The sequence below is a fragment of the Desmodus rotundus genome, chromosome 13, assembly GCF_022682495.2.
Source record: "Desmodus rotundus isolate HL8 chromosome 13, HLdesRot8A.1, whole genome shotgun sequence".
In the NCBI taxonomy this organism is placed as follows: Eukaryota; Metazoa; Chordata; class Mammalia; order Chiroptera; family Phyllostomidae; genus Desmodus; species Desmodus rotundus.
The window spans coordinates 30,990,182-31,062,270 of NC_071399.1; the positions used below are offsets into that span (position 1 = coordinate 30,990,182).

The 72,089-nt window shown below is 41.2% G+C and overlaps 1 protein-coding gene across 2 annotated transcripts; it reads left to right on the forward strand.

The window, feature by feature from the left end:
* Positions 1 to 29,303: 29,303 nt before the first annotated feature.
* Positions 29,304 to 59,375, forward strand: IRS2 (insulin receptor substrate 2). Of its 2 annotated transcripts, XM_053916400.1 has the most exons (3): positions 29,304 to 33,831; positions 45,558 to 45,781; positions 57,221 to 59,375. In XM_053916400.1, the coding sequence occupies exons 1-2, from the start codon at positions 29,823 to 29,825 to the stop codon at positions 45,764 to 45,766; spliced, it is 4,218 nt and encodes a 1,405-aa protein (XP_053772375.1). In that variant the 5' UTR covers positions 29,304 to 29,822; the 3' UTR covers positions 45,767 to 45,781; positions 57,221 to 59,375. The 2 variants fall into 2 exon arrangements, with proteins under 2 accessions (XP_053772375.1, XP_053772376.1); XM_053916401.1 differs by lacking the exon at positions 45,558 to 45,781.
* The last annotated feature ends 12,714 nt before the right edge of the window (positions 59,376 to 72,089 follow it).

The window sequence follows — 72,089 nt, forward strand, 5'->3', positions numbered from 1 at the left end:
ACTCCTTGGCAACAAGTGCTTGATGAATGCATAAATACACAAGTCAGCACAGGAATCCATGCACTGCTATCATCCTGATGTACTCAGGCCAGTAATTTTCCATGTGAGAGTTCATGACCAATTTTCACTACTACCAATAGACCATTTTCCCTATCCACAGAGAAAAAGTATGCATCTGTCTCAATAAAGACATACCCAACATGGAGAGGTAAACTCTATCAAATGATCAAAAAGAAAATGAAGACTCAAAGAAAGGGCAATGAGTTGCTACCAGCTTGAATACAATTAAGAAAATAGGAGCATTCTTTTGGACAAGCTCATAAACCACAGATACCATAGTACACTCCAAATGTGGAGCTTAGTGAACTCTTACAAAGCCAATGTGTTTGTGACAGCTACCTAGTCAATAAGTTAAACCATGTCAGTCTTCCCAGAAGTCCTGCATTTGTCCTTACCCCAGTCACAAGCTCTCACCCCCTCCAAAGACACCACTATCCTCACTTTTATACTAGTTATTTATTTGCACTTTTTATTGTACTTAAACTCGATGTGGTCTTAAATTTACACATAAACCCCCATCCCATCTTTTTCTTTAAAACATGGGCCATTTCTTTTCCTTACAGTCCATTCGTAGAAGAATGTAGGTCATTTATCCTGTTGTGTTTTCTGCAGACTAGACCTTGCTGATTGCCAGTTGCATACAGCAGTTATCCTGTGTCTTACGTAAGCAGCTGGATTCAGAGGTTTGATCAGACTCATGTCTGATTCCTTTAGCAAGACCACTGGTGGCCCTGTGCTTCATCATTAGGAGGCACTTCATGTCTGGTTTTCACTCCTTTCCAACAGCAGTTACCATTAGTGCTCAATGCCTCAACGCATAGATCCACTGGAGATTGGAAAATAGTTATTTTTTAATTCTATCATTTTGTTTTCATTTATTAGCTAGCATAAATCTGTAAGAGATTTTTACCCTTGTCTAATCTTTAGATGTATGAGGGGGGACCCCCCAAAAGAGGAATTTAATTATTAAAAATGGGTATTTACTATTACATGTTTAAACTTCAGTCAACTTCAAAGTACTCTCCATTTGATGCAATACACCTACTGAGATTTTTTTTCCACTGCCCAAAACAGTTTTTGAACTCATCGATTTTGATGCCTTTTAGTGCTTCTGCCGTTTTTTGTTTCATCTCTTTCACATCGGCAAAATGTTTCTCTTTAAGGATGATTTTCATCCAGGAAACAAACAAAAAGTTGCTCAGTGGCAAGATTGGGTGAATAGGGAGGGTGAGACATGGGGTTCGTGCCATTTTTGGTAAAAAACAGCTGAAAATTCTTGGTGGTGTGGGCAGGTGTGCTCGTAAATGACCCATCATGAAATGGGCAAACACATTGAAAGAGCCTTAAAAAAAATTCACTGAAGCTGAATGGAGCCTCTCACAACACCACCAGCTGGTGCACTGATCCAGATGGGTTCCCAGAAACACTTACCTAGTGGGGAAAGCCTGTACTACAAGGGGCCTGACCTCTATAAGATAATTTGGGTTTTGGGGGGCCCCTCTTTGTATATTGTTTGTGTAGGATAAATATAATAAGTGCTTGAGTCTTTCTTTTTATTACTGAGGTTTCCAGATAAGAAACTCATTACACACACTCCTCAAAAAAGTGACCAATTTGGTTTTTAAAAATATTATTATAATCACAGGATTTAAGCCTATGATATATGTCAATCTGCAATTTCTACCCTATTAAACCTCAAACTGTACCCTTTTGTCCAGTAGGAATGTGTTAAGCTGACTCCTTGTTTCCTTAAAAATAAGCTTAGTAGTCTTTTATTGCTCCTTAATCATCTGACATTTAAAAATGTTTTCAGCTAATTGTGTTAGTTTCCTAGGGCTTCTGTAGCAAGGTACCATGAAGTGATGGTCTAATGCAACAGAAATTTATTCTCTTAGTTCTGGAGTACCGAAGTCTGAAGTCAACGTATCTGTAGGATCATGCTGTGTTCCACACCTTTCACTTAGCTCCTGGTGTTGCTGAGAATCCTTGGTATACCTTGGCTTGGAGTCACATCACTCCAATCTTGGTTTTCATCGTCATGTGATTTCTCCCTGTGTGTCTTCATATTGTCTCCCCTCTCTGTGCGTCTGTCTCCATGTCTCTTCTCCTCCTCTACAAGAACACGAGTCATGCTGGATGAGCCCACATGACATACCGTCACCTAGGTTGTGGTATAAAAGAGAGACATATGTGTCCGTCTACTCTCCCACTCCAGTGGATTTTTTAATCCTCACCTGAGGATGTGTTTATTAATTTTGGAGAGAGAGAAAAGGAGACAGAGAGAGAGAGAAGAACATTGATTGGTTGCCTCTTGTATTCACTCCAACCCGCGACTGAACCAGCAAATTTTGATGTATGGGACAACACTCCAACCAACAAAGTCAACTGGCTAGGACTCCCCTCTACTGTTTGAGAGTTCTGCATGGTATGCTAAGTCCCCTGAACTTCCAAGAACATATGCATGAGTGCTGGGAAAACACCATCCTGCATCTGCAGTACCAGAAAAGCCCAGGGAAGATCAAGAAACGAGTTCCTTGCATTTGAGTTGAGTTGCTGTAAGTGTGAGACCAGCTGCAGCCTCACTGATCTGCCAATCATCACTGTGGCTAGAATCTGAGATGAGGTTGAGAGGATTTGAGGTTTTGCACAAACGCCTCCAAAACAGGGGCCTTGGATGGGCTCAGTATCAACCCAGATGTAGGTGGTGCGAAATTGACAGGGCAGTTCTGCCATTCTCAACACAAATCTTTCCCCTCTGGTCAAAAGTGGTTCCAGAAGCTGCAGAAATGAGGGAGCTCATTCTCCTTACGCAGAAAGGCCTGTCCTGAAAGTGTCACCTACCACATCCCATCAGCTAAAACTCAACGACTCACATACATTGGGCTCCATATGAGATTGGAGAGCCCTTAGCACATGCAGCCAGTGGTTTTGTGCTTTCCCCAAATCACTATCAAAGGGAGGAGAATGGAGATAGTGGACCTGAATGTCAGGACCTACAGTGTCAGCAAGCAAGAGCAGCCCAGCATCAGTCAGAGGACTGCTGTTGGAGTCCTGAGAAGGAGCAGTGACACTCAGGCTAAGACTGGAAGGACCCCAGGCAGGTGCCAAGGATATAAAGCTGATGGAATGCCTTCATTTTCATTAGTCAAATGCGATTCCAGTGTGAAGGAGTTGGTATTTTCTGTTTTCAATACTCAGCCCAGCCTTTGCTGGTTGATGTCCCTCCTCCCCTCTTGGCCAATACTCCTTTTGGGCTTCACCAGGGTCTCACAAAAACTTTTTCCCAGTCCACCATATAGCCTGAGGCAAAATATATAGCAACTGTTCCAAAGACTTACAGACAAAGAACAATAGTTTAAAAATATTTATACTTAGGCCAGTTTTTCAACTGAATTTGCAGCCAGGTACTTCCAGGAACCTCTTAGCTGGTCACATTGGCAGCCATCACAATGAGCCCAGTGCTTGGTGCCAAGGTGCATTCAGTGATATTTGGAGGGGTGGTTCAAGTCCACATTTGCAATCAGACTCCCTGGAGTGTCTCTCACCAGGGGCTGATAGGAAGGTGCCAGACAACAACCATCTATGGCTGAAGGTTCTGAGAGGTGGGCTAAAACTCTGGGATCCTCTGGGAATTCTGATTGTCACTTGGCTCGCTGAAGAATTATTCATCATACCCTGAAGTTCAGGGCACTCTGCAAACCAAACTCAGTTCCTTCAAGAATTTTAGGGGTAAAAGTGGCCTCAGGTTGGCCAATAACTACTAATTTCCCTTCTGTTCTTCCTGATCTTCCTTGCCCAGAGCTGTTCCACTGGGAAGAAAGGGGGAGGCACAAACCCAGGATGCTAACCTGGGTTCCTGGATTATGATAAAAGCTTGATCAGTGTACCTATTTCACCTCTTTCCTATCCAATTTTATTATAAGATCCTTGGGGCAGAATCCATGTGGTGTGTTTCATTGTCCCTCCCCTCCCCAACATGTAGCACAGTGCATCGCATACAGTAGGCCCAATGTGATACTGTTTGTGCAGGTAATCATGAGAAAGTAGAAAAGCATGTTATTGGCAATATTCATTGACTATTGGGTCTGTATCACACAGCTTCAGGAGGATGTGCCCCATCTGGCTTGCAGAGCTGAATCTCCCAGCCCTGAACCTCCACTCGGCTACTTACTGGCCATGTTATTTTAGGGCAAGTGCCTCCGTTTCATCATCTATTAAGTGAGAATAACGATACATGTGAAATATTGAGAAGAATCCCTGGTATACCTTCTATTTTCCTGACTCAATTTTGTGTCTTTGAGAGAAATGGCCACATCTCATTTCTTTTGGGGCCCTCAGTACCCAAGGTTCCTGCATGCAGAAGGTTAACAAGTGCTTACTGAATCAAACAAACCTACACTTCCCATGTCAGGTGTCAGTGATGAACTTCACAGCATCTGTTGAATATGCAGCGTCTTAGGGAAGCTAACTATCAGGACTGTGGTAGAGATGGCCATGCTCATGGGTATCTGGCTCTTCTTTCCTTCCAGCACACAGGAGAATACACTTCCAACATACCAACATTGATGGAGGTGTGGGACTAGTTCTAGCCCATAGGCAGTGAGAGGAGGAGGTGTGTGAAGCCACATGTAATTGTAGGTGCTGTGCCCTCCACTCTTTTCTGTTGGTTGGGGAATAGGAGGCTACAAGTTTCAGGTGGCAGAACCTCCTCCAGACTATTCCACAAATTTTACAGAGCTGAGCCTACACCAGTCTGCAAGAACAGTACTATGAACTACCACCCTTGTGTTCAGCCACTATCACAATGGTAGTTACCATAGCATATCCTAGTCTGATGAACACATCTAGAAAGGAACATACACACATACACATACACGCAACTTGGGGATGAGAAAATTGAAAATGAAACAAAGGATTCTGACTTGCTCAAAGTAAGTGATTGATCTTGTGACAAGAATCTAGATTCTCCCAATCCTAAACCAGTGTGTTTCTCCTTTACCCAAGGTGGTCCCATAGGAAATGTATCTCTCCACATTTATTATTCTCTCGCTTGTGTCTAGACTTTGCACACGTTTTTTCTTCTGCCTAAAATGTAATTTTTTACTTCTTCAGCTTATGTCAGTTCCAGGCTCCAACGTACTTATCCTTCTGATCTCAGCATGGATAGCACTTCCCCTGGGAAGCATATTTAATCCCCTAAATCTTCTCCTTTGCAACCCAATAGTGATCGATAGCCCCCCACTTAAAAATAGAAAAGCCTATACTGACATGTATTTATACATTAACTCTTCTATAATCTCTGACTAGCCTGAAAACTGTACCAAGTTAAGGGCCACGCTTGTCTTTGCTCAGTGTGACATCTTCTGGACCCGACACACACCTGTATATAGTGGATACTCCACGTATGTTGATTGAAGGAAAATATGAATTAGTATAGCTACCATTTACTAGGTGCTTATCAAGTGCCAAGTTCCATGCCTGCCTCTTCACATAATATCTCAATTTTTAAAATAATTTTATAAGGTAGATATTGCTGTTCCATATTTAGAGATCAGGAAAACATCTTTAAATCCAGACAGATTTAAGATCCAAGATTTAAAATTTAAAAACATTTTAAGCCCAGAGAGATTAAAAACTTACTGAAAGTCACAAAACCAAGAGATGGTAGATATGGGATGTGGACATTGGTCTTGCTCCACCAGGCTACTCAGCCACACATCCAGAGTACACAGAGCAGCTGGCCCATGCTGCTTCGTGAGAGAGAGGGTGAGATAACCTACATGCCTCGCAGTCCACATTGGCTTTTCCAAAATAGTGAAGATGAATTTCAAGAACGTAGGGCTCGAATGTTATTTCACCATGAAGCTTTTCTTGCTCACTTCTTGTCCAAGAAGGAGAAATGTAAGGCATATCATTTCTCCTTCTTTGAATATTAATAATTTATCCCTCTCAACTCATGACTGTGCAATTGACTATTCCTGTCTTTCTTCAGTGCATGCCCATTTCTAACTGACAGAGAACACATGCTCATGAGTGCTTCCATGGATGAGCCTATGCTTCTCCTGTCCCCATTTGACACGCCAGGCGCCTCTCAGGGGAGAGTGTGCTGAGTGTGGGACGGCCAGATGGAGTCACGATCAGACGGGGCATGCCTCCTGCCTTTCTTCTGACAATCCTGACATTATGTCTAAATGCTTTCATCCAAAAATAAATTATTCTATTTGTCTTCTTCTTCAGACCACAAAGTATGCTTTGGGATCAAGGAAGCTATCCCCCTAAGATACTCCACCAGAAATGAGCTGATGCACTTGGGCTTATTGGCATGTCAGATAACAAGGAGCTGCTGGCTATAGCAAGAGCCTCTCCCTCTGGCCCTGGCTGGTGTGGCTCAGTTGGTGGGAGTGTTGTCTCCTAACTGAAGGATTGTGGGTTGATTCCTGTTAAGGCACATACCTGACTTGCAGGCCCAATCCTCGGTCCAGATGCATAGAATTATCCCAGGTCTGGCATGTCCAGGAGGCAACCAATCTGGGCATCCTACAATGCAGGGTCCAGGTGCTCCAGGAGGAAGCCGATTGATGTATCTCTCTTACACTCATGTTTCTCTCTCTCCTTTCCTCCCTCCCTTTCTCTCTCTCTAAAAAAAAAAGGAAGAATGTGTCCTCAGGTGAGGATAAAAACAAAACAAAACAAAACAAAACAAAACAAAACAAAACAAAACCACCTCTCCCTTTGGAAGGATAGTTGGTCAGGGCCATCTCAAGACACCTGGACTCCTATAATGAGGATCCCAAAGCCACCACCCATGTCAATGAGGTTGGGGCAGGTGCTGGCCCACACCTGCCCATTGTGGCCTCCTGCAGTCCCTGGAAATCCCATTGAGAACCCTCAGGTGATATGTAGCTGAGGTCCTGCACTATACTTAGCAACATATTGTCACCTTAAGAGCGCCAGACATGTGTACCACAGGTGCTTCTGAACAATGCTCTTAGGTCAGTAGAGGGCAACAGAAATTGGATTTCAAAGATTTTTAACTTTCATGTGCTCCATTCAACATACATCTGCTTCACACTAACCAGCAAGAGGTACTGCTATTGCACACACCTTACCAAGAATGTGACATTTCTATCACCACCGGCCCTGTGTTAGGTCCTGGGATGTCTGCTGGCCCTATAGGTAGGGGTCCTAGGCAGCCCTCGGCACAGTGACACCATGTTTGGAGGGAGCAGGGGGCGCTCTTCAAGTCTGTGTGCTAGTACCTTCCAGCACTTTGTTAGGAGTCCCACATAGGTTCTATTGAGCTTGAACTGCTGGGAAAAGGCCAGACAATAAATATACTAGGCTTTGTGGACCATATGGTTTTTGACGCAACTGTCAACGAATAGGTGGGAGCCAGAATTCTAAGTCAAGTTTATTCGATCTAAAGCCCCTGAGCTTTCCCCTCTGGTTACCCCGAACACATAGTGATTGCTTACACTTATATGCTTATATATGCCAGATGCTGTATTAGCCCTCTTCAAAAAATGGCCTCTGTGATCCTAATATGGCAAGAATGTAACTTATTTGCTTCTACCTAGGAAGTAAGAACGACCTTTATTTCCGTTTTAAAAATGAGCAAACTGAGGCACAGAGAGTGCTAGTAACTTGTTTGGGTCACACAGCTGACTGTGGTAGTGCTGGGATTTGAACCCAGGCAGGCTACCTAGAGAGTCTGAGCTCCTAACCACTATGCTAAAACACAGGTGAACCAAACAGTCATAATAAAAGATGTATAATTCAATGCTAAATTGGCTAATTAAAGCTTGAGTTTAGAGAAAAGTCATGTGGACAAGAGCTGTAGGGGTAAGAGAGGAGGGAGGGACTCCAGCCGGGGAGAGCAATGTCTCAGTGGCAGCAGGGGACAGTGCCGGGCTCCATGGAATGGAGTTATTTGGTTCTTGTCCAGACACGTTGTATCTATCCATAACTAAAACTTATCGAGCACTTACAATGTGCCTTACCCCATTAAGCACTTTCATTGCCCTAAAAGACAAATTAATCTGTTTTACTACATAGATAATCAGAGGCTATGAAAACTAAACATGGCTTTAAAAACTGTCTGGAGAGTTCCAGCTGACCTCCTGAAGGAAAGACTGGCTCAGCACGCTGGCATTGACACCTGACAAACGGCTTTGCACGCTGCACTACCATTTCCTGAGAGGCTCATCAGCTGGAGCTTTTCCTTCTGTGGATGGCAAACCATACACTTCAAACTGCCCTAAAGCAAAAATTCGGAGTTTGTTGACTGCAGAGCACAAGGTCCAGAGCCTTTCCCTTAAAGCAAAGTCGGCTGATCTCATGAAGTGGGGATGGAAGCTGGTGTCCAGAAAGCAATGTACGTCTGCTCCATTCAATAGCCCTGGGCTGGTGCCTCATCCTTGAGTCTCTCCAATACCTTCTTCACCTTTACTCCAAATACCGTAAAGGATTGAGATATTGAATGTAAAATCTTTAAAACCAAGTTGTCATTTTGCCCCCAACCTGCACATTTTGTGATTCCTACTGTCTCCTCTGTACCTCTGCCACCATCACCAACACTGCAGTGGAGTCTTTTTTTGACGTGACCCAGACACTGGAAGGTCCCTGGGGCTGGGAGGATGTGCCCATGAGAAACTCTATCACCACCCCCACCCCAACCCCCTGCTACTTTAGATCCTGGACTTGCCCACCACACACAGAAACTGGGTAGACATTCTTCTTTGGCAGGTGGGAAACTCAGAAGCAAAATGAAGGGTAGTTACTGTTCCTGTGATCCTCTTTAACTTCATGTTGCACTGAGCTAAGGAAATGTTGTAGGTAGCTGAGAAAGAAAGAGAGAATGGAAAGAATAATGCTGCTTAAATGTGGAAGTAACAGAAGAAAGGCTTCTGCCCTGTCCTTGGTCTTCCCTCATTACGATATATAAGGTAGACTGCAAATAAGTTTTCATTCATATGTAACTTACTGTGGAAATTAGTCCTCCGTTTAGACTTAATATCTTTAGAATTTTAAGTCAGTTTGTTCAAATGTATTTTGCTTAATATTGCTATCTATTGGTATGATATAGTGTTCACATCAAATATTGTTTTAAAATATGTATAAAATAGTTACCAGTTTTTTCTAAGTTTAAAAGCAAAGGTTTCTGGATTGACTCTATATATTTGAAATTCTCTAGTTTTGCCTTTCCAGCTAACTTATAAATTTGATACCCTGAAAAAATTCTGCTATAAAATACCTGTAAGTTATAAAATGTAATAAAAATCCACATCTTTTTAAGTTTATATGAGCTTGAAAGAAAATAAAAGAAATCCCCAGAGGACAAAGCCAAATGGGGTGGGAGTCTAGTGGCAAGCCAATGCGATGAATAATGGTTTGGTGGAGGTACCTGCCAATTTTCCGAAACTTTGTGCTTTGGGTTCAAAATCCACAAAGAAGCAGAAGAAAATACCTAGCGCTCTTGGGAGAGGAGAGTCTGACTGGATCTTCTCATGCAGCTAGAAACTCCAAGAGCCTCACTCAGTGAGAGGACCTAGGCACAAAGACTGGCAGCAAACAAACAAACACAAGGATTCAGACACACGTGCAGACACGGAGTCTGACGTGGGACTCAGCAGACCCTCATCAGACTCTGAGGACTTACGTTAAGGTCTGTTTTTATGGGAATCCAAAGTTAAAAAATGACCAGGTTAGTTTTATTCTAGAAATGCAAATGTGATTTAACATTTGAAAATCTATCAGTGTAGTTTCCCGTACTACTAAATAAACTAGAATATCCTAAGCCCATGTCAGCAGATGCTGAAAATATTTGATAAATGTTCACATCCCTTAAGCTTAAAACAATTAGCAGAAAAATAGAATCTACCAAAATCTTAGAGCAAACATTGTACCAAATGGTAGAATTTAAAACGTTTCTTTTCAAAAATCATTAAGACAGGCTGTCCTTTACACCATGATTGGTGGCTTGACATCTCAGTAAGGTGAAGAAAGTAATGAATAAGAGTTTGAAAGGAAGATGCTAAAATTTTATTGTTTATATACTATCTATGAAGACATTCCTTTCAGGCATCTTTAAAATACTCATATGAATAACAGGGTTTAACAAAATTGCTAGATATAAGATAAATTACCCGTATTTTGCTGAGTATAATGTGCACTTTTCACACAAAATTTTGAGGGAAAATAAGGATGCACATTATACGTGGGTATATATGATGGGTATAATAATGGGTATAATAATTCTGTGTATAATGCGCACAAAAACATGGGTGTACATTATACACAGCAAAATATGGTAAAAGTCAAGTTGATTTCTAAAACCAAGCAACAAAGAGTAAATATAATTTTTATACGGGTGCTATCTATAACAGCAACAAAATATATAAGTGCTAGGAATTAATCTAACAAAATATGTTTGGGATCTCTGAAGGGAAAATGATAAAACTTTATTAAAACATGTTTTTAGATCCCTTAGATTAAGAAATAGATCGGGAAATGTGCCATATTAATGGGTAGAGAAACTCAATATTTTAAAGATTTTATATCTTCCCAAACTTATTTTAATAATGTGGTTTATTAAACTTGTCAAATGATTTTAAAACTTATATGAAGTAGGATGATGAATATTTAAGACGAGCCCGAAGAGAAAGGGGAAGGAAGTGTTTTACGAGACACTGAGATTTGTTTAAAAAAAAAGCAACAATGAAAAAATAAACAGTAATTAACACAGTGTGGCACTGGCATAGGAATAAGCAAGCAGAACAGTAAGAAAAAGACAGAGCACAGCATTTACTGGACAACATGGAGACTTGCTGCTCATCAGAGAGTTACTAGTTCAGATCCATGGAGGAAAGCCAAATGTGCTTCAGACAGCAGAAGAAAAAAGTGAAATCAAGCCTTTATTGTACACGATACACACACATATAATAAGGTGATTTAAATCCAAGAAAAAAAAGAAAAAGAAAAGAAAGGAAGGAAATAAATATAGGAATTGAGACTTTAGGGATAAGGTAAAAACATTTTTTAATGAAGCAAACGAACAAAAAATTACACAACCCGAAAGGGAAGTTTGATAAACTGGAATCCATTAAAATTTAGAATTGCTGTTCATTCAAAAGACAACATGAAGAAAATGGAGAGAAATATCAGGAAAATACATTTTATAAAGTATCAATATGCATAATATATAAACAATTCCTACAAATCCGTGAGAAAGGACCAAACAACCTAGTAGTGAAATGGACAAAAACTTGATATTCACTTCACAGAAGAGCAACTACAAATGGCCAATAAACCCATGAAAACATGCTCACCCTCCTTCATAACCACAGAAAATAAAAGTTAAAACCACAATGAGATACTATTTTATACACAAACAGAAAAATTTTATTTTTTTCAATTTTTAAATTATTTTATTGTTGTTCAATTACAGTTGTTTGCATTTTCTCACCACCTCTCTATCCCACCCCAACCAAACCCACATCCCTCCCCAGCTTCCACCCTCCCCGTTGGTTTTGTCCATGTGTCCTTTGTAGTTCCTGAAAACCCTTTTCCCCACTATCCCTTCCCCCTTCCCTCTATCTCTTGTTAGATTGTTCTTAACTTCAATGTCTCTGGTTATATTTTGACAAACAGAAAAAATTTAAAGTTGATGATACCCTTCTGGTGGAATCTTCAATTTGCATACTCATTTTAAAAATAACTTTAAAAATACATTAAAGTTAAAGATGGGCAGAATTAATACCAGCTGTTTCATTCCTATGTCCAAAACAATGTGCATAGAAAATATATTTATTTACGAGTATGTATTTTTATGTACTTTAAATGTACTTTGTTCCCCTGGCTGATGTGGCTTAGTGGATTGAGTGATGGCCTGCAAACCAAAAGGTTGCCGGTTCAATTCCCTGTCAGGGCACATGCCTGGGTTGCGGGCCAGGTCCCCGGTTCAGGGTGTGTGAGAAGCAACCCACTGATGTTTCTCTTGTACATCGATGTTTCTCTCCTCTTTCTCCCTTGCTTCCCATCTCTCTAAAAATAAATAAATAAAATCTTTAAAAAATGTACTTTGTTAAACATACATTTTAACAAGTGAAGTGAAAATAAAAGTAATAACAACTAAAGTAATCTAAATTTCCGCTGGCAGAAGTGAAAAGTTGTTATATATTTATTACAGTTCAAATGAATAACTGAAGCTGCATGAAGAGAGACATAAAGTGGATCAGTGGTCAACATGGGCAATCAGAAGTGAGTCACTAATGGGTGTAAAGTTTTTTTGGCGGGTAATAAGAACATTCCAGAGTTAGATAGTGGTGAGGATTTAACAACTTTGTGAATATGCTAAAATCATTGAATTACACCTCTTCATAATTTGTGAATTATATCTCAATAAAAATATATAATATTCAGTAAATGACCCAAGTTGCAAAATAATACATATAGTATGATAATGCTTATATAATACTTAAATATAAGCATAATGCAGAAATATATTATTTTGTTTACATATGTATGTCATAAGGACAATCAAAGAATAATAAAACAAAATTTAGGATAGTGATAAGTCCAGTCAATGGACTTCAAAATATTGGTAATATTCTATTTTTTAGTTTGGAGATGAGTAGATTGATTTCAAATCATTATTTCTAATTGACATAAATGTTAAATATAATTGTGTTGCATAATATAAAAAAATTAAAGTTAACAAAACAAAATCCCATTAAATATGTGAGTGAAATATTGGAAGAGGAGAAATGATATCTGCCTCTTAAAGTGTGAAATATAAGAGAGATAACAAGTTCTTAGTATATTATTGACCAACAGGGAACTCCAAAATATTACCACACGGTGTTGACACGGGGGTGTGTGGTGGTGGAAAGAAGTGAATAGGCTTGTGAGAGGTTTTGGATGGATTGGGATTGGGACTGAGAACCATAGTAAGAATGACTAGTAGGATTTTAGCTCAGATAACTAAATGTATGGTGACCTATTTACCAATATACAAAACACCATAAAATACAGGGGTGGGCAAAAGTAGGTTTACAGCTATTTGTATGGAAAATAGTACAATAATGAATAAATAATAATACAAGAATAAACTGTTTTGCATACTTTCAACTGTAAACCTACTTTTGTTCACCTCTGTAATATTTAATCTGTTCAGTTTAATTTTTTAAATATACTTTATTGATTATGCTATTACAGTTGTCCCATTTCCCCCCTTTATTCCCCTCTGCCCTGCACCCCCCTTCCCACCAGCATTCCCCCACCTTAGTTCATGTCCATGGGTCATACATGTAAGTTCTTCAGCTTCTACGTTTCTTATATTATTCTTAACCTCCTCTGTCTATGTTGTACCTATTTACACTTCTTATTCTCTGTACCTTTTCCCCCATGCTCCCCTCCTCTCTCCCCACTAATAACCCCCCATGTGATCTCCACTTCTGTGATTCTGTTACTGTTCTAGTTGTTTGTTTAATCTGTTGTTGTTTTTGTTTTCTTTAGGTTTGGTTGTTGATAGTTGTGAATTTGTTGTCATTTTATTGTTCATAGTTTTTGATCGTCTTCTTTTTCTTAAATAAGTCCCTTTAACACTTCATATAATAAGGGCTTGATGATGATGAACTCCTTTAACTTGACCTTATCTGGGAAGCACTTTATCTGCTGTTCCATTCTAAATGAGAGCTTTGCTGGATAGAGTAATCTTGGATATAGGTCCTTGTCTTTCATGACTTTGAATACTTCTTCCCAGCCCATTCTTGCCTGTAAGGTTTCTTTTGAGAAATCAGCTGATAGTCTTATGGGAACTCCTTTGTAGGTAACTGTCTCCTTTTCTCTTGTTGCTTTTAAGATGCTCTCCTTGTCTTTAATCTTGGGTAATGTAATTATGACGTGCCTTGGTGAGTGCTTCCTTCGGTCCAATTTCTTTGGGACTCTCTGAGCTTCCTGGACTTCCTGGAAGTATCTTTCCTTTGCCAGACTGGGGAAGTTCTTCATTATTTGTTCAAATAAGTTTTAAATTTCTTGTTCTTCCTCTTCTCCTTCTGGCACGCCTATGCTTTAGATGTAGCAATGTTTAAAGTTGTCCCGGAGGCTCCTAAGCCTCTCTTTATTTTTTTGAATTCTTCTTCATTCTGTTCTGGTTGAATGTTTTTTTTTTCCTTCTGGTCCAAACCATTGATTTGAGTCCCAGTTTTCTTTCCTTCACTCTTGGTTCTCTGTATATTTTCCTTTATCTCACTTTTCATATCACTTTTCCCTCGATTTTGTGACCATACTCAACCATTTCTGTGAGCATCCTGATTACCAGCGTTTTGAACTCTGCATCTGATAGGTTGGCTATTCCTTCATTGCTTAGTTGTATTTTTTCTGGAGCTTTGATCTGTTCCTCCACCTTGGCCATATTTTTTTTTGTCTTGGTGCAACTGTTACAGAGTAAGGGGTGGAGCATTAGGTATTCGCCAGGGCACGGCAACCCACATTGCTGTGTTGTGGTGTGGTATGTGGGGGAGGGATCCGAGAGGGAACAATGCTACTTGCTCAGCTCTCCACCAGCTTTTGGTCACTTTCTCAGCTACCAATAAGCAAATTGGGCCCTTCTGGCGCCAATTCCCGGGTGGGTGGGTTTGTGTATGTTCTAGCACCTTATGGGTCTCTCCAACAAACTCTCCTATGAGGCTGAGAGTTTCTCCTGCCGCCTCAACCCCCACAGGTGTTTCAGTCAGAGGTTTTGAGGCTTTATTTCCCCATGCTGGAACTCTGGGTTGTGTGATCTGTTGTTCCTCCTGGTTTACCCACACGTGAAAGTGGGACCTCCCAGTCTGCCAGCCGCCACCTTGCCTGGTCCTCCAGTTCCCGCCTTGCCACAAGTCTTTTCTGCCCATCTCTGCCCCTCCTACTGGTATGGACAAATGTTTCTTCTTTAACTCCTTGGTTGTCAGACTTCCATGCAGTTCGATTTTCTGGCAGTTGTGGTTGTTTTTCATTTTAAATTTGTTGTTGCCTTTCTTTTGGTTGTACGAGGAGGCATAGTGTATCTACCTACGCCTCCATCTTGGCCAGACAAGTTAAATTTTTTTAATTAAAAAATTTAATCACTAGCAAATTAAGAACAACAATAATAGTCAAGTATGAGAGAATGATTAAATGCATCATGGTACAACTGCATGAAAGAATAGGTGTGTAACCATACAAAATCATGTTTTAAGAAATTTATGACATTTAAAAATATAGAAACAGTCTATTATCTGCACATGAAGTACAGTTTCCATTTCACACAATAATACATATGCATATGAACAGATGGCTAAAAAGTCCTTAAAGTGCCAACGATGGTTATGTCTGGGTGATATAAAATTGTAACTAATTTTTATTTATATAACTTTAATTTTATAACTAATTTTAAAGTTATTACTAATTTTAATTTTCTTCTATTTGCTTTATCATAGTCTAAAATTTTTCTACAATAAGCAATTATTTCTTCAATGATCAATGATATATGTGGGATTTTACCTTGTGGCAAAGCATTGGCAGTCTCTTCAAGTGTACGTTAAGACACTGCAGTTATATGGCGGGTTGCAAAGCCACACATGGAACTGTGCATATGCTGCAAGATAGTGTAGCAAATCAATTGTAAAGAGAGATGTGTGTTTGTTATGACAGAATTACTTGGTTGGGGTTTAAAAGCCTCTTTGGGCAATTAAATTACAGCTTTCAGTCAGACACTTTTAATGTATGATCACAATGCCTTCCTTTCAAGAGCATCCCAGGTGATTCACAGTGAGTGTTCAGCACAACACCTTCTTGCACAAAACCACCTTAGGAAAGAAGGCTTGTTAATTTATCAGAAACATTAAAGAAAATCTGGTGGGATTACAGGCACTGCATGGTTTTTCTCTTCTTAATTTTGGAATGGCAGAGCTTTGCATGTTTATCTCAGCATTGCTTGTTTTTCTTAATTTTCTCTACCCTTCCTTTCTACTCTCCTTTCCTTTGTTCTTTTTGAAATAAGGGCATCTTTTGGAATAAATATTATGTTTTGGTTTGTCTATTCATTACAGTAGGGAAACCATGGTGTTAGCTGAACCCTCCCTGTAGAGGTGTTGTGCTTTATTCATGGCAGGAGTTTCTTAGTAAATACACATAATATAAAATAACTATGTTAAAATATAAAATACAGTGACATTTAGTACTTTCTTATGGTAGTTTTTTCTACATTTTAAGACTTTTTTTTTTTAAAGCAGTTCACAACAAAATTGTGAGGAAGGTATAGAGATATACCCCTGGCCCCACACATACATAGCCTCCCCCATTGTTAAACATCACTCACCAGGGTGGTGCATTTGTTTTTACCAACAATGATCCTAAATTGACACCTCATAATCACCCAAAGTCCGTCTTTTACTTAGGGTTTGCACTTGGTGTTTTACATTCTGTAAGTTCGGACAAATGTGTAATGACATACATCCATCATTATAATATCATGGAGTATTTTCATTGCCCTAAAAATTCTCTGTGCTCTGCCCATCCATCTCTCCTCACATCCCAGCAAGCACTGATTTTTTTATTGTTTCCACAGTTTTGCCTTTTCCAGAATGTCATGTAGTTGAAATCTTACAGTATGTAGCCTTTTCAGACTGGCTTCTTTCACTTAGTGATATGCATTTAAGGTTATTTCACATCTTTTCATGGCTTGATATGTTAATTTATTTGAGTTTTTCTATAACCACAAAAATGTTAATTAGAGGAAAAAGTATATAAGTATAATCTAAAAATGAAGAATGATTCTGACAAGCATATATGGAGCATATCTACTATAAGGTAGGTTGTTTAGAAATAGTATTAGGTAAGAGTGAATCGACAAATATCCAGGGCAGGTTCAAGGGGCCATCAGGAGAACCTCTTTGTTGATGTGCAGTCAAGAAAGAACAGCCTGTAGCAATGAGGACAGAATGAAGGCCGGGCATTAGTTTTCATGTATACTTAAAATGATGTCCATATTTGGTCCCACATGTTTGGTGGCATCTGACAGTCTTCTAATGGGGCAACCTCTGGAAATTCTTGACCTGAAGGCTTATAAAGGAATTTCTGAATGTAAACAAGTTCCATCCATTTTCAGGTATTATATGAATAAGTTTTAATAAGCTGTCATCTTGAAAGTCAAGGAAAGGGGGAGTTTGATCCATATCCCAAAAATGCAAAAGCTGAAGAGAAAGGTTAAGATGGTAGTCACTTTGGGGGAAAGTCAGTAATCAGGGTTCCCAGTTTTACAAGGAAACCACAGAACAGAAGAATGATGGGGACCCACTATGCATACAGTACAGCTGGGTGTGGGGGTCCTGGGGCACTGCCTCATACAGAATGACCCCAGGTACACGTGGATCTTTGCTCTTCCCTATACCACACCAAGTACCCCACAGCCGGAGCCCCTCTACTCACTCATAGCAGATTTGCTGCATCTCTCATGGGTGCTAACATAAGCAACGCAGAGAAGGTGGGTCCTGAGTGCCCACACTAATGCCAGGCCTCACTTCATGGCTATAGCTTAGTTAGCATCTTCACAGACACTATTAAAACTTAACCTGCCAGGCATCCCACTTCTGCCCATAGCAGAAGACCCTCTAGCCATCCACCTGCTTCCACAGAGTTATCCTAACTGGTCCTTGCCTTTCAACCAGCCTCATTTTTCCTTTTATCTCCCAAACACTTCCAGTAAGTTCTTTCAAGAGCCTATTCCACTATAAACCTGAGTGTTGTCTGAAACCTGGTTCTAAATGTTCATTGCTCCCTGAGGATGCTGCTGTTCCCCACTCCAGCTTTTCTCAGAATTCAGTGCCTTTCTTGGTCCCCACTTTTCCTGCCAGTCCAGGACTTTCAACTCATAATGAAAGTGCTTCACTCATTAAATGTCATCTCCAGGGACCCTGGCCATCTTTCATGCTGCCCCTGGGCTGCATTCCAACCTTCCCCATCTCCACGAACACTGCATATGAGGTAACTCAGCATGTCTAGATCAACAGCGGCTTCCACGTTGCCAGACCCACCTCACTGAATTACTGAGCATCATTATCCGTAGCCCACTGATCCCACCACCATGCTCTCCTTTGCGCACTCCCGTGATTCCTAGTTTTCTCCTGCTTCAAGGACTGCTTCTTCTAGAGTGTTCTCTGTGGGCTCCTCTTCCTGTCTTTGACTTTAAATGTTAGAGTGGTCTGGGCACAATCCTGGGTGGTCTTCTCTATATTGTCTCTTGCACTACGGTGTTTGCTAACCCCACAAACTCAAATGCAGCTGTATGCTTCTGGCTCCCAAACCGGTATCTCCAATCCAAACCTCTCCAGTAGTTTACCTGACATCTTCTCTTGCAGTGCGACAGTTATGTCAAACCTCCAGTGTCTGGAATCACTCTCTCAATTCCTCTTCTGGACTTTTCCTCCTCTTCAAGTCTCCCCTATTGCCGGGGAGGAAGCTGCTGGCCACACAGTTCCTGAGCAAAGCTTTTCCAGAGCCATTTCGGATTCTTTCCCTTTCTCCTTCACACTCAAATTGTCACCTAGGTCTACTGAGCTTTAACAATTAAATTCTGTGTACACTTTGAATAGTTAATAGATTATTGCATTACAAAATTCACAAAGTCGAAAAGGTACTTGGTTAAATGGGAGTCCTCCGGTCTCCCAAGCCCTGTCCCGCCCAGGCCTGCAGTGTGGCCTGCTTTGTGAGTACATTTGTAGAGTGCCTGTGCTTGCATACACACATTTCTTTTTTAATAAAAATGTAGCACTCTACTATATACACTGTTTTGTGGCATATTCCCACCTTATACTGTATCCTCAAATATTATGAGTCTGCAGAAATAGAGCTGCCTCATTCACGTTAGAGTTGTACAGTACTCTGGTATGTATATATACACATAGATAAATAGATAAGATATATGTACGTATATCTACACACACACAGACATATAAAATTTGACCAGTTCCCATTTGTTGGCATTCATCTTGCTTCTGAATTTTTGCTATCCTAGACAAACTGTAATGTAGAAACTTCAATATATATTATTTCACTCATGAGTATGAGCTTTTATTCTAAACAATAATGCAATAAATACCCTGATAAACAGATCATCTCATATATGCACAAGTAATTCCTAGAAGTTAAATTGTGGGTCAAGGAATGTGAGCATGTGCCATTTTGATAGATATAGTCAAATTGCCTTGCGTAGATGCTCTTTCAGTCTGTACTACCAGCAACTGTGTGTGGGAACCTTTCCTAACATTTTGGCAAATACATCATGTGATCAAACTTCTCAACCTGTGCCAATCTGATAGTGAATGATTGTAGCCCTCTGTGGTTTTAATTTGCATTTATCTTATGAGAGAGGTTAAGCAAGCTTTCATGTTTAACACTTCCTTGCATTTATTTTCATTATTATGAACTTTGTGTTTGGATCCTTCATCCATTTTTTATATGTGTTTTTGGTCTCTTTATTATTCTCATACCGGAGCTGTTAACGTATTAAAACTCAGCCTGCCATGTATCACACTTCTCCCCACAGCAGAAGCCCCTCAAGGCATGCACTTTGTCCCACAGGGTTATCCTAACTGAGCCTTACCTTTCTTTTTTATTTTAATGTGAAATTAAACGTTTTTTAGTTTTTTATTGCAGTTGACATTCAATATTGTATTAGTTTCAGGTCTACGACACAGCAATTAGACATTTACATCCCTTACAAAGTGTTTGTCCCCAATAAGTCTAGTACCCATCCGACACCATACAGACTTATTACAATATTATTGACTGTCTTCCCTATGCTGTGCTTTACATCCTTGTGACTTTTCATAACTGCCAACTGGTTTTTCTTAATTCCTTTCATTCACCTTATTCACCCAGTCCCACAACCTCCCTTTTATCTGAAAACCATCAATTTTTTCTCCATATCTATGCTTGTTTCTATTTACTTTGTTTATTTTTACTTTGTTTTTTAGAGTCCACATATAAGCAAAATCATATGGTATTGTCTTTCTCTATCTGACAACTTTCAACAATATGGATGGACCTAGAAGGTATTATCCTATTTTCCTTCTTTATCTCCCCAACTTCAGTAGGTTGTTTCAAGTGTCTATTCCATTGCAAACTTGTTAAATACATACATACATACATATATACATACATACATACATACTCAGCACTTCATCTATGATACTGGCTGCAATTTCTTCCAAGTTTGCTATCTTCACTTTGACTTGATTTTACTGTATCTTTTCCCACAAAATTCTATTTCAGAAAGTCGCATTTATCAAGAGTTCTAAATTGTATGGTTTCATGTTTTAATATTTAAATATTTGATTCATTTGACATTTTAGTGGAAGACAGGGATCCAACCTTAATGTGTCTTCAGATATATTTTCCAGTATGCCAACCCCATAATCTATCTTCTCCCAAATGAAATAAAATGTAAAGTTTATAATACACTAATCTCCCCTATGTAATTGAACCTATTTCTGAACTTAGCATATTAGCACTTTGATTTGGCTACGTGTCTCTAGGTTCTCTCTCTCCCACTAGACTGAGCTTCCTGAGGGCACGCTGTAGGATCCAAGATTTCATTTCATTCTTCTTACAAACTGATCGATCAGCCTGCTGCTGTGACATACATGCTAGCAGAGGACATGAGTGTTTCAGATCAGGGATTTGGGCACAGAAACTTCCTTCTGTTCTTCTTGCCTCCCTCACCAAGCACCATGGAGGCCCAATGGATACCACCTAGCAGGGGCGTTGTCACAGCCGACACACTGGGTTTGGGGAATCCACATCTTTTGTAGCAGGAAATAAGTAAGCTAGCTGTTTATCCTGGAGGGAGCCATCACTTATATCTTTTAGGGTGATTGGCTGCAAAAGCAATCCCTAGAAATGGCTTGAGTATAGGGAGGCCAGGGAATTTCATTTGCCTTGCAGAAGGTTGGGGAACTGGAGAAAACCATGCAAGACTTCCCTAGCTGCTGGAAAATCTGGAGGGCTGTTGTAGGTCTGCATTTTGGTGCCCACAGGACCACACACAATGTTTAACACAAAGCAGATGCTTGAGACCAATTGATAAATTTAAAAGAATCAAATATTTAATGGGGCTAGTATGAATTGGCCACCAGCCTACATAACTGGGAACTGTCTAGTCACTATTATTCTATACTAAGCAGATAATTCCTTGTACTATAGATTAGACAGGATCAGTAGTAATAAACATTAGCTTTTAAAAAATTAACTTAAAAATATACTAAATAGAATTACAGATGTTTGACTAATTAAGACTAATTTCCATGAAAAGAAATTTAGAGATTTTATTTACAACTTCATTCCCTGCAAAGTATTCAGCTGATAACTTTGAAAGCACACACTGAGTTTAAGTGCCCTTAATAGCTTTTAAATGGATGTGTCTTATTTATAAAATGGGCACTTGGTTATTATCACTAAAATATTGTAATTATGCATTATTATGTTTGAAATTGTAATCTCATCATGACTAGGAATACCACCGAGAAAACAAGTTAGGAGACTAAAAAGGATTCCCCCCTCCTATGAAATTAGTTAGAATGCAAACAACCATTTAGAAGAGAAGAAAGTGAACTTGTTTAAAAAACTCAGAGGGGGAAAAAAAAGAACCAATAGGAAAGAGCAGTCAGACAGAACAGCAAATAGTTTCATTATATTTAAGGAAGATTTTAAAATGAATGACAGATTTCAATATCGTGAAAAAACGGAGTTGTGTACTGAATATTGAATGATGGAAGGATCGCGGCGATGCGTCCATGGGGCTGCGGAAGATGTCTAGCAGCCAGGTGGGTGGATGGTCAGAGGCCGTACGGAGCTGCAGTGTTGAAAACAGGTCCGGATCACCTGAAAATCAATGAAAATGCTAACTGCTCAACACCGAACATCAATAAAATAAAAAGACATTTAAAGCAAGATTAATTAAAGTTGCCTCACTTTATCTTTATCACCTTTCTTCTAAGGTCAAACAATTTAATTAAAACTTAGTTCTATTTAACCAAATGAAGTTGAGTTCTCCTTTTCTTATTACATTTTCACATCACCTTTTTCTAGAAGTTTCCTGACTATATAATCTGATGTGACATAAGATATTTTATGAAACTTCCTGGGCTCAAAGCTGAAAATCATTTCATCACCATGCATCGTTAGTAAGAAGACGCTAATATAGCAACATTAGGAATTAAAATAAAGCATTAAGAAAATTGAGAAAAATGCTAGATGATGGTTGTTCCAACATAATAATAAGTTTTGTTTCCGAATTATATATGGCAATATTATAACAAAAGGTACAAGAAAAATTACTCAAATATAAACAATTTAAGGAAAATAGTGTCTTATTATTTAAATAGAAAATCCAAGGGGCAAAGACCTGTTCTAGATAATTCCTAAAATATGTTGGATATTTAACAAATACTTAACATATGGTTATTAATTCAATGTTTGCCAATGTTTATATTTTGAATTGAGAAAGATACAAATTCACCTGCATGGTAAATGATAGACTAGCTTTTTTATTATTCTATAACTGAAGAGTTATAGAATAACTTTTTGACAATGACAATGGCTCAATGACAATCTGCATATTAATTCCCCTTTAAATGTGTCCTGTGAGGGATATGGGTGTTATTTTGAAATTGGAATACATGTTCAGTTTGTAGAAGTTTTAAAATCAGGCACACATTTACCAAAATAAAAGCAAAATAATATAATGGCTCAAAATATTCATATATTTCATTTGCTGTGTGCTTTTAAATAGAAATGAAAACATGACTTTTTAATTCCTACAATTTACTATCTCAAAACACATTCTTACAGTATCAAATGTAATTTTAAGAAAATTTTAAGGTAATTCTTACTTTTTCTCTCTTTTTGCAAGAGAGTAAGCTGACATCTTAATGAAGAACTAGGAAACTTGAAAATGCAGGCTGATGTTTACACTTCCAGCAGTAATTCTTAGAATGTGTTTATCTAAACTGAAATCTCCACTTAACATTTAACAGTATTCAGGAAATGGCAAAAGGTGGCATCTGGTTTAATTTCACAAGTTGTTGCTTTATTTATTTTCTTCTGAACCTTACTAGCCCATATTTCTTCAAGTTACTTTAGTTTCATTAGTATCATTTGTGTGATACATGTTCCAAACAAGGCAATAAGTGTAATGCATACGCAAATAGCTAAGCATGCTTCTTAAACATTATATGTGGACTCACAGGACAGGTTAGTAAAGATTACACAGTAGGGGAATTAAAAGCTCTGGGCTCTCTTTCCAGTTGTGTTATTATCATAAATTTATAACACTGGCATTATGGTAGAATAATATGTTTTTTACTTATCCCACAGACTAGTTAGAATCAAATGCCTTAACATATAAAAACACAGATAAACTTACTCTCACTATTTATTACTATTGCTATTTTATATATATAAGCTTTTTTCAACCCACATATAAAGGTACCTGAAAAACATGTTTGATAGCAAATAAATAGTCTTTTGATGCCCTCACTTTATTTGGACAATTTAACTCTAAATGCTATCACTAATTTAAGTATCTTTATCATATTCATTGCTTAAAAATTGAGACTAAAGTAATTAAGAAAGAAGATGTAATTTATACATTCCAAGTTGATAGATAAGTCATGAGTACAGAAGTTGAAATTATTTTAATCAAGAAGATAGCTACATCTGACATATAACAGTCCTTTATTAGTTATAGCTTTAAAATGTTTTTATTATATATAGTTTTCAAAATATATTTTATTTCCCATCCACAGTTTTTTCAAATTTTGCTTCTCAATATCTCTCCAGAAGGCTTTGACTTTGGCTTATTCTAAAAAAATAAAAATTAAAAAGTGAGACCGATAGGCCAATTTAGTGGAGAAATCTATGAAAAGTTTGCCTGCGAGACAAGCAAACATTGATTGTAGCTTTGTAAGTTTGCTATAATAAGCATTCCAAAACAATCCTTAATTTAGATTCTTGTTTATTTTTATTTTGTTGGCTATTGCGTTTTCTAAAATCTTAAATGAACATTGATATGTATTTTTATGCAGTAGTTGTCCTTGCTAAGTAAGAATGCAAATTGAGATGTAAAATGTATTAGAAAAGTGAACATATTAGTTTGACACATACTCAATCATAAAAATAAGTTCTTGAACTTACTAATATATCCATTCCTCATTGGTAATCTTATACTGTCCTTACTCACTCACTGTTTATCTCAAATTGTTTCTATCACCTTATTTAAAGATTTGTGCAAAGAAAACATATGTAGTTTGTAACAACTTTCTACAAAAGCCACCACCACTCAGGCTGTGACAACTCACAGGAGAGCCGGGTTCAGTCTCCCGACGCCACATTGCCGGTTGGTGGCAGCATTCACAAGAATGGGTCACATTTCCTCTGTTATCTTTGGGTTGGATTTCAAAACAACTCTAGAAAACAGACTCAAAAGCAAGCCTGGTAACAGCACGTGAACTGCAGAAAAGTGGAAGGTTTCTGATTATAATTCAGTTCCACAAAACACTAGAGCATCTGGCTAAAAGGGTGGCTGTGCCCTCTTTACCTCCTGAGCAGTTTTAGAAAAACAGGGTGAAAGCTGCTCCTAAAACAAACAGTGGGATCAATGAACGTGGGCTGACCTTCCCCCTCCCAACATTTGCTCTCTGTTCAAGGACGCAGCCATCCTCACTGCTCATCCCCCCTCCCTCTCCTAGAAAATGTAGCTGTGTCACTTTAGAGACTTCGTCTGTCATCTGCTCTTGAGCTACGTAGTGGGAAGCAGAAAATTTTGTTCTGCTCTCCTAGAAAACAACAAACGTTTTCACCCGGGAGCTAGAACACTAACAAGGAGCACTATACAAGACATCAATTTAGTCATGCAAAAAGTAATTATTACAGGACCAGCATTCCAAGGAAGAAGGATGTTCTAGAACGAATTCCTTTTTTTTTTTATGATTCAATAAAGTCATACAGTGAATAATGTAAAATTTTTATTTTAATCGTGGGAAGTCTTTGGGAATTCTTTTTTAAATCTAAAAATACATTTTCAAAATTCAAACACAATAAAATCCAGAGGTGAATTAATAAGAATTTTAAGTTACTAACTGCAGTTGCCTTGTAATTGGTTTTTCATATGTTTAAATTTCTTCAACATAATTATATTCAAAATAAAAATGTTTTGAATATTGGGTTAGCTGTTTTTGTGCCTACTGAGTGAATATTCTTTAAAATAGTATTAATTCCATTCATATTTTATAGAATTATTATTATAAAAGTTATAGTAGTTTGCTTTAACATATATGCACATGAAATATTCCTTTATTTTAGAAAATCCTTCCTCCCTAAATGAATATTTAAGAAAGTCTATTTGAAATATATCAGTGTCTTTAATGATCAGAATATATACTAAGTGGAAAGTCTTTACAATTTCTAAGGAACTGATACAATCTATTAACAAATCCTGATTTTTTAGACATTTGGGATGCCATACAGAAATACTAAGTTATCCAAACAACAGTTACATTCTCTCATATAAAGCACTCTGTTGCTCAGAATTACCATGTTACAAAATTCTTGTGAAATTTCAGTTGAAACACATTAGCAAATATATTTGTGAAAAAAACCTAGCTGCTAAAATGTAGGAAGTCCCCTTATGAATCCTAGATGAGGAAAAGTCTGCCTTTGCATGGTTCATTCATCAGAGAAAGAGAAATTTATTAAACGAGCTACTAAAGTGCATTGTTTATAAAGCAAAATGTGATGAAATTGTTGCCATTCTTTAAAAAGGCAAATATATCTTGTGACATAAACCTCTAAAGGTAAAATCTCCTCCTAAAATACATTTTAATTTAAAGCTTTTTAAACTGTTCACATAGTATTCCACTTAATGATGTCCCTAGTCGGTTTTTAGGTAGAGTTCATCTACACAGGAAATACTGTCCAATAGCTACAGGGTTATGAATTAAAAAGGAAATAAAAATCTTAAGCATTGAAATGTTATTTACTTTTCTCCTCCTACCCATGCCTTTCTTATATGAAACACAGAAGAGTATAAATGATGCTTACTATTATTAGTAGCAGTATGGATTTTTGATACATTTTTAACAGCTACATTTTAGTGAACTGAACTATTTTGTGAAAGATAATCAAATTATTCCAGAAAGGACTTTTTGTTTTAATGAGAGTCATGGTATACAATTAAACCCCCTACCCCCGTGCCCCCCAAAAAAGACCACTTCTTGCTAAAAGATATGGCCATTTTGTTATCCATGAAAGGAAAAAGAACTTCCAATGAAAGATCTTGGACCATGAGAAGAAAATTCATCCAGGCTGCTTGCTGGCAATAGGCCACACAAGCAGTACCAGCCCTGAGTGGAGAGCAGGTTAGCAGATATTGTTAGCTGACGTGCTGAAAAAGTATGGGAGAACAGTTGGAAAATCACAAGGTGTCAAACAAGCTTTAAAGAAATAAATAGCTTATTTGGCGATTGAAAGGGAGAAAGACAATGAGTTCCTTCGTTGAAGAAGAATGGGACATTTCTAATTACAGAGTTTCATGAACTAACTTCTTAATGAGAATGGAAATTGTATTTAGAGGTTCTAAGACTTTAGAATGATAATTAGTTTGAAGTTTTGCTATAGAAGTATGATCTTCTTGTATGAGAATGCCCGATACAGGTGGTCATTCTTCACCCTTCTCTCTTCTGCCCCTAACTGGTGGCTGAGGCAGTACATGGGGAAAACACAAACTGCCAACTTAGAGCATCTGACACTGTAACTGCATACTGGCATTTTACGCTAGAATAAGCCCCAAGGGGGAAACAAACAAACAAACAAACCCAAAATGACTGTTAACACCTGATGTGCACAGTAAGTAAATATGTGAAAATCGAATTTTGTATTGAAGTCAAATCAAAAGGAAAAAAGTGAAACAATTGCAAAGATACTTTTCAGAAGAAATCATCATTGCATGATGCTGAAAGAGATTGCTCATGATCACTGTCTGCTAGTCGGTGTTACTGAACACATCGGGAGGCCCATTTACGTCCCTTGTAAGGTGAGATGTGAATCATCACAAAGCCATTAAAATGGAACCACATTTTCTTCAAGCTCTAAGATAAGAATCCCTTCATCTGAGTAGACATATTGCTGGGCAACATTTGTAACACAGAAAGAGCAACAGGATCTAAAAAGAATAAAAAAACAGGGTCCAATACCCATAAAAGTGGTTGCCCCATCACACATATGATCATGCATGTACACACATATACATACCCCCGCACCTATAGATGTACCGGTGCGTACATGAGTGCATACAGACACAAACATGTACACACATACACCTACACACATGCACCTATATGCATGTACACACAAATGAACACATACACACATACATGCACACACTTAACGGTATTCCTGGAGGTATGGTTTAAAATAGAGGTGCAACTTCAAATATACTTATTTGAGCAAATTCTATTATATTTGCCTCACTGATTATTCTCCCCAAATTTATGGTACTCACAAATGTATACATGGTAAAAAATCAAAACACTATGATTTTCGTATAAGTAGGTGCTCTTGGCACACAATATTAACCATCAGAATCAAGTCACATTTGGTTATACCATCCTTTCAAAAGTTGCAATCTTTATTTTCCTCAATTAATATTTCATTACATTTAATAAAATAGACTTTTTATTTACTACAGAGGATATTCAAATGCAAACTTCCAGGACTTAATAAGAAATAACCAATATTATTGTTTCAATTATTTCACGAAGACACAATTTTTTTTTAAAGACGAGGACTTGTTTTAGCTGTTTCTGGAAGCCTCGGAGTCTGCTAGGATCTCAACCCAGGAGCTCCCACCTTCACCGGTAGTCCTCACTTTTGTCATTTACGAGAAGCCTCGGTACGGGTCCGTATCTGTAATCCACTTTGAAAGTCGCAAAAGCAGCGTAGATGTAAAAATTCGAAGCACTTATTCAACGGCATCTTCAATGCAGCAGTTGCTGCGTGGTGAAGACGCACAGGTTTGGAGCCGCCCATCTCGGCCGCCTTGGTGCTGGGTGCCCAGGGCCTGATGGGAGGGGGGCACCCCTTCGGGGACCCGGCTCCGGAGGCTATTTTCTCGCTGGAGCCCGCCCTCTTCCCGGCACTATGGAAACTGCATTTTTTTTTTTTTAACTCCTGCCGTCCTCCTCTTTCTCCTATTACATCCCTAACAGACGACTTCAACTTCTGGAGAAACTGACAAGTGAATGGCGCTGGTGACGCCAGGGCAAAGGACCAAGATCCGGTTGCGGGGGAACTGCACACCCCTACCGGTGAGACCCCAGGAACCGCCAGCGACCAGCATGGGTGGGAGCTGGTAGTGCCGCGCCCCCTCCCGCACCCTGGCTCTTCTTCCAGGAAGGGGCACAAAGCTGCTATCGATCCAGAGCTCACCGGTGACTAATGTGATGCTCGTAAACAAGCCGCCGGCGGGGCACCAGGGAACCACCCAAGCGCAAACCCGCGGCGGGCGGGCGGGCGGGCGCGCGCGCGCGCCCACCCTGAGCTGGAGTGCACGATCCGCAAGCCGAAGTGTGTGTGTGGGTAGGAGGAGGTTACGACAGGGCAGCAAGTTCATTACCCCTTCTTGCCCGTTGTGTGTGCAGAGGTGGTGGGGTAGATGAGGGGCCAGAATAGGGTGCTACTGCCCCATTCTCTGCGCCCTGCTCCCGTGGGCGGTCTGCGGCCTTGATCGTCACCGGCCCCCGCCCCCCGCAGTGTCTCCTCCCCCCCCCCCCCGAACCCCTCCCTGGCGGAAGCCCAATTAATTGAGTCAAAGGCGGGAGGGAAGGGCCCTCCGCTCAGCAGCTGGCCCCCGCCCCTTCTGCGCGCCCCTTTTCCCGCCCTGGGTGGCATCTCCTCCGCCGGCATCTACAACGAGCCTCTGATTAATGAGGCTTGGGCCGGCCCCCACCCCGCCCAGACCCGGGCCTCCGCCGGAGAGGGAGGGGACGGCGGGAAAGGCAGCCCGCGGAGAAAGGGAGCAAGGCGGGGGTGTACGGCCCGCCCTACGCCCGCGCCCATTGGTCGCTTGCCCCGTCCATCGGGGGGCGTGTCGCCAATAGGGGCGGCAGGGCGGCCGCGCAGTGTGTGCCTGCGTAACGCCGAGTCACATGTTGTTTTGCTCTTCTTAGTTCAGTCACTCGGTGCGCGATGTGTTACTCACTGTGCGGCGGGGACGGCGACGAGCCCGGGTCGCCGTTGGCAGCAGCAGCAGCCCCGGCAGCGGCGCGGACCCTGAGTGCCCAGGCACACCCCGGCACCCCGAAGCGCGGTGCTGCAGCGGGACTGGTGCGGCACTGCGAGCCTTAGTTTCAGCCCCTCGACTTGGGGACCCCGACTCTCCGCCCAGCCAGCGAATCCCCAGGCGCCTCCTGAGAGCCCGAGAGGCAGGAGCCGCGGGCAGCCGGGCCAGGAGGCGGCCACCGCCGGCGCTGGGCATCCTCTGGGGCCCCGGAGCGTGGAGGGCGCTGCGCCACTGCTCGGCGCCGGCCCCCCGCGGGCCTCTCCAAACCTTCCCCACCTCCTGGGCCCAAGGGACGCGGGCTCGAGAGGACGAGCTGGGGTGGAGGGCGCCGCCCCCGCCTGCGCCCTCTCTGCTCCCCCCGAACCCCTTAACGCCGGACTGGGCAGCGCGGCCTGAAGTGCCCGCGATGGCGAGCCCGCCGCTGCACAGCCCCCCTGGGCCGGCGGGCGGCGACGGCCCCAACCTCAACAACAACAACAACAACAACAACCACAGCGTGCGCAAGTGCGGCTACCTGCGCAAACAGAAGCACGGCCACAAGCGCTTTTTCGTGCTGCGCGGGCCCGGCGGGAGCGGCGATGAGGCGACAGCGGGTGGGGGTCCAGCGCCGCAGCCGCCGCGGCTCGAGTACTACGAGAGCGAGAAGAAGTGGCGGAGCAAGGCGGGCGCCCCGAAGCGGGTCATCTCACTCGACTGCTGCCTGAACATCAACAAGCGCGCCGACGCCAAGCACAAGTACCTGATCGCCCTCTACACCAAGGACGAGTACTTCGCCGTGGCGGCCGAGAACGAGCAGGAGCAGGAGGGGTGGTACCGCGCGCTCACCGACCTGGTCAGTGAGGGCCGCGCTGGTGCCGGCGACTCGACCCCCTCCGCTGTCACCGCCGGGTCCTGCAGTGCCTCTTTGCCCGGCGCCCTGGGTGGCTCGGCGGGTGCTGATGACAGCTACGGGCTGGTGGCGCCCGCCACGGCAGCCTACCGCGAGGTATGGCAGGTGAACCTGAAGCCCAAGGGTCTGGGCCAGAGCAAGAACCTGACAGGCGTCTACCGCCTGTGTCTGTCCGCACGCACTATCGGCTTCGTAAAGCTGAACTGTGAGCAGCCGTCGGTGACGCTGCAGCTCATGAACATCCGCCGCTGCGGCCACTCGGACAGCTTCTTCTTCATCGAGGTGGGCCGCTCAGCTGTAACCGGCCCTGGCGAGCTGTGGATGCAGGCCGACGACTCGGTGGTGGCCCAGAACATCCATGAGACCATCTTGGAGGCTATGAAAGCGCTCAAGGAGCTTTTCGAGTTCCGGCCGCGCAGCAAGAGCCAGTCCTCGGGCTCCTCCGCCACGCATCCCATTAGTGTCCCCGGCGCTCGTCGGCACCACCACCTGGTCAACCTGCCCCCCAGCCAGACTGGCCTGGTGCGTCGCTCGCGCACCGACAGCCTGGCTGCTACCCCGCCGGCTACCAAATGCAGCTCATGCCGTGTGCGCACGGCCAGCGAGGGCGATGGCGGTGCGGCGGCGGGAACTGGGGCGGTAGGTGGAAGGCCCGTGTCGGTGGCTGGGAGCCCCCTGAGCCCGGGGCCGGTGCGCGTGCCCCTGAGTCGCTCACACACCCTGAGCGGCGGCTGCGGTAGCCGCGCGAGCAAGGTGACGCTGCCGCCGGCAGGGGGCGCCCTGCAACATAGCCGCTCCATGTCCATGCCCATGGCGCACTCGCCCCCGGCAGCCACCAGCCCAGGCAGCCTTTCGTCCAGCAGCGGGCATGGCTCGGGTTCCTACCCACTGCCTCCGGGCCCGCACACGCACCTGCAGCATCCCCTGCACCACCATACGAGCCAGCGGCCCTCCAGCGGCAGCGCCTCAGCCTCTGGCTCCCCCAGCGATCCCGGCTTCATGTCCTTGGATGAGTATGGCTCCAGCCCTGGGGATCTGAGAGCCTTCTGCAGCCACAGAAGCAACACACCTGAGTCCATTGCCGAGACACCCCCGGCAAGGGATGGCAGTGGGAGCGAGCTATATGGGTACATGACCATGGACAGGCCCCTGAGCCACTGTGGCCGCCCCTACCGTCGGGTCTCAGGGGATGGAGCTCAGGACTTGGACAGAGGGCTGAGAAAGAGGACTTACTCCCTGACTACACCTGCTCGGCAGCGGCCAGTGCCCCAACCCTCCTCTGCATCCTTGGATGAATACACTCTGATGCGGGCCACCTTCTCTGGCAGCTCAGGCCGACTCTGCCCGTCCTGCCCGACATCTTCTCCCAAAGTGGCCTACCACCCTTATCCTGAAGACTATGGCGACATTGAGATTGGGTCCCATAGGAGCTCTAGCAGTAACTTGGGCACAGACGATGGTTACATGCCCATGACCCCTGGCGTGGCCCTCATGGGTGGTGGCAGTGGCAGCTGCAAGAGCGACGACTACATGCCCATGAGCCCCACCAGCGTGTCTGCCCCCAAGCAGATCCTGCAGCCACGGGCTGCTGCTGCAGCCTTGCCCCCCACCGGTCCTGCAGTGCCGGCACCCGCCAATGCAGCAGTCAGGGCCTTTCCAGAGAATGGGGCCAGCTACAAAGCTAGCTCCCCGGCCGAAAGCTCCCCCGAGGACAGTGGATACATGCGCATGTGGTGTGGCTCCAAGCTGTCCATGGAGAACACCGACAGCAAGCTGCTTCCCAACGGGGACTACCTCAACATGTCCCCCAGCGATGCAGGCACTTTGGAGACCCCACCTGACTTCTTCTCAGCAGCCTTGCATGGCGGAGAGATGCTCAGGGGCGTCCCTGGCTACTGTTACAGCTCTTTGCCCCGCTCCTACAAGGCTCCCTACACGTGCAATGGGGACAATGACCAGTATGTGCTCATGAGCTCCCCCGTGGGGCGCATCCTGGAAGAGGAGAGGCAGGAGCCTCAGGCCAGTGTGGCGACCACACAGTCGGCCAGCGTCTTGGTGGCTGGGGTCGGTGGGGTTGGGCACACCCAGCCGCCTCACTCCGTGGTGCCTTCTCCAGGGAGGCTAGGTAGCAGCAGCAGTAGCCGCGCAGAGGGCTTCCTGAACCAGCGTTGCCGGGCAGTGAGGCCCACGCGCCTATCCCTGGAGGGGCTTCAGACCCTACCCAGCATGCACGAGTACCCTTTACCACCCGAGCCCAAGAGTCCGGGCGAGTATATCAATATTGACTTTGGGGAGGCGGGAGCACGCTTGTCGCCACCTGCCCCTCCGCTGCTGGCTTCGGCAGCCTCGTCCTCCTCTCTGCTGTCTGCTAGCAGCCCAGCCTCTTCCCTGGGCTCAGGCACCCCAGGCACTAGCAGCGACAGCCGGCAGCGCTCCCCGCTCTCTGACTACATGAACCTTGACTTCAGTTCTCCCAAGTCACCTAAGCCTGGTACCCAGACTGGTGACCCGGTGGCCTCCTTGGATGCCCTCCTATCTCCCGAGGCCTCTTCCCGGTACCCGCCATTGCCCCCACGCCCTGCTGCCCCCTCTTCCTTGAAGTCACAGCCACCTCCCCCACCCTCCCCAGGAGAGTTGTACCGCCTGCCTCCTGCATCCACATCCCAGGGCCCCAGCGCTGCCTCCTCTTCGTCCTCAGAGACTGGGGACAATGGTGACTACACCGAGATGGCCTTTGGCGTGGCTGCCACCCCGCCACAACCCATCGTCGCCCCCCCCAAACCAGAAGGTGCCCGCGTGACCAGCCCCACATCTGGCATGAAGAGGCTGAGTCTCATGGATCAGGTGTCTGGAGTTGAGGCCTTTCTGCAGGCTGGCCAGCCTCCAGACCCACACCGGGGGGCCAAGGTCATCCGTGCAGACCCGCAGGGGGGCCGCCGCCGCCACAGCTCTGAGACTTTTTCCTCAACCACCACTGTGACTCCCGTGTCTCCATCCTTTGCCCACAACCCGAAGCGCCACAACTCGGCCTCTGTGGAAAATGTCTCTCTCAGGAAAAGCAGCGAAGGGGGTGGCAGCGGTGTCCTTGGTGGGGGCGATGAGCCCCTTCCATCCCCCCACCAGTTGCAACCACAGCTCCCCCAGCAGGCTCAGCCATGGACACCAAGTCAGCCTGGGGGCCTGGTTGGCTGCCCTGGGGGCAGTGGCTCTCCAATGCGCAGGGAGACATCTGCTGGCTTCCAGAATGGCCTCAACTACATTGCCATCGATGTGAGGGACGAGCCAGGGCCCTCGCCGTCCCAGCAGCAACACCCACAATTGCATCCACAGCAGCATCCACATCCCCAGCCAGGCGACAAGAGCACCTGGGGCCGGACCCGTAGCCTTGGGGGTCTCATCAGCACTGTGGGGGCTGGCAGTGCTGGTGGGGTGTGTGGGGGGCCAGGCCCTGGACCCCTGCCCTCCAACACCTATGCCAGCATCGACTTCTTGTCCCATCACCTGAAGGAGGCCACCATTGTGAAAGGTGAGGCCCTTGGAGCTTTTGGCTGGTGGGAGGAAGGGAGGGAAAGTGGGTGAGCATCTGTGAGTTCATTCCTCTTCCCTTTTTTGGTACCTTGACCTAAATGCCAAAATTTTGGCCCTGGCTTCTTGTTTTGTTTTACTTTTGGCTCCTGTGTCCTCCTATTTCCCCAAAGACCTTGCCAAAAGCAGTCAAGTAATCTTTGAGTTGAATGTGAAGCTTCCTACTCAGGAGACTACTCTTTGCTTTTTGGGCCAACACGTTTCTTTTTTCCCACAGCCCTCTTCCCATCTGTTAACACTGGAAATGTCTCCCAGTCACCACCCCTAAGAGGGTAGCAAACACAGACTTCTTGATCTGAAAGTGGGAAAGTTCTGCTAGGAAGGGCCCTGGAGTTCTGACTGCTCCCAGGCTGGTAATCCTCACTTTTTGTTTTCCTGGAACCACGCCCCAGCTGATTCTTGCTGAGCCTAAAGTTTATAAAAACAGGCCTGAAAGTCACTTAGGAAATGAGCATCCATTTTTTGTGGCTGCTAAAGGGAACAATTAACCATTTATAGTTTATACATAAACTATAGGGGCTTTTCTGTCAGAGACATTCCTTTTTTCCTAAGAGGCTGAAACAGTAATACTGCTGAAACACAGCTTAAAAGCAGCTCTCAAACTCGAGCATACCTGGGAGTCACCTGGAGAGTCTGCTGAAACCAAGAGTGGCTGGGCTGCGTAAAGCCTTAGAGTTTCTGATGCAGTGAGTCTGGGTGTGGCCCAGAATGTGCATTTCTAAGTTGTCCAGGGGTTGTGCTGATGCTACTGGTTGGGGAACCATCCTCTGAGGACCTTGCCCCAGGTTAGACCCACCTGAGGAGGTTTGAGAAATTACCTATTGGGCCTCACCCCAGACACATTCAAGCAAAGCATCCAATGGGCAGAGCCCAGACATGAGCATTTTTCAGTTGCCCAGGTGATAAGGTGGAGCCAGGATTTAGAATCAGTGCTTTAGAGAAAACAAATGAAGACAGCAACATGGGGCTTTTCAAGAACAGTTGGATAAGATGGTGCCCCATTTGTTCTTCACATTTTCATCAAATATCCATGAGGAGAGAGAGACTGCTTGCTTTGCAGCTGGTTGTACATTCTGACTGTCTCAAACTTTTAATGATGAGAGGGGGGAGAGAGAGAAATAAAGGGGTTGAGGATGTTCAAGAGAGTTTCTTAATTTTGTAGCTGTTTTTGTGCAAGGTTGCTAGTAAGATAGAGGCTCTGCCGGAACCACAGAGCACATAGTAGTGGATGTCCCCCTCCATGTTTGCCTAAGGTCAGTAGTCTGCGTGGGGTTTCAGCAAGGCCATGATCAAGGTGGTTTGGGGATCCATATGCCTTTTGTTCTTAAAGTAAACAGACTAGTTTAATGCTGTCTAAGTGCAGCATATGTTTGATGATATCCATGGGATTTAAAATTGTGGCTGTAGGGTAAATGTTCAGCTATTCTAATATAATAGAGGAAAAGCTATTTATGTTTTTATTAAAACCGTAGGATAAAAGATAAAAAGAATCACAGAATTATCAGGAGTGTGGTGTTTCAGTATCTAATTAAATCATTTGGAAGTTGTCAGAATATGTCCCATAAATGATGACTCTCAGCTGAAGGTCAGTTTACCTGGAGTTACAATAAGCACTACAGGTACCTCTGAAAAATAGCTAATGTGTTAGGGAGTTAAGGATTAGTTGCCTTTCAAGCCAGAGGCCATACAAACACACCGCCATAATTAGAATTATACACTAAAAAATACACACACACACATTTATTTGGTGTGCCCAAATGGGTATATGCCGCAGTGAACATGAAAGTACATTTTGCTGAAATCTGATTCTAATCAGAAAAACAGTCTGAGAACATAACACCTTTTACTGCTTTTGGTGGAGTAGGTGGTTAAAACCTGGACTGGATTCAGGAGGGCCCCAGGAGTGGGTTCTTTCAGTAACAGGAGGAGTGAGCTGCCCTGTGCATCTACAGGCCTAAAAGGATTCAAGGCCTTTTTGATAACGTGGATACATTCAGAAATGTGATTCATGTATGATATAATGCCCTTTTCAGACTAGGGAAAATTTTAAACTGCAAGAGATAAGTTTAGTTAGAGACCCGATTTAGCTTGTTTTGTTTAAGATTTCCCACCAGTATAAAATTCCTTTCAACCTATAGCATTCAGGATTCTGAAATCAAAAAAGCAGTTTGTATGTTTCACAGTGGCTGAACAAAGATGAGAGATCATTTTGGTTGCTGTTTTTCCAAAGTCTGTGTGGGCATGATGGTAAACACTCTTTTAAGAAGGAAAGGGGCTCTTTTTAAGCAAAATTGATAAATGCAGTTGATCCATTGTGCCAAAACCACAGTTTTAAAAAGGGACCACATGCTAAATGGGCTTCTAGTAAACTCATGTGAACACAGAGAACAGTAGAGTAGGAAAGAGTAGTGTGTTATCTTGATTAATGTGGAAGCAAAATTAGTCTGTGAAGCCAGGAGAATATTTAGAAACTTCAAAATGAACATCCACTTCTATCTAACTCACGTGTGCCCCTGGACATTTGTTTGGGGTGCTCATAAACCAAAAGTTCACAGGACGTTAGTGTCCTCTGAGAAAATAGTGCTAGAAAGAAGACTTGCAAAACATTTCTTTGAAGACGAAGTGAAAAAAGAGCTGCTTGGGTCACTGTGTGCACTGCCCTGGCTCTCAGAAGTGGCATATGTTTGTTTCCACTTGGAGCTTCCTGGGTTCTGCATGGAAAAAGTGCGGAATAATTGGGGGTATTTGCGTAAGTGGTGACAAAGATTAAGGTTCCCGCAATGTTTGATAGTTGTTTACAAAAGAATTGGGAATGGGGGTGGGGTTTCAATGCTAAAGCCAGTGAAAAGTTAGTACACTTTAGGTTTATGTGTATAATACAAATATATTAGTCCAGAGAAAATAAAAAGTTTAACTCTGAAGTATGCATCTCATGTGGGAGTGGGGAGGTTATTTACCATGTGTTGTGTGTGTATAGAAAAATCAAACCAATCGTTAGCGTGTTGTCGAAGTGGAAGTATGTTACTGAATTTACTATTCTTTAAAGCTGCTTTTTAAAATTAACTCTTATATATGTTTGTGTTTTGATTATAGACTGGTGCATATCATAAAATACACTATTTTAATGTTCCTTTTTTAATGGGATTTTTATTCTAAAATTGTTTTTTCGGTGTGTACATAGTAGATTAGATAAGAGTTGCCACTGAAAGCATCTGTATTTAAATTTTGCTTGATAAAAGGGACTGTTTATTCATATCCTATGGTAATGGAATAAGAAATGTTTTTATAGGAACAATAGAGTTATGATTCATGTTTAAAAGTATCACCTGTTGAAGTCTTAAAGCAAAGAACTTGAATACTTTTAGAACTCCAGTGAGATTGCTTGACAAACCAGTACCCTTTATTTTTTCTGTTGTGCATGTTTTTCTGCTTTGGCTGGCTAGCTATTGTCATAATGAGCTGATAATGTGCACTGGCACTGCTCTTACCCTATTCCCAGGAACAGACAACTCAGGTGCTAATGACAAAGCTGTCATTTAGAACGGAAGGGCAGATAAAGTGCTTCTCAGATAAGGTAAAGCTAAAGGAGTTCATCATCACCAAGCCCTTATTATATGAAATGTTAAAGGGACTTATCTAAGAAAAGGAAGAAAATTAAAACTATGAACAGTAAAATGTCAACAAACCCACAACTATCAACAACTGAACCTAAAAAAACCAAAACAAATTAAGCAAACAACTAGAACAGGAACAGAACCACAAAAATGGATATCACATGGAGGGTTATCAGCTGGAAGCGGGTGGGGATAGAATGAAGGAAAAGGTACAGGGAATAAGCATAATTGGTAGGTACAAAATAGACAGGAGGAGGTTAAGAATAGTATAGGAAATGGAGAAGCCAATGAACTTGTATGTATAACCCATGACATGAACTAAGGGGGGGGGGATGCTGGTGGGAGCAGAGGTGCAGGATGGAGGGAAATAAAGGGGAGAAAAACATGGGACAACTATAATAGCATAATCAATAAAATATACTTAAAAAAAGAAAACACAGAGGCTTTCATGAATGAGAGTCACATGACTTGTTCTATTTCCTTTATTGAAAGAGAAACCTTTACAAAAATAGTACTTTGCAGAAGGAAGCATGCACAGCCTGTGGAACACTAAACCAGAAATCAGGAAACCAGGTTTCTAGTTGCTGATCTTAATGAGTCATTGTGTGACTAGAGGGAAGCCATTTAATCCCTTTTTGTCACTTTCCCTGTCTGTAAAATGGGATAATTATAAGCCTCTCCCTTCTGTGTCACAGGGTCACTGGGAGGTCCAAGAGACAGTAAACACTAAGAGTGGTTAAGCTCTTCTAAAGAAATGTGCTGATATGCCCAATGATGCTATTGATAGTTACTACCTTGAAACTATGAGAATATACAGGAAAGACACTTTTGTAAATGGGTGTTTTAATTTAAAAAATGGAGCCAGTCAATACCTTCTTAAGAAATGTTTGCCTTTTGTGCTTGATTGCTAGTTCCCCCTCAGTCTCCAAGGACCATTGTTTTTTTCTCCCTCTTTATTTGAACTTGAGAATTTTTTCATAGATAATTATCAACTGTAAGGAAGGACTGTTTTAAATTACATAGTAAATTAAGAAGGAAAATAGTGTCGTAATCCTGAAAGTATCCTAAGACCATACTTTTGATTACCTTTTTTGACTTGTTTACATATTAAGAGACATTGTCAAGCCTGGAGTTTCACTCTTCGGGCTGATTTATTAGGGCAGTCGCTCCTGCGCTGTTTTGATTTGTCTGGTTGTCGAACGCAGTAGGAAAACCTCTAGTGTTCGGTTCTTCTGTTTTCCACAGACCCCTTGCCCCCAAAAGAAATGTTAATAGATAATTAATGTCTTATGTTCTTTTGAATTATTAGTATCAAAATGAAGCTCTTTCTGAAGTAGAGAACTTGGAGAAGTTTTAGTAACAGCTCAGGTATAATGGGTTTTCTGTTAGAATTCCCACTAATGCATTTTCTGTAGAAGCATAGTTCCAAGAGCTAGTTAACTTTTGGTATCAGATTTGGCAAGTGGAGAGGTTTCTTTGTTTTGTTTTTTTGGGTATTACAGAATCAAGTGTTCCCGTTTCACCTTAGAAACTTAAGGGAAAATGTAACTTTACTCTTTTATCTGCATTGCCAAGTAGAGTGGGGGGAAACACTCAGAGGGAAGCAAAGCACTGTGCCCTGCCCCGTAGCCAGTTCTCCGAGGCCACTGTAGTGGTGAATTCTCTGCAGACTTGACTACAGCCATGAGCAGGGTGTGCGTTTCAGTACAAGTTGGTCAAGGCATTTTCACGTTGGCATTTTAATAAACAGATGAAGGAAATGTCTGAATTTCCGTCAATCAGTTCATGCTATTTGTCAGTGACAGGTTTTGTGAAAATAGTGCTATCCAAATTTAGGTATAACATTCTTTCTGTGTTAATTTTGTTAATTTGAATGTGTTCTTTGAGATTGCAGTGGTTATTTTGAATTATTCCAGGTAGATTACTGTAGACAAGAGTTCAATGGTAGATTTTTTGTGAATTGGTGAAGTCATCACTTCAGGCGGAGGAAATGCTGAGGTTGATAATTGCTACTTATTTGATTTTTTTTCTAGGTAGCTACAGAGACTTATATTAATTGTGTAGTGAAATAAAAGACACAGAAGAAAGTGACTAGAGGGAGTTAGAGTTTCTGTTGTGTATTGCTTGGTGGGCAATAGAAGATAGTTTTCTGCATGGTATTAGAACTGACTTTGTTGAATTGCACTGAGATACAATTTGGTAAAACTTATAGGCTGCCTGTTTGTTTACACATGATAAAGTAGTCAGCTTAGGATTCTGATGTCTGTTGGATTAGAAAAATAATAACTTTTTACAAAGTGACTTATACATGTCCACAGACTTTATAAAATTTGATCCAGCAATTATATCTTCAAACTTGGCCCAGTTTTCTTATGCTATATGCATTATTTATAGCCACAGACAAGATTTATGGAGTATTTCCTACTTATCATGCTGCTACTGAAATTTGGACTATTTGGTCAGACATTGTCTTTCATACTGTACTTTAAAGATAGATGATCACATGCATAGCACTTTGTAAACACCAGGTTTTCAGTATTGATTTAAAGAGTATCAAATTTTCTAGAAATAAATTATTTTAGGATGGGGTGTGTGTGTTTCTGTAGTTCTGCTCTAAAAGACTTGATGTGGAGTTTTTCATAATTGAAACACAAATACTAAAGAATGATGTGTTCTTTAATTATGTCAAAACTTTATATCCTTAATATAATTATAGTGATATAGTTACTTTAATCCGTATTGTATTGATAGAAATAATTCAGTGAATGATTATGGTGTAGTATTAAATTTCAATTTTTCAATGAGTAAAAACAGGGATTATGATAGATTTCATTATATTAAGTGATTTGAATAGTTACCTTAAAATCCATATGTTTACATGAAGAATGACTTGTGCCCTTGCATAGTATTAATGGTTAGCCTATAAAACAGGGTGGGACAAAAATAGGTTTACAGTGGTTCATATCGAAAATAATATAATAATTAATAAACAATAGTATAAGAATAAACTCTGTTTCACATACTCACAACTGTAAACCCACTTCTGCCCCACCCTATATTTGCGAATGTGACATAGTACTATATTTATGCAAATTTAGAAGTAGTTAACTTAAATCAGTCTATCTTTTGCCTCCAAATTATAACTAACAATCTCAGAACTTGGTGGGCAATGAAGGAATTTTTGAAAGAATGCTACTGAAATGGAAGGTGATTAAAATGTAACCATTATTCTTACCAATATTAAAAGATAACAAAAAAAAGATAAGTACAAGCTCCTCTCCCCTTTGGAGCAAAAGAATTGTTTAAAATTCAAAAGGTGTTTTTCTTCACTTCATAGTGTTAAGACATTTTCATAGATGTAGTATCATGTAGTACTCCAAAAACCTTATGACATAGGCAGGGCCACTTGGATCGCCTTTTTTTTTTTTAAACAAGGAGCCTGCAGCTTGGAGAGGTCCAGGGACTTCCCCAGGATGCTGGAGCCAAAAGGAGAAGTGTTGGGCTTAACCATTCAAAGATGCTTCCAATCCCTAGCCAGTATTCTTTATGTTGTACCACATTGTCTCCAAGTTATACACATTGTGTCTGCTTTGGAAGCTCATATACAGTAGTTACATTAGGATTTTATTGTAGACTCTACCTTAGGCAACTTGCAAGTTAACATTTTGTTTTTTATTTCACTTGGGTGATAGTTATTTAATTTCTCTTTTCTTTATGCGTTATTCATTCGGAGAAAAATGGGGACATTTAATCAGAAAGACTGGACATTGAAGGAAAGTCCCCTACTTTCTTAAACCGGTTTTTACACCTAACAGTTTGAAACACTAAGGATTTGATATTATTTTCAAGGCTCTCATTTTGTTAGTGAATTTTAGGGTCCAGTGAAGTGGTTGGTTGATCATCTATTCTGAGGGTTTCCTGTCTCACTTCCTGGACTTCGGAAGTGATCTGCAAAGTGGAAAATTTATATTCCTTCCCCCATTTTTGTTTCAGTAAAGCAAACTATATATTATACTTGATAAAATACCTCTACCCCACCCCTCCCTACCAAATACATTAAAACTCTTTCCACACAGTGTGGTGACAATCAGAAAAAAAATGTTTTTACACACACACACACACACACATACATACACACAAGGTTGTTTCGGGGGGAAAGGGTTGGGAACCATTGGTATAATATAACTTATTTTAAGGTTGTGAAAACAGAGCCCGAGGGAGGTCAAGAGTCTTTTTCAAAGGTCACTGATTTAATTAGTTGGTAGAGATGTTTGTAAATATTATCAAGAAAGAATAGGGAATTCTATGTCTCTGTGGGTTTTTTGTGTACTGATGAGTAACTTTTCCCCCAGGATGTGGCCTGTTCCCTCTAGAACAATTTAGTATTTGGGGAAGTGGTATCCATCTTTTTACTTTGGAACATGTAAGTAAGTTCTTTCATGCACAGACCAGGTATGCTGGTGGGTGGAAGTAGAGAGTGCAGAGGCCCCTGAATAAGGAGTGTGTTATGAATCAGGGAAACAGGGCTGCTCACAACTGTGTATGAGCGGTGTTACTGATGAGGCCGAAAGATGAAGTTTTTTGTAAGCACTCAAGATCATGTACTTGCTTGTAAAAAAAAAAAAGAGGAAGAAGAAGAAGAAGAAGAGAGAAAATTCTTGGGATAATTCAATTTGAAAGACCTCTGTTTGGGAAGTGTGAGTCCTTGCTCTTTGTAGATTGGTTCATGCTGGATCTGGTACCTATGGGGTCAGCTGGTGGCTCAGTTACTGCCTGAGATGTCTTTAAGATGTATTTATTCTGTGAGTAGAATATCATATATTCGTTACGCATAAGTCCATTAACAGTTTTCTAAGAAATGAGTCATTAATCTATTTAATGATGAATTTATTTGAAAACTAACCAATTTAGATTTTGCGTAAGAACCCATAAGTAAATCATCAGTTGCTGCCAGGTGTTCTGAGGAGTGGATTATTTCACCAGTGCCCTTTTTTAAGATCTTTTGTTTCCCTGAGAAAAACATTTAACTGAATTTTTATGTGAAGAGAAATAGTTTTTCAGAAGGTGCTGCTACCTTTCTACTGATGTGACTAGAACCCCATATTTAAAAGAATAAAGAAGACCTAAGCAAACAAAAATTCATAAGCTCTCCATATTTTTCATAAATGTAATGGGGCATCTATGGCCTTGTGCTCCTGCAGGTGACTCAAGGTGTTGTTTACATTCATGTCAGTCCCTGCAGCATCCTAGGAGAGAGTACTTCCTCCCTGGCGGATGGCAGCCTCCGCGCCGTGCTCCTGCCATTATAAGCAATGTGCAAGAGTAATCTACCCAGTATCTCTGTTGACAACAGGCATGGGATTGGAGAGTGTCTGCCACACAGGACAAACAAAATACGGGAAGGCTTTTTCCTTCTGTCAGGAATTAATGGAGTGATGAAACTACTCTTCAGGTTAAGAAGAAAGTGCAGAACCCCTTACCGTATTGTGTCTGTTGAGCACTTACCAAGTTGGGTAGGGAAGCTGACGGGGTAAAGGTTCTGATGTGCTCTCTAGGGAGTATTCATAAATAAGCCCAGGAGGCTTTCCCCTGGGTGAGGTTTGGATTCCCGCTGTGAAATCTTGCCTTCCTCTGAGGACCTGGGCATCGAGCTCTGGCTGCACTGCTCAGTGCTGGTGGTGGGAAGTCACCAAAAATAGGGACTGAAGTAAGTGGCCATCTGATGCCTTTGAATTCCCAGGTCTGTTGTAGAAGCCACCCTCAAACCCATCATGTGAGTGCCTCCACCCAGCCCTGGCCCTGCCAGGGCCCTCTTCACACCCTAGCAGGCCTCCTGCTTCCCTCGCCTCCTCGTTCAGGGCTTCCAGAGCCCCTGTGTGGATGGATGAATGAATGGGGGAAATTGTGAGGTAGGAGAAGTTTGGAAATAGGCCAGGATGTTCTTACTAAATTTAAAAACGATACAAATAATGCTTTAGGAACTCTGGACAATAAGCAGGATTAAACAAGGCATGGATTAGAGTGTGATGAGCAGCTTGAATTTGTGGAAAGTTCAGAAGTGCAGGTACTAGCACTCCAGTATGCTGTGGACATTGTGAGGGTTTTGAACTTACAACAGAAATTCCTAGAAAGGAAGGTATTAGTGGCCGGTTTCTTACACCACAGCCTGGATGCATTTTAAAAAACTAAATTACTAAAGTGACTTGTGGCAATGTTATGCTTCTGTTTTAGTCTTATATGATGGTAGGTTTTTAAAATTGTTTTCCAACGTAAAAATAACCTAAAATAACATTTTTGTATGCAAGTGAAACAAAACAAATCCGTAAGCTCTTTATATGCTTTTCCAGTTATATATATCAAATACGTTTAATGAAACCTCTGCAAAAACTTTTGTTCCTTCACCGAGTAGACTTCTAATAAATGCATAGTTCAATGGAAAATATTCAGGTGCGCTTTAGAAAAATATAATTAGTTGCAAAACTGCAAAATCTAATCTTTTCTTTCTTTAGGATATTGTAAGTCCAGGAGTATAAGTTTATTTTATAGTCAGTTTCAGAAACCTAACTTGAACTAGTTGAGTAAACAAAAACAACTTTAAAACTTTCTTAATGAATGGTGTAGATACATAAGATACGAAAGCCTGACAAGCTTATACACGTTAATGAATTTTTAAACACTTTAGATTTTATTTATTATGACAAATTTTTGATAAGCATTTTCTTTTAAAGTTAAATCTTTACATAGATTCCAGATGACATTTTGGTGTTTAGGGTCATATCAAATTATTAAAGGTACCATAGAACTGACTCACCATAATTTTGCTTTACTTCTTATCATTATTTGCTGTTTAGCTTAGCAGTAATGCTGGTTTATTAGTAGTCTTAGTTCCAAATGAAATAACCACTGCAATAAAATATCCAAGTTTCCCCAGCATGGAGCATTTAATTAAGTTTCTGGAACAACTCTGGGTGATAAGCATTCATCTTCACAACTCGAGTCCCTGCAGTTCAGCTGGAACGTTCAGGAGTCATGGGGTCTTCAGACATTTCCTAAAGCTGGAGGATGGTTGGGGTTTAAGCCAGTCAATTTATTGAGAAGTCTTTGTGTACCAGCACAAGAGCAGGTGTGCTGGGGGGGTTACAGGAAAATGTGAAACAAGCCTCTGTCCTCTCAGCACCTTTATAGTCAACTTGGACAACACCTGACTCAAGCTGTTTTCTGGGCAGCCAGTGTGAGCCCTTCACTAGGTGCCCACTCTTCAGACATCCTTGGCAGAAGACAAAGAATGGGGTGTCCCTGTTGAGGCTGTGGGTGCGCTTGCTGGAAAATTCTGAAGGAACCACTCAAATGTTTATCCCCCTTCCTATATAGATTTGGGGTGCATTTGAAGAGGCTGAAATTTATGGATTAGTTTTCTTCTCTGAGAAACTATAGGTTTGATTTTGCTGGGGTCCCAGCTCCTTGGGGTCAGCCTGCTCTAAGCTCTTGGCAGCCTTGCCTCATAACTATTCCAGTGTTTCTCTTAGTGCCCAGTCTTTGTTGGTAATGGTAGTATTCCAGAAACTTCTCAATGCTGGGTTATTGGTCCCTTTTCTTGCGCATTCTGAGTCTGCTCTGCTCACCCGTAACTATTGTTTTAGAAAGATACTTCCTCTTTAATCTGTGTGGTATGAATTCTTCCTGTGGACTCATCACTTCTTTATGCATTCAGAGCTGCACACGGAAGAAAGCTCACATTGAAAATGGGTTTAATATGCTGCTTGCACACAACTGTGCCTTTCCACAAAAAGTAAACATTTATATCTTAGTTAATATTTTTCTCATACATATTTATGAGAAACATTTAACATAAACATTAACATAAACATAAATGTTCCACAAACATTTAACATAAATCTTCATTCTTGTTATATTTTATGCTTTAAAATTGCTTAATTTTTAATCATCCTAGTCATTTCCAAGTAGAATTATGTTCTCTTAAGAAGCACCTATAACCATGTGCAGGTGGCTCTGAAGCCCTTTTTTAAAACTGTGTATCCCGTCCTTTTTACAGATATCCATGACCTGACCAGGAAAGCCCCCTTCTCCTCCTGTGCAGAGGAGGCCTCCTGGCCGCCAGCAGCCCCCTCCACTCATAACGCCTCCTGTTCTGAAAACCTGCCGCTGCTAGATGCCCTGCCCTCCACCACAGCGGCCACTGTAGTTGGAGGTGGGCAGTCCCATTTGGCGGGGCAGCTCTGTGTTACCAACCCTTCAGGCTGATGGAGTCAGTTTCAGGTGAGTTTCCTGTCGTTCTTACCTTTTACCACCTTTTATTCATTCTTTCCAGAAAAAAGAAAGAAACAAACAACAAAAAAAACGACAGGAACTTCACTTCAGGGCTGCTTGGTAGGATGGAGGGTGGGCTGTGGGGCAGGAGGGATGCACAGAAAGGGTTAGATACCCCTTCACCTTTCAAATTCAACCAAATTGTTAAATTTTCATTACAAAGAGGCCACTTGTTACATGATAAATAGTTTTTAAAAATATTTCACTCATTTGAAATGTGTTAAAGTACAGACCAGAAGAAAAAAATGTGGTTTCCAAGCTATAAAGATGAAAACAGAAGGTACTGAGTCTGTAAGTCTACCTTTGAAACCTAGGAAATAAACTTAATTTTGAGATGTGTTCAGAAGATGAAGTATTGTAGGTGGTAATAAATGCTCTAGAAAATAAAGTGGGGAAGGGAGGGGAGGAGAAGGTGACAACGTGAATGTAGTGAAGAAGTAAGTCTTGTAGATACTTAGAGGGAAAAACCATATAGGCAAAAGGAATGAATACTCGTGCAAAGGTCCTGGGGCAGAAGATCGCTAGTATATGTTCCAGGATAAGAAGTAAACCTGTGTAATGAGTAGTGTGCCAAGGTCCTGGGGCAGAGGACTGATAGTACGTTCCAGGATAAGAAGTAAACCCATGTGGCTGACAAAGAGGGATATGGATGAGAGTCAGAGTAAAGTGAAGGAAGTCATGGGGGACCCTGTAGAGCCTGGTCAGCCATTGTAGGGATGCTAGTTCATATTAACAGTGTAAAAGAGAACTGCAGTCTCTGAAACAATGTATAGAGCATTTTAAAGCTTTTCTACTGGAGTCATCTCATTCGGTCATACTGCCTTTTTACTTAGTGAGGTATATGTCTACCTTTCAATTTCTTTCTCAAAAATAATGCATAAGATGTGAAAAAACCTAAAAGTTTACTAGTGGATTGAAGATACCGAGATGTAATTGAAGTAGGAAGGCAGCCAGAAATTTTCCAAAGATAAACAACAAAATCAAAGTGTATCTAGTCATAGAATTGCATACCTGATTACACAAACATGCTCGTGAAGCACCTGATAATTTATAAAACATTTTTAAATGGCATTTAATCCTCAGAACCTCCGTGGAGGGCAGGTTCTTGTTATTCTTATTTTTTTAAGGAGAAGCCCCAGGATGGGGAGATCTAACTGTGGGTCTGCCGAGGCCACACTGGGAGGCCTCCTTTTACCTGGTTCCCTGTCTTCTGGGTAACACAGTGCCTTCGTTTGTGAAGAAAAGAGAGAGAGAGAGAGAGAGAGAGAGAGTCGGGGGGAGGGAAATCCTAGGACAAACCCTGGACAAATCTCTTGGAGCTGTGTGCCCTCTCACTCCTAACTCTCCCTGACCCAGGGTTTTCGAATATTCTGCCTTCCTGTAAGGAGTTCTAAATTCAGACTATAGAACAAATTGATCTGATGCTTCAGCTGGTTTGGAAACTAAAATAATTGGTTGTTTATTAGCCTATATACGTATTTCATAGAAATCCCCTGAAAAAAGCTTTGATGGAGTGAGTTTGGAGCTCAGGGTGTAAAACTTGAGAAATGCTGGTTCGCTGCTTGTAAAAGACCCTACTCTCCTTTTAGCCTGTCTGTGAGGAAAATGCACATTTAATAAATGGACTTGGGTCAGTTATGTCTCTTATCTGCACCAGAGGAATTTAAATGTCGATCTGTATTTTGGTGCATCTTTGTGTATAAGCCAGAGAAAACAGAAAAGCAGTGCCCTGTGGCCCTGACAAACCAGAGCCCAGCTAGCTGATGACCCATCATGCGGGTTGGGCATATGTGACATGAAGAGGAATTTGTGTGTTCTCTTTTGGTGCAGCCGCCTGCCCAGGGACACGTGCAGCCCCTGCCCAGGCATTTTGTCCCATCCACAGGGTGTGAAGAAAACAGCTAGGCAAGGCACTCTGTGCAGTGTTTGAGAACTATTAGCTTTACATGGCCTAGAGTTACCTCCAGACAAACAATTCTACTTCTGTTCTGCTCCTCTCCCATTAAAACAAGTTTATTCATTTTATTCCGGGAACTATTTGCCATTGTTTTTGTGCATTCATCAGTTGTTTATGTGCTGCTGAATTTGCAATTGTTCGTGATGTCATTCATGGATATAATTTTGAATGAAGAAAAGGCTGTGATGGCAAATGTGCTTAGAGATACCGTGGCTGTGGCTCCACAAATTAGCCCGAAGAACAGGGTGGGAGGAGCCAGCTTTCCTTGGCAGCAAAGGGCTGCCGGGACTTAAGAAGTCTTTGTAGTTCAAAACAAAACCTGTGGTTACATGTGTATATCATTTAAAGGTGCATGAAGAAAGCAAAAGGATCCAACCACAAGATCACGTCATGCCAGTAGCATGTGCTTCATGGCATATGAAAAAAACATATATGAATTGTTTATATTATTTATTTACAAATTTTATATATAAAATTTCATTTGGTAGTTTCACAATGGCCCAGTGAAAAGTTCAGGGCAGGAAGCTAATGTCCCCATTTTCATAAGTGAGAACAGGCTGCTATGGTGGCTCCTGGGCCCTTGGACCCTGAAGCTGGTGGGGCCCATAGCTTTCCACACCCACAGCTTCTTGAGCCATGGAACTGGGATGTGGTTTTAAGGTGTGAGCATCGCTTGCCCTGAGTCATTCCTAAGCTCCTAGGAATGCTTTTGTGGTGGCTGATTGTGGGATGAGTACAGTGACCTGTGCAGGGACAAAGAGAATGTGCACTTCCATTCCTGAGTAGGGTTTGACCTTGAGTCTTGACCTTACTGGTAGATCCTGAAGGGTGTCCATTTGCACAAGGGCTTTTAAATTAGATACAATCTTCCTCTCAACAGACAAAGCTCACACCTGTATTATTCAGATGGTACAGACCGTACTCCAGGAGGAATTTACCTACATTTTAGAAGCAGAGGGTGCTCAGGCCACTGCGTTTGTGCCCAGTGGAAGTCAGTATCTAGAAGGAGGATTAGCCCTCTCACTGGCTTAGTGGAGTGGGGACAAGGGGTGGCAGTGGATTACACAATTCTTCCCTGTTTCTTTAATCATTTTCTTTCCTATAATGAAAGACAAGCACTTCACTGTACCTCTTTTCAAATTACTGCATTTTTGTTAAAAATATGAAACCCAGACTGTATTTTAGAATCTCAGGGGTATACCTTCTTAAGTATACTTGTAAGTATGTGCTTATTTCAGAAAATGCTTATTTCAATTTCAATGGTAAAAACAAAAAAGGAATTGAATCATAAAACTAAAACAAAACAAAAAAATAGCAACTCTTAAATATTTAAACATTTGAAAGAGGTTCATATGTAATGATATATAACTACAAACTACTGGGGATGGATATATTTTGAATAAACTGTTATGGTACCTTACCTTAATTGCATAAAAAAATTTAGGTTTGATAACTTCAGATATAAGCAACATAAACATTTTTATAGTGTAAATAAAATACATATATTTACATCAGTATAAAATCATAAGTATAATGTTAAGTCTGAGGTAAAAATTATATTGTACATAGGATATTTGCAATTTTGAGACAAGTTATTATTACTTAGCCCAAATATTCTTATTGTTTTGTAGGGAAGCATAATGCTTACTATATTCACATTTTCAAATGACCTAAGAAAGAAAAGATTTGGACCCTTTTGAGTCCAATTTGAGTTGCAGAACTAATATGTATAATTTTTACCTCTGTTAAAGTTGAGAGAGCAGTAGTGTGGGGGTGTATTTAGTAATAATCAGAGTTATTCAGTACTTTTGTGTTATGCATAAGAAACGACATAGAAGAACCATAGGTAAGGGAAATTAATTCCCAAAGTGTACCGGCTTCATAAATGGTTTCATGACTTGCTTCCTCATTTCCAGTAGGGTCTGTAACCAGATAGCATGGTTTTTAGTAGATAGTATTGCATTTCTAAAGTACGTAAGCGTGCAGATAATTTTCAAAGGGGGTATCAGTTAATCTCCAGGTGTAACATAGAGATGGAAATATACAGTGTTATTTTGACAAATTAGCTGTTCTTTCTTCTCATTGTCTTCCTTATGTCATGAGGCATACAGTCTGTCACAACCACTCAACTCTGCTATTGAAGTGTGAAAGCAGTCATGTGCAAATGAATGAGCATGGCTGTGTTCCAATAAAACTTTATTTGCAGAAACAGGCAATGGGCCAGATCTGACCGTACTTTACTGACCTCTGTCTTAGAACACCACTGTCACATAAGGTCTTTTCTCTTGGGCCTCAAAGAGTTCTAAAGTTTTGCTTTCCTTTAGAAGATTTTTTTTTAGCTTCTCTGACTATGGGGAATGGCATAAACCACATGGGTTTTTGTTTCAAATTAATTTAACAAGGCTTTATAAGGACCAAACATTGTTCCAGATGCTGGAGACAGGCATGGTCCAATTCCTTGATTGGCAGAGGAGACAGACACACAAAGCATGAATTCATTGTCTGTGCAGTGTTTTGTGTCATTGGGGAGAATTTTATGAAGAGCTAATAGTGCCTTGTAAATGTTTAAACTCCTGGCCCCAGGTGACAATTTCAGACTTCCTTCCCCTCTCCTCCCCTGGCCTCACCTCTCTTTCCTTATTTGCAGAAATTGACAACAATGGCCCCAGGTGGAGCAGTGAGAAAGGTTCTGGGAGAAGTTAAGGGCTCTCTCCTTTACTGCCCATCATCTTTGAGGCTTTGGGCAAATCACTGATATGCTCCCTCACCTGGATTTTACCTAGAAAAGACTAACATTTTATAATTTAAGAGAAGAGTCCACCAGTAATTCAGGGGGCATTTTTGCCTCTAGGTGTTTGTGCTGAAAAATAATAGTGTTTCTCCTATGATGCTAGACACTGCTGCTGCAGGTACAGTGGGAAGCCTTTGCCATAGAAGAGTAGCTTTTTAATAACAAGCACGTAAAAGAAACAAATACTTAAGTATTCTGATATAATGTCTCCTGAAGCTCTATAGAGGTGGCTGTGGGTGAAACTTTGACTATGTGGAGGAAATTTAAAGGGCAGTAGTTAAGAGTCCAGGAGGCCTGGTTACTCTAGTCTTTGGTGATTAAGACAAAGTCTAATGTGAAGGAACAAACAGGAGCTCAAGAAGAGAGGTACCTTTATTAACCCCAGCCGTATATGAAAACTGGATTTTCTCATTGTCTCATCCTGTTCATGTTGTGTCATTAACATCAAGTTACAACTTGATGCTAGAAAATTTCTTTAATAACAAGCATTCAGAATGAAATGATTTTAATTGTCAGTGGAAATGATGAGCTCATATAAAAGAAAATTTTAAATCTTTCACAAGTAGGGTTGGTAATTTACTGCCCTCGATGTGTCCTGAGGAACTTGTTCTTCCCATATTTTCCTTTTAAAAGGAAAAATAATTTTTTTCTCAATTTTAAAAAGTTCCACTAACTGTTTTTCTTAGAATCTCTGGCTTGTTTGTTATCACACCCAACCTTAAGGTTTTTTTTTTTTTTTTTGCTTGTATATTCTAAGAACATTTTACTTTCAGTAAAGTAATGAGATAGTGAATTATCAGGTTTATTTTTCCAGGAATTTCTCATTTAGCTGAAAAGTATATTTTTTTCCACGTAATTCTGTGTTTAACACAAAAGGTCTAAATGGGCCTGACGAACATGTTTCGGCTCAGAAGAGTTTATTTCTTTTTTTTTTATGTATTTAAAAAAATTTTTTATTGTTACTCAATTACAGTTGTCTGCATTTTCTCCCCATCCCTCCACCCCACCTCAGCCAAACCCACCTCCCTCCCCCGCCTCCACCCTCCCCTTTGATTTTCTCCATGTGTCCTTTATAGTTTTTCCTGTAAACCCCTCTCCCCACTGTCCCCTCCTCACTCCCCTCTGGCTATTGTTAGATTGTTCTTAACTTCAATGTCTCTGGTTATATTTTGTTTCCTTTTTTCTTCTATTTATTATGTTCCAGTTAAAGGTGAGATCATATGGTAATTGTCCCTCACCACCTGGCTTATTTCACTTAGCATAATGTTCTCCAGTTCCATCCATGCTGTTGCAAAGGGTATAAGCTCCTTCTTTCTCTCTGCTGCGTAGAATTCCATTGTGTAAATGTACCATAGTTTTTTGATCCACTCATTTGCTAATGGGGCACTTAGGTTGCTTCCAGTACTTGGCTATTGTAAATTGTGCTGCTATGAACATTGGGGTGCACAGGTTCTTTTGGATTGGTGGTTCAGGGTTCTTAGGGTATAGGAAGACAAACAACCCAATTAAAAAATGGGCAAAGGACTTGAACAGACAATTCTCCAAGGAAGACGTACAGAGGGCCCAGAGACATATGAAAAGATGCTCAGCATCACTAGTCATCAGAGAGATGCAAATTAAAACCACAATGAGGTACCATCTCACACCAGTCAGAGTGGCCAACATAAACAAATCAACAAAAAAATGTTGGAGAGGATGCCGAGAAAAGGGAACCCTAGTACATTGTTAGTGGGAATGCAGACTGGTGAGGCCAGTGTGGAAAACAGTATGGAATTTCCTCAGAAAACTAAAAATGGAACTGCCCTTTGACCCAGCAATTCCACTGCTGTGATTATACCCTAAGAGTTTATTTCTTAATCATAGTTGCTACAAAAACTTTTTTTTATTTTAAGTGTATTGTTTCATTTTGTCATGCAAAGCAATGTCTGTAGCAGCACTCTTAATTCAGATATACCTGAAAATGTTACTGAATGGATTTGCACTATGTTTTTTGCATTTTGCTTACCAAAGGCCCGTGAGGCCCTGTTCCCTGCAGCAGTGCCATGGAGCCCTCCATGGGACTCTCTCTTCGTGGGGCTGCATGTGAAACTCTGCACTGAGATCCAGGGGGCCTGCGTGTGGAGACTTACATGGGACAGAATGTGGGCTCTACCTGGATCTCTACATGGAGCCCTGCATAGGACTATATGTGGAGCTCTACATGGACCTACCTTTAGACCTGATGTTTCACTGTATTGTCCACTAATATGATTGGAATCATGGAGCCCAGCACCCAGGTGGTATGGATGTTAGTGTTTTGACATTTGTGTGTCTGGGGAAAGGGAGCTTTCTCACTTGTTTTAATGACAATATTTTTCAGTGTCTTTCCTTCCTCCCTGTCTCCCCTGACCCTTCCTTCCTTGTAAAGTGTAGCATATTGAAGGCCTGGTCTTTACTGGACCCGACCTTTACTCTGGTCATTTGCATTCTGATTACTCTTTTAAATGGAGTAGAAAAGAGGTGGAATCACTAGTCTCTATAGTTGTGATAACATTATGATAACTGACACATTAACATCATTTGTCATATGTGACAGCAGAAAAATAAAATAATGGGGGATAGCTAGCCTGCATGACCTGTCATATGACCTGTTAATCTTTTTTACTGAAAGTTTTGTTTTAAATCAAATGACTCTAGATCAGTGCTTCTGTGAATGGCATTTTTTACAAAGCAATGTCTAAGCTACAGAATTATACTGTGTAATTATGTGACAAATTCAATGAGTATCAATAAGTTTATTTTTAGATGCATTACCTCTAGGAGCAGAATTGGTGTAGGTTGTACTGTAATTGCATTCATGAGCAACACGTGCTTCTTGCTATATTTCTTTTTTGTTTTGCTGCTGCAGCTAACGTATTCAAAGAATGTCTTCCATCTTAATGAATATTCAGTGTGGAGTGATCCTAAAATTAATCATTTGTTCTTTGCTTCTACTAGAATTAATATAGATAACAAAATAAATAAAATTTTGCTGAATCTCATCATTAGGAAGCATAAATATTTAAAGGTTGAATTTGTCAGATCCAGTGGTATTAGACGACATTTTTTTTTTCCTAGTCTGGATGAGTCTGATAAATTTTAAGGAGAGGGATAATTTAACTTACTTTAAAAGTAAGTAAATGAAAAGGCAAAAGTATGCTCACCTTCCTAAGTTCCAGCTCACATTCCTAAGTTCCAGTTCCTAAGAGGATGGAGGAGTGACACCCAGGAAGGGGTTTCCAGTGGCCTCCAGACCTGGGTTTGATGTCTGGGTGCCCGGTCTGAGCATGAGAGCCTGAGCAACAGCACCCGCTAGTGCTTTGAGCCCAGGCATCTTTCCTGAGTAGTTCCCACACCACCTTTTAGTTTTCCTTTGGCTGGTTCCCTCCTTGTGGTCCCAGTTCAGAGTCCTTGCTGGCATGTGCACCAGACGTTTACATCCAGCTCATTGGAAAGGGTGCTTTAGATCTCATTTGAGGTACGTATCTTCTGTTCTGGTTTTCTTTCCATAACATTAAAAAATTGTTGTTAGGTTTCTAAAACATACCCCTCTTTTTCTCTGTGCATTCTTAGTGACTATTTACCTTCCATAGGTTTTTGTCAGAATCTTTTTGCTCAGCAAGTCACAGTCGTCTCAGTCCGATTTGGGGGTATTCACACCCTTTTCCTTGCTTTCCTTCTTTTGCATCTCAGCAAGGATTGTTTTTGATGGCTAGCTAGGTTTACGTTTGGTGTGGGTACTTACTTCACCTGAGGGAGGATGTCCTTAATCGGTGCACAGGTGTTTCAGTGGCAGGCTGCTGGTGGTGTGGATTGAAGTTCCATGGGCCATGAGTAGGCCCATAGGTCTCAGCTCTTTCTGTGACACGAGATGTCCGTGGAAAGCAGTTGTTTTATAACCTAATAGGAGAGAGGTTGTGTCCACATTGTGTTTGCTCTAGTGCACATCTCTATATTTAAAAATGTGTTTGAAGCACTGCACACTTCACACCCAAGCAGCTGTCTGAGCTGGTGGCCATCCTCTTTCTGGTCCCCCGAGCCCAAGCCTGCTCACTCCTGTCCCAGGTGCCATGAACAGATTCCTCCCCCGTGATTAGTACGTGTGTGTGTGCATTTATGAGTGTGTGTGTGCTCAGTCGTCAGAGGCTCTCCCTGGCCCATGTGTGGGATTATGAGTCTGTCCACTCCATAGCGGCCTAGGGCTGCTTATCCTCCTGGGGAATTGGATTCCTGACTGTCCAGACATTAAATTGCATCACTGGGTCCCTGACAGCCCTCACGTCTGTTGCCCCTTTCGGAATAGCATTCTTCTTTGCCGGTAACCCCAGCCGGGCAGCCCTTCACCATCCAGGTGTTTCCAAAGTGCTGCACACATTTCAAAGGGCTGCTTTCACTCCCTCCCAAGAGAAGAGCTGTCATGGGACTGCCACTGGTGGGAATTCTCTCTCACTCATCAATATCCCACGTGCCTCAGTGAGGCCCTGCACCAGAGTATAATTTTTTTTAAATCTTGAAAGATTATTGCATGAATAAATGCATGAATGAATGATTTCTTTGCCTTTATCAGCTCTTTTCTTTCATAATGCTAATGCATAGAAATTAAGTTCTTGATAATTATACTTTAGAAATTAAATTACATGTTCAAATTGATGAACACTCACGAACATCAAACCATAGGACTTGTTTCATAGCAACAAAGTATCCTTGAAAACGGAGTGAAAACGGCCGTGGCCCTGTGAGTTTGCAGATGAGAACGGAAAGTGAATTTCCAGCAATAACTGTCCCCCCATTTATATGACTGTGTTTTAAGTTTGGGTAATTGAAGAACTGAACTTGTTTTGCTGTTTTCAAGATAATGGGTGTAGAGTTAGCAGGAGACAATTTAGCTAATCATGGGTATAAAAATAAAATACACTGTGAATAGAAATCTTTCTGTAAGCATATCCACAGGGTCTGGATTACCTCCTCTGGGGGCTGGTGGTGGGACTCATCTCACAGTCGGGGCCTGAGGAACAAAATGCAGCCATTTCAGGGGCAGAGGCAAATCCAGGTGGATTTTACCAAATTCTCCTTTTTAAGGGATATGGACAATGTTAAGATTCTCACTGCAGTTTCTTAGAACTGGAAATCACAGTGACTGAATGAAACAGCTGGAGGACACATCTTTCCTTCGGAGGACATTTTTGGGTCCTGCTTTTTGTTAGGTGCCATTTGCAGAACAGTTTATCTATTAAGGTTTTTGAAGGACCTAAGTAAGGCTTTTTAAAAATAGTGAGATACACTAAGCACTGCCTCAAAATGTCATATTGTAGGTAGATTTAAAAAGTCATGGAAAGATGCAGTATTTCCATTGCATGTTGACAGCACCCTGTCTGTTCAGGCTTTTGTTTTTCGGGACACACTCACACGAAGCAATCAGGGATTCCAGGGAGCTGCCTGGTGTGCAGAGCTCAAGTGGTTTCATACGCTCACTCCCAGTTATGGGACACACTGGGAATTTCTCTTGTGCTGTCTTCTGAACTCAACATGAACAGAAAAGGATGAGATTCACAAAGAAGTAAACCAGAGAGTGTGGTGAGCGTCTAGATTAGAATTCTAAGTGATCAGAAATACATGTTGTGTAAGCGCAACTGCAAGGAAGAAAACTTACCTGTTTGAGACAGGGCGTGACCCAGAGTGCTCACTTGTAATCTAGTAGCTGCAATTATGGAGAATGGTGAAATGAACAACTTGGGATTTTTGTTAAAAAGCATAGAAGCTTTTTTAAAAAAGGTAATATACTGTGAAATGTCAAAGTCTGTCCCTTAAAGAAGGACTACCTCAAGTAAGAATATGCTGAAAATGCTGGAGACTGGAAAAAGTTAAAGGAGTTAGTCTTTAGCCTGGAAGGGTGGTAGCCATTAGTACTGGTTAGGGCCCCACAGCCATGTCTCCACTACTCTCAGCACGAGAGTCCGTTACTTAACCTGGCAGGTGGGGAGCTGGGGAGACAGAGGAGGCTGTGTAGCCAAATGTGTCATTGCGGGAGCTTTTGAAATCTTGGGTTGTTTTAGGAATAGGATACATTGTCAAATTGGAAGGGTTTTTTGAGGGCAGAAACGTGGACTTATTACTTCTCCCACTTTGTTACTATAATACACATTTGCGCAATTGGGATAGTTTACAGTATACTTTAACACGTGTCTTCTCACCTTCTCAGCAGCCCTCTCAGCAAGGCAGTGGGGTTTTTTGCCCTCAAGGAATGATGATATAGGCAGTGAGAGGGGCCATTGCCAGGTCGCACAGTTCCTTTCTTTAAAGGGCAGATTATGCCTCTGTCTCTTGTTCAATGGAATGACTCAGAAAAGCACATGCAAAATTTTTCAGTTTTCTTAAATTGAAAATACAAACTTCGCTGTCACTCTAACCCTAATAGTGCTGCCTCCAGGGAAACTGAATAGGTGTTTACTCATCAAACTTGTTTCTGGAATAGGGAATGAATAAATGTTTCTTCCCAAAGTGCATTATTTTATGAAGGTCACACAGATCAGAAAAGTGGGTTAAAGACGGATCTTTTTGCTAACTCTAAGGATTGCTGTGTTCTCCCAACAATCACTACTGACTTATTTCTCCTCTTTTTCAGAGTGAAGATCTGCTTAACTTTATTACCATGATATCAGACATCAGAGAATCACATTAAAAGAAGAGGCTCAGCATTTTTTTAAAAAATCTGAAGCTGCTTACCATTTTTCTTTTGGATCTGAGCAATCACTTCGTTTTGAAACATCTGTGACTGCTTTAGACATGGAACCAACAAGGCAAGAATACCTGCCTTGCTCTCTTGTTTCCATCGGGGGCATTTACCCTTGTGCTGTTTGTGTTATGTTTTGTTATGTTTTGTTTTTTTCTTAACACAATTGCTGAAGAAGGTATTCTCAAGAAAATTGGCTGTTTTCATTGGCCTTTTAAATTGTAGCCAGTGTCTTAATTTCTTCTTATTTTCATTTTGGCAAAGCAAATTTGTCCCTCAGCATGCTAGGAAATACTACCAATACCCATTCAAGTGGTAAAATCTGGCATTTACTGGCATACACTCAAAACTACCACAGTGCTACCTCAGTTCCAGGTAAAGCCGGATTTGCATGGTTGGGGGCCGGCAGGACCTCCTGTGTTTCTCTGCTGAATGTGGCACAAGTGTGGTCATCAGCCTTATCAAACTGGTTCCAGTACACAGCTGCTTGTTGGACCCCAGTCCAGGTACCCGCGTGTTTACTCACAGACAGAGCCCAGTGTGGGACTGACATTTCTCATTGGAAGTGAAATTTGAGGTTGGACTTGGAAGATGGATTAATAAATAATAATTATATGTAACTGAAGCAACCTACTTTTGAAAATCATCAACTGTATTGGGTAGTGGGGGTGGGAGGGGCGGGTGTGGGGAAGGGGTGAATATCTCTTTTTACCTTTAACAGACTTGTTTAATCTTCTCTATGTAGATATTTATGTAGGTACTTCAAATTGCAAAGCCTTTGATCCTATTTACAAGCTCAAATGTCTCTGCTATCCTTAATCTTGAGCTTGCATTTCTTTAACCAAAAACTCACATAGGCATGCTAGCAATTTAAGGGTGGTCACCAGTTTAGCAGATTTTTAAAAAATATTTATATCTTGACTATAATGCTATTGCGTGGGTCAACCAGGCTGCCCTGAACAACAACACAACAAAAAAAGGTGGGGGGGGGGTGAAGGAAAGAAACTGATAAAAGAGGCATTTTGGCCCCTGTGTTATTAATAGAAAAAGAAAAACGATCTCACAGTACATGTCACTTGTTGAAAAAGTTCCTGACAAGACTACTCTGGTTTTACATTTTCAGTGTTCCGAAAATATCAGTGTTGTGATTATCACAGGTGTCACCTAAAACTGCTGCCCATGACCAGCAGAATGTCGTGTCATCTCGCTGCTCCCTTGACACCTGATGGAGGGCTGTAGACCTGTTTCTCCCATAGGTGCATCCCCAGTGCCTATCTTCTCTAATAGTCCTGTAGACGTTACACTAGTTCATTGGAGGTGTGAACTTTTTTTTTTCGAGAAAAAATATATATAAATATTTAGATATATATCACTATAGAATAATGCATTAATAAAAATGTGGCTTTTTTAGAGGAAGACCAAAAAATTCAATGTCTTAAAAATATATTTAATGGCAATGCAAAAGTCTTCCTGCTTCCACGCTGAACTTTTTAGAACAGAGGATTGTATTGCAAGACAAAGTTGAATGTAAAGCGATACCCCTGAACATTTTTTAAAGTTTTCCTTTTCTAAAATTACACTTCACAGCAGTGCATAGACCGTTAAATGTTAGTTTGAAGGTCAATTTCAGTGTAGAATATATATACTTTATTAAAATGTGTAAAATGTCCTAAAGTTTTGATTTAGTTTTGGGACTAGGAATTGATGGACGGTATTTGCTATGTGACTCCCCCCAGGAACAGTAGGACTGAACATGGACCCCGCTGAATACAGTGTATGCTGCGTATTTAAGTAGTTCTCTACACTTAGAGTAGTCATGCCACTATAAAATGGTTCATGTTCATACTGCAACTTCTAAAACAAGCAAAATAAAAAGTTGAGAATATACTAAATTTTCCTCTATCCTGTACATTTCAGAAAAGGCATATGCAATATTTACATTTTTAATTTAGTTTACAGAATGGAACCAAAATGTATAAATGTTATGTTTGCTAAAACTTCACAATGTATATTGGGTCTTTGTACATTTTGCCTGACTTACCTTAAATTTAAAATATTTTTTGCTATATAAACTTTAACAGTTATTAAACAGTGTTTTCTTTTTGGGTACGTATTATTTCTGGATATCAAGATGTTAAATATATTTCTCGCTATTGTGATATGACAGAAGACCTAATCTTGCTCTGTCTTCCACTGTACACGCTGTATATAGGGTCAGTGTGACGCTGCCGGAGACGAGAGTAAATGGAGCTAGACTAGTGCATTGTATTCAGTCTGTATTGATCATGGATGCTCTCCTCAATAGCCATATGCAATAAAATAAAATACATTATTTATGAAATGAAGAAAGCCTTGAGGGTATTTTTTTCTACATGGATTCTGAATTTAACATAAAGCCAGTCTACTCGGGGTGTTTGGGAGCAAATAAGTAAGTACTTGGCCCCTAAAAAAATTATGATACCTCTCAATTTTGAAATGTTCTGGGGACCAGAAAATAGTCCCGAAATCTCAAAATTTTTGAAAAGGTAAATGTGTTAAAAACAACAACAAAAGGACTTTTACTTTGCAAAATAGAATCCTTGCAAGATGCTGGGTGCTGTATTAAATGCTATATGAATATTAAGTCCTTTATAGCACATGACAACCTCAGGTGTTAGGAATCACCATCCCCAGTTTATAGGTGAAGAGACTGAGGCACAAAGAAAGAGGTTAAATGACTTTTCCAAGGATATAGCTCATGAGTGGTAGAACCAGGAGTGAAACCCAGAACTGCAGCCCCAGCATCTATGCACCTGTGCCTCATCATGCAGCTTCCCAGAGATGCACCCATAAAGATTCAACCAGTGCAGACATCAGACAGACGTAGAAGTAAAGACAGAGCCAGGAGGTACAATTTAGTAGGCAGAAAATATAAACATGATAACTTGATTTTTATCAAGGACAACTCTATCTCCTTGTTAGAAATAATTTTTATACTTCCTTTACCCTAAAATTACTATAGTAATGCAATAACATGGGTGTCATCTCTTGAACAAATAAAAAGCAGAGGAATCAGGGAGATGATTTTAAAGCAATGACTCTTAATTCCCAAGACAAACATGTACTACGTGGTTTGGGGGAACTCTTAGGTGACAGTGTGGCCTAGACAGATTGTTCTGAGGACTCCCATTAGGCACAGAAAGAGGCATGATCTGCAAGGTTGGATATCCCTGAAATCTAACCATTTTAAATGATGAAAGGGCAAATGATGGATGTCATTCTAAGAGAGTCTTTTCAGGCAGGAATTGGTAAATGTATTAACCCAAAAGAGCCAATTAAAAATAAAGAAGTGAGGAGTACTTTCAAAGGGTTGTAGATGCTTAAACCATAAACTTTTGGGAAGCTAAGTGTTGCACAACATAATGAGATGAAAGACAAAGATCTCTCACTTCATTGATTTTGGAAGTGTGGTTCTGACCCACTGATGTTCTCAGTAGTCATCTTGGAAGATGCAAATGTCTTTATGGTGCTGTCTTTAGATTCAAGAGTCCAATATCTTTGAGCTAACCTGTAGGATCATAGCTAATCCCTCTTGAATCCGTAGACCCAGGTTAAATATGACTTAGCAAGTTTCCAAGTTGACTTCGGCAGACTGTTCATACCTTTGTGCACCCAACCCTGAACTGACTAGGTGCACTAGTATTTGAGTGAAGCGCGCATTACTTGTAGCAACTCTTGATGCCACAAGATGAAGTACAGAGGGCATAACTGCTCTTTTTGAAATATGCAGCGTCTTCATCTTTACCCCAGCAGTGCAGCTTTTCCACGTTTCTTTGATTTATACAACTAAGTGAAATATGTTTACAGTCCTTGTTTCGGCAGTGATCTCTGTGTGATAGAACTATGTAGTCTCATGTGGTTGACAGTTGAAAAATGCTGAACATCCCTTCAGGATCTCCTATTAAATTTTGACTCTTCCCGCTGCATTTCTCTTCTTGTCTCTTGAGCCTGTTTTCACCCCATAGCTCTAAAGGACCCCACGTAGCAATTTGGTAGTTTCCTTAGCACCTCCTTGATTTCATAGTGCAACTACTTTTCTTGAATTCACTTGAGCCCTCAAGTTACTCGTGACCTTTGCCACTGCATACAGAAAAATTCTCTTATCTTTTGGGCACTGGTTCCTCTAATTGGAGCTATACCTTCTAAGTTTCCCCCCTCTATATCAGACTTTCCTCCTTTTACCTAGGAACTCTAAAAGCTCAAAAATCTTACCAAATTCATTTCATCTTAAGAACTCTACTTCAATTCTTGGCCAGCCTACCTGGGTGGCCCCAAATTCTTATCAGAGAATGTACATGTTCCAACCTCTTCCCACCTTCCCATCTGTGATGTCGTAAATGCTTGAATAACTTTCATGTAAAACAAAAACATCAAATTAATTGAGTTTTTCAAAACAGACATAAAATACAGTATAAGCACTTGTATTGATTAGAATATGTTTACAAATAATAGGGAACCAAATTCAATGGCTTAAACCAGTGTGTGGTTCTCAAATTTTGGGGCTTATCAGGATCCCCTAAAGTGCTTTTCAGACCATCTCTCTGGGCCCAGCCCCAGACTTTCTTGTCAGCTGGTCTGAATGGGGCCCAAGAATATGGGTTTCTAACAATTTCCCAGGTGATGCCGATGTTGCTGGTATGGGAACCACACTTGGAGAACCACTAAACAGTAAAGGAATGTATTGTCTCACATAACAAGAAGTTCAGGATTGGATGAAGAAGACAGTTAAATGACATCATCAGGGGCCCAGGACCTTTTCATCTTTCTCCTCTCTCAGCCATCCTTCAGGATATTGACTTGTCTCTCAGACTTGTCCTCTCATGTTTATAAGATGGTTATAGCAGCTTCAAACAACATTTTGTCGCATAATAATATCCAATAGAGACAGCCTCTCTTCTTCTGTACCTTTTTGGAGTGATAATGTTAACAGCCCCCAAACTATCCTTTTCACCCAGCTCTACCTTACTTCCATTGACCAGAACTGGGTCCCATGCTCATGCTAACATTGCTCTCCAGGAAAGGAGCCTGTGCTCTGGCTGATTTACACTCAAAGAAATTCACACTGTGGGCTTAGAAACACTCAGATCAGCACCCCACGAAGCACCAGGCTACTAGATACTGAATAAAAGTTCTGTGTTGGGAATATGCACTGAGAAGGGATGGCGTCCCAATGGGAGGCAGCTAACAGTGTCTGCCATGGCAGCAGAAAATGAATGTGTGATCAAAACTCTTTCCAAATGCAATTATTCCTCAAATGTGTTCTCTTCACTCATGGTGCATGCACTCCCAATCTCCAGTGATTTTGAAAAGAAGGATTGATAATAAAGCACAAGTAGAATAAAATAATTTCTCATTATCAAAAACACAATAGTGACGCTGCTCTCTGTATACAGGATTTTTATTTTCAAGACCCTGGACATAATTCTACTACTTTGTTTCTCACGTATGTTTGCTTTTGTTGTTGAATTCTGTGACGTTGGAAGCTATTTTATAAAAGATCAAAATACAAAGGATGGAAAATTGGACCTTTGAAGGTGATGAAGGAGCAAGGACTATTTAGGCTGTAAAAGAGAAAGCCGTGGCGATTTATCAGCATCCATTACATTAGAGGCTATGCTAAGGAAATGACTTGTCAGCTGACCTTCTCAGAAGACGATATAACTAGAAAAAGGGACAAAAGACAGTGAAAAAAAGTGTTTTACACAAGAAATAAGTTGATAATAATGAGGATTATTAAACACCAATGTTTATGTCAAGTTTATTTTAGATTACAGTCAATCTCTGTTCTCAGACATCTTGATTCCCAAACAATTTGGTCCTCGACCACACTGTTCATGGAAAAAACGTCCTGGAGGTCTAACAAAACTTCGGGTCTCTATTCTCGGTCTCGATTCTGTACCTGACAACCCTTTCAGGCTGATACCTGTATGACCAGTCACACGTCTCTTAGGCAACAAAGGAGATTTGGTTTTTGAACAAATTGCTTCTTGAACAGTTTTCCAGAATGAATTAAGTTCAAGGACTGAGGTTCCAGTGTACATTTATTTTTTGGAGACCTTAAAAAATAGGACATTTTAGCCATCTTTGTTTGCAAGGATGAGAGAGTGGTGGGTTGGCCACACAGGCTCAACCTGCCCTTCCCGCAGGGGCCTCCACATTTCACCACGCCTGAAGCAGGAGTTTCGCTTTCTTCAGGGTTCGCGTCAGCAGCACTCTGGCCTCGTGCAGGGCATAGCCTGAAAGCCCATGTATCCTGGTCCTGTTTCTTGTTCTGGCATCTCTGAGGATTAGCACATCACTTGGCACTGGATTTAAGCAGGAAAAAGAGAATTATTATAGTGTGTCTTATACCTAGTTTACTTTGTAATGGAAGTATTTAAGAATTTGAAGGAAAGATCTTAAAACTTGAAGAAAAGATCAGGATTTTAGGTTAATTCTGACTATTGTCTAGTTTTATAAAGTCATGCTGATAGAGCACCTCTAATTCACGTCATTTCAAGGGATTAAAGAACACGGAGCAGCCAAGTGACAGAATGATCTTTATAAAGTGCACATGTGAACATGTGTCCATTTGGGTTAAAAATCCCTTGGTCAAATACTATTTTCTACCCTCCCCTACTCCCATTATCTTATAAGAAAAGTAAAAAAAATTCCTTAGCCTTGTAGACACAAAGCAAGTTATGATGTGGCTTCTGCCTACCTCTTTTGTCCTATTTTCATGGCCCTCTCCCCCATGTTCCACCCCTACTGTGACTCTATGCCCAAGAATTACTAAATTACATGAATTGTACCTACCTCATTGATGAAAGAAAACAATGAAACTGAAAAAAAATTGCTGAACTTGAAATAAATGTTTATTTACCAAGAGGTATTGTTTCATAAAAGATGTCTCAAGAAAGGCTTATGCAAAATATTAGAAGTTGGAAGTATTTTTAAAAAAATACATATTTAAACATTACATATCACTCCTTCATGTAAAATCTGAGACCATTCACATTATCATTTCCTCTCATCTCCTCTTTCTTCTTTCCCTCCTTGGATTTGTTAGTTATATTATTATTTTTGCATTGTCAAAGTTAAAAAAATTACATTTGTTCTGTAACATAATCAACATGATTTTAAAATATTCAACCTCAACTTAAAGTGATTTATTTTCTTCTGTGTGTCCTTAGAACATGCTTACTTTTTGATCCAGCTATTAATTATCTGGATTTCTTTAGAAAAAGCCAAAAAACAGAAAACTCAAAACTCTTCAAGAAAACTTTATATATGCTATATTACCTGAGTTCTGTTATATATGAGAATAGTTTTGCCTATTAGTTAGGTAGAATACCCTTAGGTCGTATGTTCTTTTCTCAAGAACTTTATTTGCATTTCCCATTGTTTTCTGGCATTAAATATTGGTATAAAGAAATGTTACCTAATCTGATGTTTTACTCTCATAATGATTTTTCCTTTCTTCTTAGATGCCTGATAATTCTGCCTTTATCCTTTGAATTTCAGTAACTTAACCAGGATATGTCTCAACATTATGTATTTTATTTCAAATACTCTTGGCAATACTGTGAACTCTGCATTTACAGATACAGATCTTTCTTTCTGTCAAGATAATGTCCTTGTTTTATACGTTTGAATACTTTTTATTTTTAATTTTATTGAGCTCTTTACGTTAGGGGCAATGATTATCTTGATGGGCTTTATCTTTAACGCCTTTTTATATCCATATATTTAGCTTCCCGCTAAATGTCTTAATATCTTTCTCCTTTTTCATGTGTGTATTCACTATGAATTAAAGTTTTCTCTGTGTCAGTAATTCAAGTTTCAGCCATGTCTACCCTGTTTCTTACCTTTTTATTGTATTAGTGCTGTGGCAATGCTGTTTTGGGCCTCAATTCATTGACTTTAGGACTGCATTCCCCATTTTCATCTTATTCTGATTTTTGTCTAGTAATTCATTTTTTAGCTCTTAATGTATCGAATCTAGAGGTTCTGCTGAATGGTTTCTGAGTATGAATCACTTTGGGGGAATGGTCTTGGTAAAGGTGCTCTATACACTGTCCCCTATCTATGTAATTTCAGGCTCAACTCCTGCCTCTCGGCCCCAACCTCCCAATGTTTGTAGCAGTTGCGCTGAACTCATCATTGAATGCTAATCCTTTTATAAATCTGTGACTTTGCGTTAAAAATTCCCTTTGTCTTAGGGTGTTGAAACCTCCTTATTTACCTGGAAATTAGTACTCAGTCTTCAAATATCACCTGTATCAGTTAGGATAAGCTAGGTGGTGCTGCAGTGACAACCAAACTCCAACTGTCAGAAGCTAATATCTCACTCACAGAATCTCCAACATGAACAGGTAGAGGGAGGTATGGGGTCTGGCTTATGGTGCTACCAGAGACCTAGGCTGATGAAGGCACCATCATTTGCCTCCACAATCACTGCACAGTTAGTAGAAAACACGGTAAATTGTTCAATGTCTCTTAAAATTTACACTCAGAAATGAGACATGTTGCTTCTGCTCATGTTTTCATTGGCTAAAGATGATTCTATGGCTACATCTTCAAAGGGGATGGAAGGCAATCCTACCATGTATCAGAAGGAGGAAACCCAGACGTATTTGGTGAACAGTTTTAATAAAAACACAACCTATTTTTAACTTACCTGAGCAGTGGTTACTTCTCTGGATTCTAAAACACCCTGTTCACCCTCTGTTGTTGGATCTTCCAGGTTTCACTGTATCATCTGTTTATGTATGTTTCTCCATGAGAGAGCTCCTTGCTGGAAAGAATCACATTGTAGATATAAGAGCTACCCAAACTCTGTTATTACAATTGTGAAGCAATTGTCCTATGACATTTATCTACATTTCCATTTCATATTAACAACCCTTCTTGGGATACGTGTTATTTAGAACACCAAACCTTAGAAAGATTAAATAACTTGCTCGAGGTCACACAGCTAATAAACAATGAATCAGAATTGAAAGCTGTTATTCCAGGCCCCAGCTTTTTCCCACCATGTTTTGGTAGACCTAACACAATGTGATGCATAGCAGGTACTCAGCAAATATTTGTTAAATATTTTGAATGAACGTATTTGTCCTTTATATTACTAGAGTAGTACTAGTCAGAGTTTGTTGTTTTTTAGAGATTATAATGTATACTTGCCTTATTTCTTAATATTTACCTTGTTTATTGTTTTTATGAAGGCATAGCATTACTCAGGGAATTAAAATACATTCCCTGAATTACAGTAAGTGATGGATATTGAATCACTGTGCTCCCCCAATGCCTAACATGTATGGGAATTACATTTAGCTATGTATAATAGAAAGCAAAAACAACAGAGGTTTAAACATATAAAGGTTTATTCTCTCAGGTAAAACTAGACTAAATGTGGGCATTCCAAGTCAGGTATAGTGTTCCCATCAAGTTTCCCTGGATGTCTCTGTCATTTAGCTTTGCCATCCTCAGTGCATAACTCTTGTCTTCAAGTTTGCTTCATGGTCCAATGTGGCTCCTGCAGCTCCAGCCATCACATTTACTTTACCAACAAAAAAGATGAATGGACAAAAAACATTAAAAAGGTGCCCCGTCTGGCTTAGTTAGCTACTTTATAAATGAATCTTCTGCTCAAGTCTTACAGGCTGGACTTTACACACATGAAAAAGCTGCAAGAGATGCTGGGAAACAGACTTTGAACTGGGAACATTGTACTGCAAAGCACGATCAGTCCCTTAGTGTAAGAAGGATGAGGGAATGACAAGTGGGTAGACAAAGGCAACTTGATACATATCATATATGTAGCTCTGAATTCAAAAGCAGCTGCTGCTTTTACATTAACTTGATCATGTGTTTTGATTTATATATATGTGTGTGTGTGTATAAATATAAAAAATTAGGTTTCTTTTTCTTTCAAGGATTTCAAAAATAGCATGAATCTGAACTGAGTAGAGACTGCATCTGAAGGCAGGGTACTTGTGGACGAGTGCTGAAAGCCTTGAGCATAGCAGAATAATGGCTGAACTAACATGCCCTCATTTTGACCTAGGAAATATGCATATGGATATATCTATTAAAAATTGCATAATCTTATGTTGTAAGAACACAGCTTTCCCAGGAAACATGTCAAATTTAAATTGACTAAGATTACATGTGACCCTCAGTTGTGGTAGGATAGTCTTAGTTCTGTTCCCTCACTCAGTTGCCCAGAGGCAATAAGAAAATTCATTTAACACTAATTCATGGCAGGAACATCTAGGTCTTGCTGAAAATTCACTCAGCTCATCCTCTTCCTCAGAAGATGTGGAAAAGCACAACCTCATCCCTGTCCAAATGAGAAGATGGTTGCCCTCAGGTGACTGAGAAGCACAATCACAATACAAGCCTGCATATTTGAAACACATATTTGAACATTTCTTCTCCATTATTCATGTCTTCAACAACTGTCTATTGTATTTCTCCTCCACATCTGCTTCTCTTCTGGGCACAGGATATAGCATGGTGAAGAAACCTTAGTGCTTACACTCATTGAACTTGCTGCTAGTGATAAACAAATAAATAAATATAAAATATGAGATGAAGACAAACAAGACAGGAAGTAAGTGTAGAAAAGACTAGAGCTGGGGTGACTGGCATGAACACTATTTTTTTGTAGGAGTGATCAGAGAAGGACTCTCAGAGAAGGTTACCCTTGAGCAGAGCCCTGAGGGGTGAAGAAGAGCATCAAAGTCCTAGACACCAGCATGTGCAAAGGGCCTGGGGCAGGAACATACTTAACCAACTAGAAAAGTAAGGGGAAAGCCAAAGGCTTAGTCCCTGCTCCACCATTCCACTCTTTACAGTCCACTATTTAATTCTCATGTTTAAATGAGAATTAATTAGGCAAATAATCTATCAAAGTTGTGCCATTTAAATACCACTATTAACAGCTTTGCTTTACTGCCTAATACAGAGAATGGGTGAACAAGAAGGAAGGACAGCATTGAACAAACAGAAACTTCCTTTGGCTCTGAAGGGTTATTCATTGGGGGGGGGGGGGGGATATATTCCATGAGAAAGAAAGGGCAGGACGTAGATAGGCTGGACATTAGTGTAGACCAGGGCTGTCAAACTAATTTTCACTGGGGCAACATCAGCCTCGTGGTTGCCTTCAAAGGGCTGAATGTAATTTCAACTCCTTAACAGTTAAGGAGTAGTTACATTTATACAGTCCTAAAATTACCTTTGGCCCTTTGAAGGCAACCGTGAGGCTGATGAGGTTCCCGGCAAAAATGAGTTTGACGCCCCGTATGCAGTGTGTATTCCAGCAGAGGGACTGTATGATGTCCACACACACCAGAAGGGCTGTAAGTGAAGTATCAGGCAACAGGAAAGTGCTCAGAATGAGGTTTCTGCTGGGAGAAACTGCCTTAGCTCTGCTGTTTCAACAAAGTACTTGATTTCCTTGGAGACCCAGAGATGCCGCAGAAACCACAGCTGACAGTGCAATAATCCTCTTCGTGTGGACACGCTGAAGGACAGTGTGTAGGAGCCAAGGTTCTCAGGGCCAATGTGCATGGTCTCTGATGCAGGAAGACACACGTGCCATTTCATCACTGGCTAATCGCATGGCGGCCTTGGATGAAATCCACAGTTAAAATGAGTTGGGCCCTATGTTAACAAGATCTTGATTCTGATGAATCCACCACTGCACTTTTAAGATAATTTTGTGAGTCAGTGTAATCTAAATTACTAGGCTCTATATTTTCTTTATCCACTGAGATAATTATTGAGATCTCATATCTTAGTTATTGTCATTATTGGTGACGTCTGCTAAAAATGTCCATGCTGTCCAAAAGAAAGAAAAACATACCAAAGCCATGGTCCCTGTTCTCTCACGATGATCAGTGTTTACTGACATACTGAGGAGGGGAGATTGGCATGTTCTATTAAAATAACCAGATAATAAGTTTTCAAAAAGGTGTCCTCACTCCCCATGTGTCTTTACATAGCATTTCACTGCCCCATCCTGTGATGTGCAAGGATGCCCAGAAACCGTCACGCCTGCAGTAACCTTGCGAAATTAGAGATTTGGTTTATAATTGTTATGCTGGCTGTGGGTGAGCCGGTTTCCCCTCAAAAGGGGACTGGAATTTACAATGGTGATAGACAAAGGACACCAGGGTGTGTCTTTGCCAAGCTCCTTTATTTGTGTAGATGTGTTCACATACCTCTCAGACTTCTTGCACAGAGGGAGGGAAGTGTTTAGCTAAGACAAAGCCAGGCCCTCTGTAAAGAACCCCGTTGGCATTACTGGAGTGGTAATGGAACTTTGGCCTTCATGTGAACAAGCTCCATGGCTGGCCAGCAGCCCCTGCTAGCAAGAGCTCAGGGTGATGCTGCCTCTTAAGGGCAGCTGAACCTGGGTTGGGCTTATCCCCACACACCAAAACAATCCTGGACTCTTCCTCTCTGCCATGCTCACCCTGTGGAGGCACGAGAAGAGCAAGGATGCCCACTGCCAACCCAGCAACCCTCACTCCACTGTCCCCTTTGCAGCTCCATCAGTGGCCTTAGCTTTCGAGGATGTGTTGGATGTCAGGCTCTCCTCCCTGGCAGGCAGCCAAGATTTTGTTTACTGCTCTCAAAGCAAACTTGAACTCCTTCCTCCTGTCTGGTCCATTTTTTGAAAACATTAAACTCTTGGCTGGTAGTCTTCACTTCCTGCTTTCATCTGCTTGGCCTGAACCGATGACATCGGGCCAGTGCCCGGAGCCAGCCCTCCCTCCGTGGGCAGCCCCACTGCCCCCACAAATGCACAGAGGCCCTCGGACAGAATGTGGTGCTTCAGAGAGCTCTCTGTGTTGCCTTCTCTTATCACCTCCCTTATGGTTACTACAATAAAAGGTAGCCGACTTCTGAACACTTTATGAAGGGGTGTGTGTCTAACTTGGTCCATGGAGGTATAAAATTACAATAATACCATAGTCCCCCTTATCCTGGAGGAATACAGTCCAGAACCAGCGGGAATGCCTGAAACCACGGATAGTACCATACCATATATATGCCATGTTTTTTCCTATGTATACATAGTTATGATAAAGCTTAGTTTATAAATCAAGCACAGTAAGAGATTAACAACAATGATTTATAATGAAATAGAACAATTATAGCAATGTACTATAATAGAAGTTATGTGAATGTGGCCTTTCTTCCTCTCAAAATTTCTTATTATACTCAACTCACCTTTCCACTTAAAGGAAGCACTGACTGCTTCCCTTTGGCATATCCAAATTGCCAGCATCAGGGCAATTATTAAGTAAATAAAGTTTACGTGAACACAAGCACTGTGATACTATGATGGTCAATCTGATGACCAAGGTGGCTACTAAGTGCCTAGTGGGTGGGTAGCATGGATACGCTGGACAAAGAGATGATTCGTGTCCTGGGCAGGACAGAGTAGGAGAGCACAAGTTTTCATCATGTTTTCAGAAAGGCACACAATTTGAAATACATGAGTTGTTTATTTCTGGAAATTTCCCTTTAGTACTTTTAGGCCGTGATTGATGGGGGTGAAGGAGTAACTGAAACCACAGAAAACAAAACCTTTGATAAGGTGGGGGGGGCTACTATACCTCTGCATCTAGGTTAATCACGTCACCCTGCCTTGGTTTTACACCATGTTTGCAAGATAGCAGCCTCCTCCCCCTCCCCCCAGGTTCCCCCAGAGTTCTGTTAAATCCTGGAGTCACTCTGGTAATGGAGTTCTCTTCTGGCATCCTCTAGAAGGGTAATTGAATACAGCAGGAAGCAGTCATGAGAGCCTTTTAGCATGTCTGCCTCCTTCCAATTGCACATTTTTCAAATAGAAAGCAAAGTTGCTCCATTCTGAAGAGAGTAAGTAACCCCCTCCCTCCCACTTAACTTTCCCTTGCACACACATTTCCACATTCCAATTATTCAAAGCTATGTTGTTTCCCCTCCACTGAAAGTTTTCTCCTAATTCCCCGAAGGCATCCAGGTGTGGCTGAAAATATGCTCAACCCCAGGAGTAAGTATCTACACCTCAGGGCAGTGAACCGCAGAGCAAGACAGCCTGTGTAGGGAGCCTAGTGCTTACAGCAACCTGTAGCTATTTACCTGATGACTCAGGAAGGATGCAGAGGCCAGATGGTTGGCATATTGCAAAGGCTGATGGGCATTTTCACTTGATTGCTTAAGAATAAGTTGAATGAAAAGGAGGTCTCAGACGTCCTCATCCTTTCTGTAGTTCCAAAGTTTCATTACGCTGCTCTCTCAGCAGTTATCTCAGGGAATTAAATAAAACTTTTAATTAATTATGTTTTATTTGCACTCAGGGTCAGGTAGGAGGGTGAGACTTTTAATTCTTGAACTGCATGAAGGTGCATGTATACATAAATTTAAAATATATCGAAATAGTTTTTGTCATTTTCTATAAAATAATTTCTAATCTTTATTTGTTGCTATAGACTGAATGTGTCTCTGCCAGATTCATTTGTTGAAGCGGGGAAGTGATGGTATTGGGAAGTGGGGCCTTTGGGAAGTGATTAGGACAGGAAGGGGATTAATCCCCTTACAAAAGAGGCCTGAGAAACTTCCCTTGCCCCTTCTACCATCTGAGGACAGAAGGGAAAATCAGCCGTCTGCAACTCAGAAGCAGGCTTTCACCATGCTGGCACCTGGATCTTTGGACTTCCAGCCTTCAGAACTGTGAGCAATAGAT

Coding starts and splice junctions, on each gene's coding strand:
- IRS2 (XM_053916400.1), top strand. CDS start 29,823: ATGGCGAGCCCGCCGCTGCACAGCCCCCCTGGGCCGGCGGGCGGCGAC. Junction 33,832..45,557: donor GGAGGCCACCATTGTGAAAG/GTGAGGCCCTTG, acceptor TCCTTTTTACAG/ATATCCATGACCTGACCAGG.